General features: G+C 30.9%; 8 protein-coding genes and 1 pseudogene across 9 annotated transcripts in view; 5 read left to right on the top strand and 4 right to left on the bottom strand.

The window, feature by feature from the left end:
- The first annotated feature begins 4382 nt into the window (after window positions 1-4382).
- LOC8260625 (putative membrane peptidase YdiL) lies at window positions 4383-8489 on the top strand. 2 transcript variants are annotated; one of them, XM_048370480.1, is made up of 10 exons: window positions 4383-4808; window positions 4900-4991; window positions 5168-5275; window positions 5503-5585; window positions 5790-5923; window positions 6262-6344; window positions 6458-6550; window positions 7657-7748; window positions 7904-8010; window positions 8175-8489. In XM_048370480.1, the coding sequence occupies exons 1-10, from the start codon at window positions 4584-4586 to the stop codon at window positions 8214-8216; spliced, it is 1059 nt and encodes a 352-aa protein (XP_048226437.1). In that variant the 5' UTR covers window positions 4383-4583; the 3' UTR covers window positions 8217-8489. The 2 variants fall into 2 exon arrangements, with proteins under 2 accessions (XP_048226437.1, XP_002522426.2); XM_002522380.4 differs by having other exon boundaries at window positions 4392-4808; window positions 6295-6344.
- A 3109-nt stretch (window positions 8490-11598) lies between these two features.
- On the top strand, window positions 11599-13784 carry LOC8260626 (protein FEZ). Its single transcript, XM_002522381.3, has 3 exons — window positions 11599-12137; window positions 12324-12628; window positions 12813-13784. The coding sequence occupies exons 1-3, from the start codon at window positions 11957-11959 to the stop codon at window positions 13560-13562; spliced, it is 1236 nt and encodes a 411-aa protein (XP_002522427.1). The 5' UTR covers window positions 11599-11956; the 3' UTR covers window positions 13563-13784.
- A 2458-nt stretch (window positions 13785-16242) lies between these two features.
- LOC8260627 lies at window positions 16243-17865 on the top strand (annotated as a pseudogene).
- A 442-nt stretch (window positions 17866-18307) lies between these two features.
- LOC8260628 (60S ribosomal protein L34) lies at window positions 18308-19919 on the bottom strand. The gene is made up of 4 exons (XM_002522383.4): window positions 19744-19919; window positions 19563-19642; window positions 18754-18863; window positions 18308-18670 (listed from the first exon to the last, which is right to left on the bottom strand). The coding sequence occupies exons 1-4, from the start codon at window positions 19820-19822 to the stop codon at window positions 18577-18579; spliced, it is 363 nt and encodes a 120-aa protein (XP_002522429.1). The 5' UTR covers window positions 19823-19919; the 3' UTR covers window positions 18308-18576.
- A 2034-nt stretch (window positions 19920-21953) lies between these two features.
- On the top strand, window positions 21954-24521 carry LOC8275989 (putative pentatricopeptide repeat-containing protein At3g47840). The gene has a single exon (XM_015721301.3). It carries the CDS (start codon window positions 22177-22179, stop codon window positions 24301-24303), a length of 2127 nt encoding a protein of 708 aa, XP_015576787.2. The 5' UTR covers window positions 21954-22176; the 3' UTR covers window positions 24304-24521.
- A 1022-nt stretch (window positions 24522-25543) lies between these two features.
- Window positions 25544-29424, bottom strand: LOC8281799. Its single transcript, XM_002522385.4, has 5 exons — window positions 28796-29424; window positions 27315-28711; window positions 26410-26820; window positions 26086-26315; window positions 25544-26000 (listed from the first exon to the last, which is right to left on the bottom strand). Exons 1-5 carry the CDS (start codon window positions 28963-28965, stop codon window positions 25749-25751), a joined length of 2460 nt encoding a protein of 819 aa, XP_002522431.3. The 5' UTR covers window positions 28966-29424; the 3' UTR covers window positions 25544-25748.
- An 8217-nt stretch (window positions 29425-37641) lies between these two features.
- LOC8281800 (TATA box-binding protein-associated factor RNA polymerase I subunit B) lies at window positions 37642-41186 on the top strand. The gene is made up of 4 exons (XM_002522386.4): window positions 37642-38402; window positions 38855-39688; window positions 39818-39954; window positions 40499-41186. The coding sequence occupies exons 1-4, from the start codon at window positions 37760-37762 to the stop codon at window positions 41138-41140; spliced, it is 2256 nt and encodes a 751-aa protein (XP_002522432.1). The 5' UTR covers window positions 37642-37759; the 3' UTR covers window positions 41141-41186.
- Window positions 41187-43037: 1851 nt separating this feature from the next.
- On the bottom strand, window positions 43038-44541 carry LOC8281801 (zinc-finger homeodomain protein 11). Its single transcript, XM_002522387.4, has one exon. The coding sequence runs from the start codon at window positions 44326-44328 to the stop codon at window positions 43375-43377; it is 954 nt and encodes a 317-aa protein (XP_002522433.2). The 5' UTR covers window positions 44329-44541; the 3' UTR covers window positions 43038-43374.
- A 15075-nt stretch (window positions 44542-59616) lies between these two features.
- LOC8281803 overlaps window positions 59617-60948 on the bottom strand; it is a 3078-nt gene continuing 1746 nt past the window's right edge. The window contains exons 4-7 of the mRNA XM_002522389.4: window positions 60816-60948; window positions 60255-60335; window positions 60069-60158; window positions 59617-59947 (exon numbers count right to left, since the gene is read on the bottom strand). The exon at window positions 60816-60948 is cut by the window's right edge and continues 24 nt beyond it. Coding sequence (XP_002522435.2) covers window positions 59828-59947; window positions 60069-60158; window positions 60255-60335; window positions 60816-60948 — 424 coding nt within the window. The 3' untranslated portion in view covers window positions 59617-59827. The remainder of the gene's footprint in view (window positions 59948-60068; window positions 60159-60254; window positions 60336-60815) is intronic.

Here is a 60948-nt window from a genome sequence, read left to right as displayed (position 1 = left end):
TATAAATATATAAAATAACTTATACTTACTTTTCCGCAACAGAGCCGAAATTTCATTCATAAGTGGTCAAAATAAATATATTGCGCACTAAATTTTAAAGAATTAAGGTTAGGAGTGTCCAGCCAAACCATTTTAAATTGGAAATGATTTGAAAATGTTTAAAACCTTATAAAAGGGTTTTCATTCAATTTTAATCATAAAAGTTCTAACTAAAACTCCTGAAAATAGTTTTTTTTTTTCTTAATTTTTTAGATTATTTTATTATTTTATTTTGTAATTAGAAATAATACTTAACTGCAAAATTTACTTATTTAATTATATCTATTCATCCAATTTAGTTTTGTTATTTTTTATTTTTATATAAAATTAGTTATACTTTTTAAATTATTTTTTAAAACTGAATTCAATTAAGATTGATTAACTCAAATTTATAGAATTTATAATTTTAAACATTAAATTTAATATATGATCCGATTTAGAAATGAGCGATACAAATTTAATTAAAATCAATAAATTTTAATTTATTAGATTTATAATTATAAATATTAAATTTAATATATAACTTCCGGTTCAGAAGTGAACGATCCATGAACATATTGAATTTGGAGCAATTAGGACATAATTTCATCAACATAGTACACCGACATTCAATTATGATTTTAATATTAAATTGTTTTAGTATAGGTGTCCAGTGTAATATTTCGGACCCTTCTTCGTAGTCGAAGTCGTGGAGTACTGAATTGGTAATATCTTCACTTTTTCAGTGTATTTTTTGGGTTAAAATTATTATTATATGGCAAAAGGACTGACGCTCCATTCATCGATTCCATTAGGATGAAATAAGCTTGAAAGATGCCAGCACCATGCAGGCCACCATTATCTTTAGTCAGCTATCCATGCCCTTATCTAAAAACAATAAATAAACCAAGAGATCTCCTTTTTATACTGGGAGGTGAAAACCAAAGTTACGGTCTTGATTTCGAATTTGTCATTATTTTGATATTATAGCATCTTGATGTTCTGTTTTCCTAACTGTTCTCTCTCTCTCTCTCTCTCTCTCTCTATATATATATATATATATATATATATATATATATTATCAAAATACAGCACTATAAAATTAATATCTATAATAGAATTTGATAGAATTAGTAAGTAACAAATAAATAATAACACATTTTCGTTATTATAAAATTATAATATTAAAATTCTTTTTATAATACAGCCGACTAATTTTATTGCCCTAAAAATTAAATTATATAAGTTGTTATTACTATATAATATAGATTAACACATAAAAATTTTAAAAATTAAGTAAAAAAAAGACCTAGACAGAGCACAAGAATAAAATAATAAATAAAGATAAAGAAATGATTTTACAAAATTTTTGAAATTTTAGTTTTAAAATTTTAAATTTTAATTCGTTTTTATCGATAGAGAAAAAATAGATTTTATTAAGTTAGAGTTATCTATTACTGAGCTATTTAACTTATTCTAATGATATAATAATAATAATTTTTTTTTATAAAAGTCACCTCATATTGGTTCATCTCATTAATCTCGGACGGAATGACTATTTCGGTCTAATTTTGTTTGTTTCGATTCGAAATGGCCGAAATCTTGACTGATAAAAAATAAAAAATATTTTATTCTATTTTTTTTAATAAAATAAAAAATTCTGGTCATTCCGAATAGAAAAGAATAGAATCAATAACGTTGGTGGAAATTCCTAAAAAAAAAAGAAATAAAATATATTTTATTTTTCATAAAAAACATAGATAATATATGTTAATTGTCAGTAGGATATAAGTTTTTATATGAGTCAAAATAGATGTCATACATGCATCTAGTTTTATTTTGCTAAAAAGATAAAATAATTTTAAATAGATAACTTTTTATCAGTTTTTTTTATAATATTGACTCAAAATATTCATTCTTAATTTGAATATATAATCTCGTTTGTATTAAATAAATAGATAATTAATATATTAAATATATATATATATATATATATCGATTATATAATATTAAAATATGAAGCATTTACTTTTGTATATTATATTTGGTTAATGAAAGTAAGAATAAGGGGATTCTAAAACTCTCCTGCAATAAGGATGGCAATTAAATGATGAAGGGGGGAGCATGAATAAGAACGGGGCATAGACTCAAGAAAAAGGAAATGTTGGGGAAAGGAGTAGCATCATAAATCTGACTAGGTAGGTAATGTGATAAGGCCACCCAATATCAATGAAGAGCTACACCGACAGGACAGGACGGCAAGACCAAAAAGGGATCCCATTACAATATTGTCAACTAAAAATATTATAAAAATAAAAATAAAATTAATGATTAAAAAGATTGGATCGAGTTTCGCTTTCATGATTATTTAGATGTATAATTATTTAGTGACATTAGCTTAGCTGTCCCGTACAAGTTTCAACTCAACATATTCCACCCTTCGCCGTACGACTTTTTCAAGGGAGAACGGGTCCATTTATTTTTCTTTTTTCCAACTCCTTACATCACATATTCCTTACTTATACATATTACTCAACTGGACGCAGAGTAATTTTAATCTTATACATAAGAGAAAAATTAAAAGAAGCACAAAAAGGGTCATAATATATTATTTTTTTATAAGATAATTAATTTTTGTCATTAGGTAGAGGGGATAATGGTTCTCTTTGTCTTCAGCGTGGGTTTACCATTGATATAAACATTAAATGATATTAAATTTATGCAACATCCTATGTTTTATTTGTTCTAACACTTATTCATTTGATGCTAAATGTTAAAAACCAGTTTAATAAAAATATTATATATATAAAAATAAATTATATAGTATTATTTTAAATTTATAATCTCATTTATTTTTTATGAACTCATTATTTTTAATAATTAAATTTGATGCGATTTATTAGAATCAGATAGATATATTATGAAACGAACATAAATTGAAAAAAATATTAGTACAACTCTTTTAGAATTTTAAGATATTATGAGAAATTTTAGAATAAGTCAACATTATCAATCCTCGTTAAGAGTATAGAGAGGCAAATGAATTGTCAACCCTCGTTAATACGATTTAACTAAATATAAAAATTACATCTTATATAAGAGAAATTTTTATATTTCACGGTATAAAAAAATAACCGTTGAAACTATGCAGCAGATGTGAAAGGAAAAAAAGAAAAACCACTCTTGAGATGCCAGAAAGGCAAAGACCCTAACACTGAAGGGATAAATTGAAAGGCCAAATATAAGTCCTGGATTTTGACTAGCAAGGCCAATATTAGTTGCGCAATCTCATTCGTACAAACACAATTATTTATTATTTTCTTTAAGAAAACTGATAGCGGATATTTAATTATCACTTGTAATTTTGTTTAAAAGAAAAGAGACAAGAAAACGAAAATGACATCAAGAATCGCACTTTATTTCTTCATTTTCCTTTTTTTGCTCCCCTTATTCGCGTAAGGCTGATAGACGGATTTTTCGTACACCAGATGGATACTTTTATCAAGAAGGTGTCGTTTTCAGAAGCTGGTTGGGGGGATATTAATAGGTTTTGGATTCGGTATATATGGCCCAACACATTTTCACAATAGTTGAATCGGACCCAAACTATTTCTTTTTTCTCTTCTAGCACTGGCTATTCTAGTACTTTGCTCTCATGGGTACAAGTTGTCCTTCCTTTTCTTTTCACTAATTGTTTTTTTTTTCTTTTTCCAAAAGATTTCCCCACTTAGTATTTATTTAAGTCTAATGAAGGATTATATTCCTTATACAACGTCTCTTAATAGGTTTGATCCATTCCGATCATTCTCTTGGGATGTTTGGACCTTTTGGCTTCTGGGAGAGAAGTGTTCTCCATTTTGTGCAAAAATCCTATTCGAACTACTGCAGCAGCTTTATAAAAAGTGCAAGAAATGCCTATTTTATGCCTCTTTTGGAGGTTAAACATGCTATGACAACTAACGTTCAAAAAACATTCCATGAGAACTTGAATTCGGCTGTTTATGGTGGTTCTGAGGGTATCTTAAAGACCATAAAATCCTGAACCTGGGATTTTTTTTACCTCCTATCCCAGTATTAAAATCTAAATCTAAATCTAAACCATTAATTCCGTCAATCAATAAATTCAATTCAATTTAGTTGTTTTGGGTTCGGACACCGTATCTCTTTAGTTTAGAGCCTTTGCCCATGGACAGTAGTTTTATCTCTACCATTCCAGGGAGCTTTTAAATTTATATTTTTCTATTATAAGGAATATAGATAAAAATTAGATTTTGATGAGATTTTTTTAGTTCATTTTTTCTTTTTTAAAATTCTTAAGATATATATTTTCTGTTCTTAAATTTAAAAATAAGAAAATAAGTAAGAAATTAGTTATTTTTAATTTAATTGTACACACAGCGGGAGTATTATTGGAATGTTCCAATTTGAGCAAAACTGCATCTCCTTCTACCATTACCTTTTGAACAGTAGTGTTACAGTCGCCAGCCTTATCCTCCAACTTGCGAGAGGTCACCCCTTTAAATTCGATATTTCTTCTTCAAAGACTTTCCATAAATAAAACCCAGATGATGGTTTCGGCTCTTTTCACTCGTGTAGGCCAATCTTCAATAATCTGCATACCAAAACTATTTTCGCCCACTTCATCAGCTAAACGTAATCCCAATAGACCGACTTTACCATCAAATTTTGCTCCTTTAAGGTCCTATCCAATTGCTGGGAGAAGGTTCAGTTCAGTTTGCTTCTTCAATTCTGGTGAAAAGAACAAAAACAACGGCAATTTTGATGGAGAGGTTCGGTTTTTAAGCTTCAATTTTTTAATGTTACTTGCTTCTTTTTTCAAAATGTTTATGATAAGACTGTGTTCTTGTGTGCGTGTTCTAGGAAGGTGGATTAGACTGGCCAATACTTAAAAGATGGGATGTGCCTTGGCAATGGCAAACTGCATCCTTAACTTCACTCGCTTGTGGATTAAGGTTTCCTTTTCTTTAATTAACCAACGCTATCCAGTTTTTATGCCTAAGGCCAATATGCATTTGTTAATTGTTACTAGTATGGTGTCATTTTTAAGGATATTATGATTTGGATGGTTTTGAAGATTTTTTTTTCTTAGTGTTGGTTTTAGAAAGACGCTAAATTTTTCGCCAGGCAGTTTTGTTTTGACAGGATTGGCAGAGACAGCAGCTATACCACTTCTTGGAATAAAAATTGAAGAATTGAGTTTAGATGAGAAGGCGGAATTGCTGCTTTTAGACCAAAGGTATTTGGATTACCTGTCTTTGGTCTTTACCATGTTCAATAAAAATTTTATGTCAGGAGTTTCTTAAGCAAATTTTTGATAGAATATGAGTGTGGATAGTTTGGAAGCTAAGAAGCCTATGAATGTGCTGTGCTCGATTAGTATGATGGTGAAATCTGGATGGTGATTAGTTTTAAGCTGCTGAGTCCTGGCAAACCTGAATATTTGTTTTACTTCTCATTTTGCAGCATTACCACTGCAGTGATACTTGGAGTTATTTATAGCATCGCCAATACCTTCCAACCTCTTCCTGAGGATATGTTTCGCTATGGTATGTGTCTTTCAAATGTTATGCATGTCATCCTATAAACTTTGCTGTTTAATGTCCACTATGCTGGTTTTTCTTAGAAAAATAGCATGAGTTAGTGCTTTCTGCATTACCTTCTGGGTATGAAGAGGGTATTTATTAGTATCTGGTTTCTGGCTCCATTTCTCCTTGTAGTTTAATATATAATACAGAATTATTTTGATTTAGATTTGAAGGAACCTTTCGATCTAGAGAAGGGGTGGCTTTTATGGGCAGTTATTGGTCTTGTGGCTGCTCTGCTTGCCATTGCATTGACAGGGGTTGCGATGTCCACATTTAATGGCGAGCCGCCACAAAGAGAGGTTAGAAATTGATTTTCAACTCAAATTATTTTCAACTGTTTTTTGATGAATGCAAAGATGTAAATAATCTTTCAAAGACCTTATGATGACCTTTCTAAGTTAAAGTTATAAGCTGCAATATCCCCTTCGCCACTGTACTGCATCTGATGAAGTTTGTACTGCTTTGTTTAAACCACTTTATAAAACTTAAATGGATTTAATGGTGTTTTTAACTTTGGGGAAATAGAAATGATTTATTGGGTATTCATGCTTTTCTGGAATAAAGAAAGTGACCTAGTTGATCTTCTGTACAAATATACTTGTCAATATCAAAGCTTTTATCTGCTTTCTACTGCAAGGCAATCCTTATCGTTTATATAACATGGCTGCAGACTGATGCACTTGTTCGTCTTCTTCCTTTAATTGGATCTTCGAGTATCAGGTTCTCAAAAGACATATTTTCCATTTCTCCTATATGTTGTGTCTCTTGAGTCTTGCCATCTTTTGATTTGATTATTGAACAAGTAAAACTAATCATATATATTCCCACTGTAGCACTGCTTGCCTGGTGGTCATCACTGGTGTCCTCGCTCCAATTCTGGAGGAGACTGTATTTCGAGGATTTTTCATGGTGTCTTTGACAAAGTGGTATGATTATGTCTGATTTTGAAATTAAGCATTTCCCTATACTGCTGTCTCTTACATACTGAATTTAAATTATGATTTCTGCATTCCCCAAGCATTCTTAAAATTGTGCAAAATACTAATTTAACTGCTTTTGTGCGTATGGAGAGAGAGAGAGAGAGAGAGAGAGAGAGAGAGAGAGAGAGAGAGAAAGAGATGAAATATTTGCTATTGCTTTATTCTATGATATGGGAATGACGAAGCTAAATTTAAGAGTAACATCAATTTGTGACTTTTGGTTAAATTTTAAACTGAGTTGCTAAAGCTTTTTGTTAAGGCTGACATTCACAAAGGCTGGAAATTTTGGACGTTCCGTGAACATGCTCAATGTCTTATAACATGTCTCAAGCTCTCACTGTCTGACATACTAGAGTAATGAGGATAAGATGGACGTTCGGCATTTCAAGTTTCTGAGCAACCAAGATTTTTATTCCCATTAAATGCATCTCATAAGAAGAAAAAAAAATATTTTGTCGAAAAAATTTAAAACCTACAAGTTAAATATTGATCTCTTCCTTTAAATCTCCTATCCAAATTCTACTTTTTAAGGTTTTGAGATAGCTGGTAAAGATTATTGGATTTGTAGGACTGTTATTTAATCAAAGTTTTGATGATCTAGCTTGTAAGTATGAGGGAACTATAAGGAGCTAGATACTGATAAAAATATGTTGGTGAAAAGAGTGGGTCAAGACATATTGTGGACCATACATATGAAATTCATGAAGTGAAATGATGGAACTTTTTATGTTAAAGAGCTGGGATGGGGATTCTATCATCTTATGTAATCTAAATAAAATAGAATTTGACTCTTTGCTCTTTTGTCCATGTTGAATTGTCGATATTTCTTTTGACCCATTTTGCATTTTAAAATGGCTTTATTATCAAATTCTATAATCATAATTTTGCTTGGATAGAAGACTACAAAAATTTGAATCCATGTTCTAGCTCCAAGAGTAGTTTAGCTAATTTGAATTTGATTATCTAAGGATTTCTTCATCATATAATTCATTGCTTACTAGCTCCTTGCAAATTCTTTTCATACTAATCATATTACCTCGACTTCTATGCAGGGTACCTACACCAATTGCTGTCCTAATTAGTGCTGCTGTATTTGCAATAGCACATCTAACTCCTGGAGAGTTTCCACAGCTGTTTGTGTTAGGTAACGTGCCTACAGAGAGACTTTGCATCACACACTAACAGAAGAAATGTTTCTGACTATTATTTCAAGCTTCTTTAATTACATCTTATGCTGTAAAATTTTGCTATTTGGCTTCCTGAAAGATAAATCCAACTTGAACTTCATTATTTGTCTAGGTACTGCTCTTGGTTTTTCATATGCTCAAACTCGCAACCTTTTGACCTCAATTACGATTCATGCTTGCTGGAACTCCGGGGTAATCCTAATTCTCACCTTTCTTCAGGTATATTACTTCCTTCTCAGGCGTCTTTTTATAGCTTGATATTGATAGGGCCCGAAATTTGCCGTGTTGTTTATAATCATATCAAATATAGATGTTAACCCATCTGCGAGTGGTCAAAGTGGATAGTTAATGCTGCTTCTTCTACTGTTTGTTTATGTTTACAGCTTCAAGGATATGATATCAAGGAAATATTGCAGGCAACTTGATAGTGGGGAAGCACATTTATTCATCAGTAGGCGGAAGTTGCGTAATCAGGACTAATTCCTAGTTTATTATACTTGATTTTCTTTGTTTCCTTGCAACAAGTGTTTTAGACTAAGAAAAAATTGGTGCAGGAAAGTTGATTAGTCACTCCTCTGTGAGATTAGGTAACATAAAGGTTTTTTTTGCAGGATTTGATTTTATTCTCCTTAATATTCATTTCACGTATTCAATTCATTAAACACCTTAGGTGTATATTTAAAAAACGGCTTAATACATTTTTAGCCCCCCAAACTTGGCATGATTGGTCATTTTATCCCATATTCTTTCATAGAAACAGTTTAGCCACTTCAACTTGTTTAAACTATAACTTATAAACACATTTTGCTTTGTTTGAAAGATTGGGGGAAAAATAAATTTTTTATTTTATCTGTGGGATAATTTAATCTTTATTATATTTTAGTTACATTTAATTTAAATAAATAAAAATAAAACTAGTTTAATATTAAAATTAAAAAAAAATTAATATTAAAAGATAATAATTTCAATTTATTTAATTAATTTAAATAGAATCTAAATATAATTTTATTATATTGAGTTTGGATTATTCAATCTTTTTTTATTATTTTTAAGTTCAAAAGGATGTAAATAAAAGAAAAAAATTTGAGAGAAAGGAAAGAGAAGGATAAGTCATCTATAAAAGTTTAAGAAATAAAATGACTAATAGAATCATATTTAGAAAGCCGCCTTAAAAAAATGAACTAAAATATAAAAATATTTCGTATCCTTCATTTTGCAAATATTAAAGAATCCCATTAAGTTTAAAATTAAGAAAAGAAAAAACATATTACTGCTGAAGAAAATCAAACATAACTCGTGCAACTATAAACTACTCCGTCTTAGAATTTTCCTCCAGATTCTTCCTTGGAGAACTAATTCTAGTTCCTCCGAACTTGTTACAAATAATTTGCTACCCATTTATTTCAAAACACCTAATTCTTGTTCCTCCGAATCTAAAATCTCTTTTTAGACCTAGAAATTTAGTTTAATGATCTTCTTAAAAGATCTAACAAGTGGACCATAATAATAATAATAATAATAATAATTATTGAAGATCAGGAAACAATAAGTTCTTTAGTAAATTTGAGGTGGCAGCATGTATATTTTGGGTTATTATTTATCTACGAGGGTCTATAAAATTTTAAACTGAAGGAACCCATCATCCTAATTTGACTTTCTGATATCCAACAAAATGAAAATCCATGCACAATTAATCCAGCAATATACATTATAGTTTATTGATAATTGTTTATGAATTAGATCATCCTTAAATAGATGGAGCTGTAGCATCCATGATTGTGAATAGCTAAGGGAGGGTTAATATTTTCACGTAGAAAGAGGCATAGAAGGTTGAGTTTGACCCTTTAGATTTTTTTAAGAAAAAGCTAAGCTTTAAGTACACGCTTGGATAGCAAAAACCAAGGTCAAGGAACAGACAAAAATGGTTGGAACCGAGGGGCTAGATTTGGGGAGTTTCACTGAATTTGGAGTCCCAAGTTTTACATTTTGACTCTTTTAAGTCTTAACCCCTTATTATTTCTTTTGCTAACCAACCACTAGACATTGTTAGCAAATTCAAGTAGTATGAACAACTGTACTTCTTACTAATTCTTGTAAATATGTGACACTAATATGAAAATGAGGAAACTTCAAAGAGCAAGAAAATTGAGGAATTCTAAAATTTGGTTTTCCAAAGCCCCACAAAATCATAGGAACTACTTACTTGACTTTTGCCTGCCAATAAACACTCATCCCTATCTCTTTCTTAAATTAAGGCCTTTCCCTTTTGAATTTACTATGTGAAATAATATATATATGAATCAAAACCCACTGCTCTTACAGGAAAGCTGCCCATTTTTATCAGCCATGTGAAACCGCTGATGTTTGCTCATATAAATTTATGGTATTAATACTTCCAAATACTTTTTACTATGAACTTTAGAATCCACAAAATCTTATCTCCAAATGGGATATTTTCCAGTCCATCGATGTATGTTTTTCTTTCTGAAGTATTTGTCATAGCACCCTCACCTGCTTCTATATCAAGCTTTTGTTAATAGTACGTTTCATGAGGCCATAGCAGGGACTGATATTTCTCAATGTCAATTTATCCTGAAAATCTTAATAACGTCAATTAATTGGGCTGCTAATTTAAGGGCTACGTGTTCAAAAACTTGGGAATTGGGATATGTTGCACCGGCCTATATATATATAAACATTTGCGCACATCACATGGAAATGCAAGAAGGAAATTCATTAAGACCATCTTCCACTTATCTACCACGACAAGAATAGCAAAGAACCGTAGAAAATGATTTCTGATGTATCTATGATGGACCCAAATTCTAAACTCAAGAGGTTCAACTTAATTTGAAGCAACCCACAGATAATGCTAGCTGAATAAAGGGTTAAAATCGATCATTTTCAAGTAAAACAAGCAAAGAATGGAACCTGGTTTATAGTGAAAGACTACAAAGTCAATAATATGCAGTCATAAATCGTTAGTGGTGGATGAGTTCCTTTCACTTTTGTCTAAAAAATAAAGGGTCAACAGAGAGATGCTCTAACTACCTATGTCTTACTAGGGCAGGTGGTCCCGTTTAAGATCATTAAGCCACATTAGAGTTTATATAAGTATATATACACGGTTGCTTGGTAGTATCTGAAATCTGAAATTTGCACAAAAAAGAATTGATGGAAAAATAATATCAAACTGACAAGGTCAGTGGAATAGAAACTGAGGGAATGGAATAGAAACCGGATTTTCGGATTCTGAGATTCTACATATCACTAAAATAAGCTTAAACTAGTCTTTTAGAAATTCTTACAAATTTTACCTCTGAATATATATTTTTGAGCCTTGTCTTGGAAATTGGTTCAAGGGTTCACTTACCAGATTATAAAATTCAGACAAAGACCACTAGTATAGTTATATATATATATTTAGAGGTTTGCTTTGTCTGGATTTGCAATGGCTATCCAAAACCTTTCATGGGGTTTAATGTGATTTAATGAGAAATTTAAAGAAAATAAACCTTTCTTAGTATCCCAATAAACTGCTGATTTGGTGGCTTCTTGAGATTCCTGAATTTGGATTAAACAAAGATAACTCTTCAAATAGTCTCGTTTAAGGTACAAGTAATAAGAAATTAAGAGTCTTTCGAACTTGAAAAGAAAACCAAATAACAAATCCATTTTTCTGACTTGGAATTTAAATTTCTTGGTACTAGATCTATTAAGACCCTCTTGCTATTAGCTTCTCTGTTCTGGAAGCCAACGCGATCCTCGCAAAACACACACTTTCTTCTTTAAAGTCACCAGAAAAGTCGGCTGATACTTCGGAGGCAGAACCCTACTCAGGAAGCATATATTGCCTTCAAATTAAGTGAAACCAAATTCATTGTCATATGTCAACTTGCTCTCTCTCTCTTTCACTTCACTTCACTTCACTTTTGTATGCGTACTTTCTATCTAGGGTTTGCTTATTATTTCGGTTTGCTTCACTTTTGAAGTTCTTTTTCCTTTCAAAAACTAGCTATTCAGTTTTGGGTTTCTGGCTTTAGTTTGTTTTAGTTTCTAGTTGGATTGAAAGAAATACAGAAGAAAATCCTTATATTCTTGCACAAGCATCTTATAGACATACTATTATTTTTTTTAGATTTGACAAGGGGAAAGAAAATAAGGTATGGATGAGAGAAATGAAGCTGATAAGATGGACGAAGTTATGTTACCAGGTTTTAGGTTTCACCCAACGGATGAGGAGCTTGTTGGGTTTTATCTTAAAAGAAAGATTCAACAACGGCCTCTATCTATTGAACTTATCAAGCAACTTGACATCTACAAGTATGATCCATGGGATCTTCCAAGTAAGATAAACTATCTATATACCGTCTATGTAAATATGGTCTAATCTTCATAGCTTTTAATATATATTAGAGTAAGCTCATCTAATAATTTAAGCTTTTAGGCTGAGTAGTATTTCTGACAATGTTTAAACTCGTTACGAAATTATGGTCTAGTTTTTGTGGTTGAAATAATGTTTTGGAGTGCAGAGTTAGCGACTACTGGAGAAAAGGAGTGGTATTTCTACTGCCCAAGGGACAGAAAATATAGAAATAGTGCAAGGCCTAATAGGGTTACAGGAGCTGGATTTTGGAAAGCTACAGGAACTGATAGGCCTATATACTCTTCAGAAGGGAACAAATGCATAGGGTTGAAAAAATCCCTCGTTTTCTACAAAGGTAGAGCTGCCAAAGGGATCAAAACAGATTGGATGATGCATGAGTTTCGTTTGCCTTCTCTCACCGACTCAGCATCACCAGCCAAGAGATTTCTAGACAAAACTATTCCTGTCAATGTAAGCATCTCAAACTATTCTAAGTAAATATTTCCTTTTGTTTTATATTTTCCAGCCTTGGCTTAGAGGCAACAAGGGAAATTTTAGGATAGCTAAAAATCGTGTTATCTAAAGCCGGTCGTAGTTTTGATCAACTGGCCTCTATTACTTGAGCACTAAATGACTATCTATCTTGGATTTGCAGGATTCCTGGGCAATATGCAGGATATTCAAGAAAACCAACTCCACAGCACAACGGGCACTTTCTCAATCTTGGGTTTCTTCAATACCTGAAACCGCACCTTCATCCTTCCTTGCTAAAGCATCACAAAATACTCAGTTCTGTTCACAAAACACGTCTCTTACTACGGACATCTCAAACTACTATAATAATGAGATACAGCAATCTTTTGTTACTAACTTCTCCCCTTTAGACTTTTCCTCCTTCAAGCCTTTAAATCCGTTATCAAGCAAACTCTCTCATAATCCACATTCCATTTCGAATGGAGACCTACATGGCAATTTTTTCTTTTCACATCTTGAGACATTAGCTCCTTCAAAATGTACAGTTGATGTTTCTTCTATGCTGTTAAACATGTCTTCCTCTGTGCTTGGAGATTTTAGTAAGGCTGCTAATGATCACCAGAGTAGCATAGACTACGGCGGCGTACCACAAGATCACTGCAGTGATTTCTCATCATTAACTTCTTTCCCACAAGCAATGCAAGTGAATAATGCCAGTCACGGAGATGAGAATATGCCGTTAAAGAATCCAAACGCGATGACGAATATTGATGATCAATGGGAGACAGTCCGTTCTTCCGTTGGATTTCCCTTCAGTTTGCCTATGAGTATGGGTACTGATGCATGGAAGCAAAACTTGCTTTGGGATTCTTCATCATGTCCTAGTGATCAGATATCCACAAGTTTTGCCACTGCTAAGTGCTATACTTGAAGTCATTAATTAATATATAGTCATAAAACTATTGACTACTAGCTTTCTTAAAGTTAATTAGGCTGCAATTTATGTTAGGTAGAAGGAAACAAAAATTCTGTTAATTTACATTAACATAGAGAATTTTGTTGTAGGTTTTGAAGCATTTTAGAATTTTGTAACAATATCTGAAACCCAACAATCTTCAAGCAATGGAAATCAAACAGCAATGTCAACTTTCAAGTTCTCATATCTTAAACCAGAAATATATAGTATGCATCTCAAAAGGGATTCCGACAGTAATGGTGCTAGGTATTGGAGGCCATGAACAAACCTAATAATGTTCATGTGCCGTTGTCATGCATGTTAAACCAGGCGGAACTCAGCTAGAAAATATTGGTAATAATCTAAACTGATTGCAGAACCTCCAGTGACCGTACTTTCTTACCATTGATTAGAGCACTGCGTACATAGATATAGATAAATTCATAGATAGATCTGTTGAAAATAATTAGGATCATGAACAAGTGAAGCCAAAGACATGGACCAAATGAAAATTAGCTCTGCTTCAGTGTTACAAATTTACAAGCATCAATTTAGCCTGTAAACCTCAATATTAGTCCAACATATAGAATATAAATTACAAGATCTCTGATAAATATCTAATATATATAAAAGGGAGATTAACTTCATTAAAATCTTCTTCTAAGTAAATTTCTTTAACCCATGATTAGATTTTCATTATAGAATTTTAGGTAATTTTTGGAAAAGATATTATCAGCTCTTCAATTTTTTTTAAGGTAAGGTGTTATAAAGTAAATGAAGGTAAAGTTTTTTAATAATATTTTATTTAAAAAACATAAATGGTAAAGGAGGGTTTTAGAAAGTAAAATAGAGCTTTTTAAATTATAACTTCTTTAATCCATCAATTTTGGTCCATTGAGATTTGAAAGGATTTAAAAATTTTAAAAAACCTTCAAAAATCTTACTCCCTGAACAGTACTTTCTTACCAAATATGGGTTTAACTTTATCCTCTACTTTATTTTCATCCTTAACTGAAATGTTTCAAGAAAATGAGCCGAAATGATAAAACTGCCCTTTAAGTCGCAGGCATGTCTAATTCAAACATTGATTATCCGTATATAAAGCCCAGATGGAGGAGTCCACCGTGGACCCTGCATCAAAATGACACAATTTGAAGAACTCAAAGCAAGCCTGAGAAAATAGAAAATAAATATGATAATTAATCGCATTTTACTGGTCATTTGTTTACAAAGTTGTTTTAGTATTTAACTGAAATCTCTTGGTTTAGTTTGATTAAAGTTATTGTTTTTCCTTTGTTATTCTTTTTAATTCACAAATTCATAGAGCTAAGCCGTCTTAAATTGACAAATGTGACGTGGATTTACCAGACTTTTCCATCTTAATTTAATTTAATTTTTTCCATTTGTTAGTCGAAATTAGTTAACCCAAAAGGCACGTAATTATTTGCTCTCATGGATAGCTGCTCTATTGATTGGGGGGACGCTCCCTCCACATGACAAGATGGTCGCCATTTGCCAATTATACAAGGCACCCAAAGTTTAATTCCGTGGAATACATATGGATATATGTATATAGCATCGATTTATCAGTCTGCCCTTATATGTATGCTTGTTTGGGAATCAAGAATAATTAATGATTCTACTTCAATTTGGTCTGGGTCATAGGAAGATGACTAATCTTGTATACAAATAAGGAATGTTATTTTTGTTTATGCATTATTACTGGATAACTTATGATCAGAATCTCTCTTTTAATTACCTTGTCAGCATGACCAACCTAGGCTAATGCCAGCTGCAACAAAATAAAGTTCAGGAACTGCCCGTTGCAGCACAATACAGAGGTGGGATTGTACTTATCTCCTCTCAGCACGAATCCTATGGATGTACACATAAACAATTTATTTGTTACCAGGACGGAGCAACTTGTAAAACTAATTTATGAACTCCAAGCGATCTGTCCTAAGCTCCTCAATAATAGACAACCTATCAGCAGCAGTAGTAGAGGATGCCTGACGGTGTTGCGACTGTTATGGCCACTGATCAGGATCAAGATCCCTCTCTGGTCAATGATCATTTAGTCGATGCACCAGTACTGGGTTCCAAACTACAAAGCTCTCATCTCCGGTAATGACTCACGAGACTATCAGGTCAAGTACAAAGTAAAAACAAATGCATCCCATTTATTTTAATTGGATTCTGATTGGGACTCGAATTTGAAAATCCCAGAACGTACGAGTTTACCTACGTATAACATAATATCTCATTATCAGAGGCATTCGATTTCATTTGATTTTTTTAATTTTCGTTTCTGATCATTGCCAGAAAGCTAAAAAGTTTGAATTTTTCCTTAAAATCCAGTTATAGTGAAAGAAAAATGTGCCTGTACTGAACTCAACAATCTGCAAACAAAACTTTTAAAATTCTGAAATTCAGTCAAAATAAATAAGTTTTAAAGAGAAGACAAACGCAGTCCAATTCCAGAAAGTATTAATGCCACTACATACATAATATCATGGAGCTAACTTAATCCAAGAACGAAATATTAAGAGATAAATGATAAAATATGTCCTGTCTTTTTCAACCTTAAATTTTATATTTATTTTCTTCCTGTCAAAACCTTCATTTTACTTGTATCTTGGAGAACAAGTTCAACAATTCAGAAAGATAAAACCAAACCATATAGAGGGTTGACTTGCTCTATAAAGAGGATCAAAAGCCATAAAAAGAGATCAACTCAAAAAGAGAAGAGAATGGAGAAGCAACAGAGTGAAATTGTGCTGTATGGAACATGGGGCAGTGGCTTCTGCTTGAGGGTGGAGTTGGCCCTTAAACTCAAAGGCATAACCTATGAATATGTGGAGGAAGATCTTACAAACAAGAGTGAGTCGTTACCTCAGTACAACCCTGTCCACAAGAAGGTGCCCATATTGGTTCACAAAGGGAAACCCATAGCTGAATCGCTTGTCATTCTCGAGTATATTGACGATTGCTGGAGTCACTCTCCCAAGCTGCTACCCGAGGATCCTTATGAAAGAGCCAAAGTTCATTTCTAGGCCAATTTTCATGATCAAAAGGTACTTCCTTTTCTTTAACAGAGTATAAATTAGAAAATAATTATAATATACTATCTTTTTTTAACAATATAATATACTATCTTTTAAAATAAGAAATTATTGTTTAATTAAAAATAAATTATATTTTATTTATAGATAAATTTGTAATAAGTCACCAAGATTTTATCTATTTACAATATATTATTTTAGCATAAGAGATAGTTTTCCAGTCATAAAACTAGTTATTTTACTATAAAAAGTATTTTTATCATAAATCAACAAGAAAAAAAGTTATTTTAATTAAGAATATCTGAAATATTACATTACGAATATTAAAATTAGGTTAATAAAAAGATAAAAATATTAAACTGAATATATGTATTGCGTCTCATCCATATAAGATATTTTGATTTTTCTAAAAAAATAATTAGTATACATGATAATGCTTATAAAACATATGATTTTTGGTTACTATTTAATTTATGATGCTAATTTTATAATTACAATAAGCATACTTTTAATTTTAATTTATTAACCAATATTACGCAATGTAATGTAGTACAAAATTTTCAGTGAGTTCTATATAAATTAATGAATCAGCTACACAGAAAGCTAATAAATTTTCTTTTAAAGAATAAATAGGCCTCCAAGAAAATTATGCCATTCTTTTATTTGTTTGTCTTTTTTTTTTTTGAGAACTTTACATTTTAAACTACTTGAGATAGGATACATGAAGCAACAAACCATCACTATTACTAATGTTAATGCTACAAATGGTGTTAGTTACTACCAAGCTCAACTGTGGTCATCTTTTCCAAAGGAAAAGAGCAAGAGAAGGCCATTAAAGAGTTCAGTGAGTTGCTTACTGTGTTCGAAGAAGGCATAGAAAGGGATTTCCCAAAAGAATTTCGTTATAATGGTGAGACTCTAGGGTTTCTTGATATTGTCGTTGGTGCACATGGTTGTAACCTTAGAGCCTTTGAAGAGGCCGTAACTGTGGTGGTTGACCCAGAAAAACACCCGGTTATTGTCTCATGGATAGCTGCTATGAGAGACTGCCCACTGATCAGAAAGACGCTCCCTCCACACGATAAGATGGTTGCCAGGCTGAAAGAGGTGTTTCACCAGGCTCCTAAAGTTTGATGTTGGGGTTGCACAGCAGCTCTATTGTGGCTATCTCCAGTGTGGAAACCTTATTATAGCTATCAATAGTTATATGCCTGAGCTTTAGGAAATAAAAAGTTATGCATATTGAAATTGAGTCCATGTCATCAGCAAAAGAAAGATGACCATCGTGTATACAAATAAGCACTGTAACTCAAATTCAATGCATTAATTTGTCTTATAATCAGGATCTCACTATGTACCACTTGAACATGCCCAACCAAGCTAAGGTAAATTGCAGCAAAATAAATCTTGGCTACTGCCAATTACTGCTAATTATCAGGAACATTATGACACAGAAGATGGGACCCAACACCAACAGATCTTCCACACCCCATCGCTGGGTAGTAGAATACTCGAACACACAATTATTACGTTTGCTTATGAAAGCAATAACATTAGCATTTGCACAATAAAAATTCCGGTCATTGATCTAAAATTGTAGGTGCTGAAAAGAATATTGCCATCCCCATGCAAATTCACCTAGCAATCCAACACTTTAACTTTAAGAAACAAATTAATTTCAATAACAAGTAACCTGTCATTACACAAGTGATGCAAGCAAAAGTTCAAGAAAGCATCAAGGGAGAATAATAAAACAGAACAAAATTGCAACATAATTTGTAGACCAGTTAAAAGAAGACGGACTAGAAAACATAGTTCATAATAGCCAAAACAAAATACAAGTTCAAAATGGAATGCCCTCAATAGTTTCCATAATTCACTAGCACTGGCTGTTTCGACAAATCGCCTAAAACATTGGACATTTGATCCTAGCTTCTAGAGGATTGCTTTTCCTTGGCCTTTTGAATCTTCAACACCTTTTTCACAATCTTTTGCTCTTCAACTAAAAATGCTCGAATAATCCTGTAATACAAGATTTCACTTAAATCCGCCCCACATAATAACAAAACCAAGAGCTTATTCCATAGAGTTGCATGAAAACAGACCTTTCTCTAACAGCACCACCAGACAATACACCTCCATAAGCCCGGTTCACAGTCCTCCTGTTTCTTGACAATCTTGACCTCTTATACTCAGCAGGTCTCAAGTGAGGGATCTGCAGAAATCCACAGTAATGCATCAGGGCTAAATACACTTGTGTTATCAGAAAAGCAGAGGCTACTTCAAACAAAAAGTAATTAAAGAAAACAATAGCTCATATGCTACATACTATATTATAACAGTAGCTCTTGGAAACAACAGTTTCTAACTTACAGCATTCAAGAACAATTTGGCTCCATAATGATCCTTCATTATGGAGGGATCTCAAATTAAAAAGACAGTAACAGTATTAAAGAGACAAGAAAAAGTGCATTAACTTAAGAACCAAATCTATCTTTCTAAATTAGCACAAACAACTTTCACAACTCCATATAACCTGAGAAATTAATCAGTAAGAAAGACGTATTTCTAATCCTAAAAAAGGGCAAACATTTTCATAAACAAAGATCTTAGTGATAAAATAAAATATTTATTTGGGATTCTACCACTGCTAACATTGACGACGCAAACCCATTAGAACTTGTGATTTCAATTCCTTAAATAGAGAAAAGGGTAACACAAATGGCATCTGATATTTCATTATCCTAAACAAGGACGTTGGATAATTTGGTATATTGAGGGTATCTTAGGTACAACTGCAACATGAAGAAATCAATACAAACCATTTTTTTTTCTCAGCATTCACAAAGAAACAAAACATAGATTATTTACATTGAAGAAGTGAAACTAAAAAGAAAGGAAGTAGCAAAACTACCCCTTGAATCCTCTTGCCAGTAACAGGGCACTTAGGACCACTTGCTCTCTTCTTTGTGGTCTGATACACCAACTTTCCTCCTATTTTACATAAAACACGCAAGCATCAACTAAGAATTAAGTTAAGTACACAATCAGATCGACTAACACTGCATACAGAGAGAGAGAGAGAGAGATGATACCAGGGGTTTTGACGATCCGGTGCTGGTTCGACTTGGTGGCATAGCTGTGCCGTTTCCGATATGTAAGCCGCTGAACCATGTTTTATTATCCTTTGCTAAGTTCTCTCTCTTAGGGTTTTGAGTGCGAGAGCTGCGCTTTTAGCAGAGAAGAAGGGTTTTATTGTGATGGAGATAATAAGATATAAAAGGCTCGACTTTGCTAGCGGTAGTCGCCCTAAATCCTACGGTTTCAATTATATGCCAATCAACGGCTCAGATTTATTTTTGCGAAAAGGTGACGTGGAAATGCCTAATTTGCTCTTTTAAATTTTCGAACACGTGAATTCTCCATTAGGGATCTTCATTTTCGGTAATGCTTAATTTTATAATCGATATAAAGAGATTTTTATCATTTTATGAAAAGAAATTTAAACGATGAGAGTTTTTTTTTCTTTTGAAAGGGTAATTGATGCTGTTTTACAGCGGTAATCTTTTATCTTACTTTTGTCCTTCTTATCGAGCAAGTTCTTATAGGGTTGTTTTTTAGTTTAATTAGATAGAGTTGTTTTCAAAATCATGTTAAGAAAATATATTGAATTTTATGTTTTTATCTAATTTTTATAATTTTTTAATTTAGTTAATAATACTTTACATATTGGCCGTAAATAATGGATACCCACAATTTAAATTTAAAATTATTAAATTTATAAATTAATTAATCGTTAACCTGTTTATTTGTATGTTGAACGATTGTTATTATTATTTTGATTATAAAATTAAATTGATAAATATAATTAAATAAAAATTTTAATTTTTAATACTAATTTATAATCATTTTAAAAATAATAGCAAACTAACTATTTTTAAATATTTTTAATTTTTATAAATTTTGACATTTTATTTGTATAATAATATAAAGACTATTTTTAGAATATTTATTAATTAATATTAGTATTATATAATTTAATGCTATAATTGATATTACTATTTTTAGAATTAAAAATTTATTATGTAATTAAAATATTAATTTTATTATTAAATATAATATTAGAAATATATTTTAAGATGTTATTTTCTATAATTAAAATAATTATCTAATTAAAAAATTAATTTATTAGTTGATATAATATAAGATATAAATAATATGTTATTTTTAGAATAAAATTAGTATCAATATCTGATTAAAATTTATTTATTAGTTAATATAATATTAAAATATAATAAAAATATTATTTTTAAAAATTTGAAATAAAAAATGTAACTTATTAGTCAATAAATTAATAAAAACTATAGAATTACGTATAAGTTTGAATCCTATATGTCAATAATAGTATACATATCAAAATAAAAATTATACATATCAAAATTACGCACATGGGTCAAAAAATTTTAAACCTCAAAAATTAATATATATATATATTAGCTGTTTAACTGTGAGCTGCACAGCCATTATTATTATTTTAATTATAAAATCAAATTAATAGATACGATCTAATAAAATTATCAATATTTAATATTATTATATTAAATTTTTAAAAAATAATAACAAACTAATTATTTTTAAATGTGTTTAATTCTTAAAAAATTTAAAATTTTATTAATACAATAATAATAAATATTATTTATTATTAATTTTAGTATTATAAATTAACACATTAATATAATTAATACCATTATTTCTCAAACTTAAAAGTTTATTATATAATTTAAACTTTAATTTATTTTTAAATATAATATTAGAAATATAATTTAAGATGTTAATTTTTATATTAAAATTATTATCTAATTATAAATCTAGTTTATTAGTTAATATAATATTAAAATATAATAAATATGCTATTTTTTATAATAGATTTTATATAATTATTTGATTAGAAAATTATTTTTTAATTAATATAATTAATATAGTTTGATTTGTTATGATAGAACTAGTATTATTATTTGATTAGAAAATTATTTATTAGTTTATATAATATTAAAATATAATTAATATCTAATTTTTTAAAATTAGAATCTATATTTAATTAGAAATATAATTTATTAATCAATAAATTAATAAAAAATTTAAAAAAATATAAATTTAAACTCTATGTATTAAAAATAAACACACATGTTAAAAAAAATTAAAATTATATATTAATATATAATGAAATTCCAAAAAGATGAGTAATAGTCCGATTAAACGAACCGTGATGGCCCCTGGCTTGCCAATTTGATTATGACGCATATGTTCAATTTTTTGTAGAGTAAAATATCTTAATTTTAAGTCTCATGTGAAGCCTCTTCTTTTAATTCACAAAAAGTAAAGACATCTTCCCTAGCCCGTTAAGATTGAAAAGTGGAAATAGCCATTCAGACTACAAGGTGCTGCATCATCATTTTCTATCAATCAATTTAAAGGAATGTCTTAATGCGACTTTATATGGCATTGGCAGCTTCCCCGATAGAAGAAACATGGCTGTGGCAGTCAGGCCTTACATCAGAAGATTATGTGCAGCCTCAAGCTCTACTTGTACTGACTACAGAGACCTCTCTGTCGCATATTCTGTACCCAACAACTTATCCCACAAAACGCAGCCCTCCAATCTCATAAACATGCTCGAAATTAACTCCAAGTTGAAGGCGCTAGTTAAAACCGGTTGCTTACAAGACGCTCGCCAAATGTTTGATGAAATGCCTCATAGAGACGAGATTTCATGGACCACAATCATATCTGGTTATGTCAATGCCATTGACACCACCGAGGCCTTAACATTGTTTTCGAAAATGTGGGTTGTGCCTGGGCTTCGCATGGACCCCTTTATACTCAGCCTCGCACTCAAAATTTGTGGACTGAGTTTGAATGAGAGTTATGGTGAATCGTTGCATGGCTATTCTGTAAAAACTGATTTTGTTGACTCGGTTTTTGTAGGAAGTGCCCTTGTGGACATGTACATGAAATTTGATAAAATTCAACAAGGTTGCCAAATCTTCCATGCGATGCCTATAAGAAATGTAGTGTCGTGGACTGCTATTATAACCGGGTTTGTTCATGCTGGTTATAGCAAGGAAGGGTTGGTATACTTCTCTCAAATGTGGAGATCGAAGGTGGTGTGTGATTCATATACATTTGCTATTGCATTAAAGGCATGTGCTAATTTGGGAGCTCTGGATCATGGGAGACAGATTCATTGTCAGGCATTGAAGAGAAGCCTTGAAGCTAGCTCGTTTGTCGCTAACACTCTTGCTACCATGTACAATAAATGTGGGAAGTTAGACTACGGTTCACGTTTGTTCGAAAAGATGACCATAAGGAATGTGGTTTCATGGACAATGATTATAACAACATATACTCAGTCGGGTCAAGAGGAAAATGCTCTTAGAGCATTTATAAGAATGCAAGAAATAGGTGTGAGTCCAAACGATTTCACTTTTGCAGCAGTCATTTCTGGTTGTGCCAATCTTGGTAAAACTGAATGGGGTGAACAATTACATGGCCATATGCTATGTTTGGGTCTCATGACCTTTTTGTCAGTGGCCAATTCCGTCATTACTCTGTATTCAAAATGTGGACAACTAAAGTCAGCTTCAATGGTGTTCAAAGAATTGACTAGAAGAGATGTTGTTTCATGGAGCACAATAATCGCAGGATATTCTCAAGGAGGATGTGCGGAAGAAGCATTTGAATATCTATCAAGGATGAGAAGGGAAGGACCAAAACCAAATGAGTTTACTCTTGCTAGTGTACTGAGTGTATGTGGCAACATGGCAATTCTTGAGCAAGGGAAGCAACTACATGCCCATGCCTTGCATGTTGGGTTAGAACAAACTGCTATGATTCAAAGTGCATTAATCAATATGTATTCAAAATGTGGGAGCATAAAGGAAGCTTCAAAAATCTTTGGTGAGGCTGAAAATAATGATATCGTGTCATGGACAGCCATGATTAATGGATATGCTGAACATGGATGTAGACAGGAAGCTATTGATTTGTTTGAGAAGATTCCCCGTATTGGTTTGAAACCAGACCCTGTGACTTTTATTGGTGTGCTCACTGCTTGTAGCCATGCTGGACTAGTTGATCTTGGTTTCCACTACTTCAATTCCATGAGTAAGGTATACAAGATATATCCTTCAAAAGAGCACTACGGCTGCATGATTGATCTCCTTTGCCGAGCAGGACGACTGAATGATGCAGAGAGTATGATCAAAAGCATGCCATTTCAACAGGATGATGTTGTCTGGTCAACTCTGCTTAGAGCGTGCAGGGTTCACGGTGATATTGATTGCGGAAGACGTACTGCAGAGGAGATACTTAAAGTAGATCCAAATTGTGCTGCGACTCACATTGCCCTAGCCAACATGTATGCTGCCAAAGGAAGGTGGAAGGAGGCAGCAAACACGAGGAAGATGATGAGAATAAAAGGGATAATGAAGGAGCCAGGGTGGTCTTGGATTAAGATTAAGGATAGAGTTTCTGCATTTGTGTCTCGCGATCAATCTCATCCCCTGGGTGAGCATATATATACCATGCTTGATTTACTAGCTTCTGAGGCGACAATTGAAGAAAACAATTTAACTTTTGCTGAGTTTTTATTATAATAGTCTGCTCTACAATCATTATATTCTGTAAAGATAGTTTATAATGATAGAAGGGCGGCCTAACCACATGGTTATTTTTGAAATGATAATGCCATAGATACAGCAGATTATTTACACGTATCATTCTTTTGGTCGGCACCATTGCCACTTCTTTAAATGTTAAGGCTACGCAAAACCTATTCTTTTTATATGATATGATGATCACTTTGTCCGTCAAATTTTATACTTGTCTAGTCTCCGTTCCCTCTTCTGCCTCGGTCCTCCACAAGTCTTCTGTTTTCGCCCACAGAATTCTGGTAGCTCTCTGTAAAGTTTACTCCTATGTCAAGGTTCTTAAGGCTATTTTAATTCAGTCAAGTTGATCTAGGTTTTCGCAACTGCTTAATTTGCTGCTTCATCTCTGCATTCTCTCTTTTCTTTTGTTCTTTTCTACTGGGAATTTTGTATCTTGTTTTTTCCCTTGCTATTGAGCAGGATCTCGCAGGGATGTTAATGAGAATTTGACGATGATCTTCTTAAAAGAAAAAAGAAAAACCATGTAAAAGATATATTTGAGTATGAAATAAAACATAAAGAATCTGATTTAAAGAAAAAAGAATTTAATAGACTTTCTAAAGGAAATTTTGTTCAAATGAATGTAGGAATTTCTTTACCTTTTTGAGAGTAGGACTATGAATTTTTATAATAATATTAAAGATGCTTATGTTTTTCTAATTCAGTAGAAATACAAATTGCGTGTACTCTCACCTTTTTGTCATTTGTTGTTATTAAAATTGTTCTTTTCATTTTCTTTCTGAGACAAATGATGGTACATTTTTCTGATTTTTCTTTTGGTCTGTGCGACTTTTGGAAAATAGCATCTTTCATATTTGTTGTTTTCTGTTTCTCATTGATGGAGATTTTGATAACTAAATCTGACCTATTACATTTTTGGGGGGCCTTCATAATTTAAGCCTATCAATTATTAATTTATGTTACATCTCCTCAAATCTCAAAGCTTGTGGAAGATATTTCAGAGGGTCTAGCTCAGAAATTTCAGCAATGGTTTATGAATCTGTCTTGTATTTGTAATATGCTTCAGAATATTATCAGGTGACCAGCAGTTTGCCAACTTTGATCATTTATTACTATATATTACCACAAATGTTACCGGAAACTAAATAAAATTGTATTATAACTTAACTAACTTTGATCTTCTTTCTTTAACCTTTTTTTTTAAGAAAAGAAAACCATTATATTACCACAAGATATGAATCAGTTGAGAAGAATTAACAGATGACAGACTAACTTTGGACTTGAGAAGCAAGTCTGAAGATGGTTCCGCTTAACTGTACGTGCTCTTCCTTTTTTCTTTTTCTTTTTTTCTAATATGAGTACCTTTTGAATAACATTCTATCTACAGCAGAAAATGGAAATATACGTACAACTATCAGTACTCACCGTGTCTAACATGGGAAGAGCAAAAATGAAGATTCTACAAAAACTTTTCTGTTACTGATGTTAATTTTGTCTAATTTCTCATGGCACCATATCAATTGATCTGTTGTTACTTTTGCCATATTTAGCACTCTTGATATCAGTTTCATTTCTACTTGTGCTATCAGCAATGTTTGATGCATTCCATTTTCTTGTTGCTTCTTGAACCTCTTCACTATGCAATTTCCACTTCTTGATATGTCTTTTAGCTTTCTGTCCTTCTGCATCACATGAAAATTAATGATTTTATCATCTCAAATAGTGTCAGTAAGGTCTTGAATTTAAGTCAGATACTAAGGAAAGTACCTTTTGATAATCAGTTCGAACATCTGTGAATAGCTCTAAGTCTACAAGGTCTTGAAGATTAGGATGAGCTTGCAGATTACCCTGAAAGGTCACATTGCTTTCATCTTTGTCGGCACGCAGGAATTCCCAGAAGACTTGCATTGATAGCTCAATGATTCCTCTTAGCGTTGGGCTTGTAATTGCATGTTGTCCTTCATCTCCTCTTTTTCCCTTATCCTTAATACAATCATCTGCAATACAATGATAGGAAATTGTGTATAATGTACAATAGCGCCAAAAAGAACAATTTAGGATACTGCATAAATTTTTGTCAAGAGTCTTTACCTTTAACAAGGGGCACTTGAAGAAGACTGCGAAGAACACATCGATTCTTGACATAATTCTGCACCCTGGGCCCTTGAAATGGTTCATTCTCAATAAATCTTTGTATCAGGACTTGAAATAGCTGAAATTCGCCTGCTACTTGATTATAATGATGGGAACCCTGAGAATCGTACTTTTGCAATTCTTGGACTTTCCAGTATTGCCAATGGAGCATTTCCCAAGAAAGGCAAAGCTGTCCAACATATATGGTTTCGAAATCACTATTCATATCTGCAATGACCTTCTTCAATGGGTCAACTACAGCACTCCCTTTGCATAACCATAAGTTTTGGGAGAGAAGAGATGTCATTGCTAGAAGCGATGATTTTCGAGCTGTTTGGAGCTGAACGGTGTCTTTCATCTGAAGTAACCCTAGTGATGGAACATAAAGTTTCAATAGTGTATGGTCAATTGGAAGGAAAAAGATCATAATTTATGCGTAACCTATGCTCTTATTGCTTGCCCTTTATACATATCATTTAAAAGTTGCTTTATGCAATTCTTTTTTTTAAAAGAAAAGAAGGAAAAAGGAGAAGACTAGAAGAACAATGAATTCAGTTTAGGATGTTCAGTAAATCTAAGGTGCAGAGAGAAATGGTGGGGCTTTCTAGGAATAAAGACTAAGATATGGACTTTCAACTAATCATAGCATCTAAAATTTCATGAGTGGAAGATATATTGGTAGCTTTATTAGAATATTAATTATGAAAAAGGAACTGATAGGATAAAGAGAACAGAGACACACCACGCAATATAATTCTCGTAAACGATTTTTCTTTTCTCAGGAAAAATAATAGAATCTGCAGCATCATCAGGTGGGTTACCATATAATTATATTTTTATTACAGGGTAGGTAGTTAACTTACCAAGTGCATGCATGGTCTGGAAGTTCAAGATGTCCAATTTTCGCATTTTGTCCAAGTAGCTCTTGTAAACCTTGTGAATTCCATCCAGAAAATCTTTGTACTCGAGTTTCTTTTCCTCAATCTTCAATGGCTTTAGCTCTTGAACCGTCTTGGGAGTCTCCAATTCTTCAGATTCTGACTCTTCAAGAATAGTTGGAAGGCCACCAGTTCTTGCTAGCTTCAACTCCAGTTTCAGCTGCTCTACTATGTCCTGGTGCTCCAGCATGTACTCTATATCATTTGAGGACTTCTCGTCTTTGAAGCTAGACTCTTCAGATCTTTCAGAACCGTCAGGTTTTGTTTCTGCCTTTTCTTGGGCTGATGCTTGCTGTTCTTGGCCGCCCACAACATTCCTTAAGTCCTCTCTATACGATAAACTTGAATTCTTTTGCTGGGGTTTTAATTCTATATATTCGTCATCTGAATCAGTGGGCTGATCTGCAAACTCACAACTTTCCGGCTCAACTCCATCGAAAACTGGTTCTGCTTCTCTTACATTTTCTTGCTTCTCCTCCTGGAGCCACACCAGAATTTCGGGTTTACATGCTTCTTCGGCGGTTTGACTAGCCGAAACAGTTTCATCCTTCCTTAAAAATAACTCATCATTTGAAGGGTCAGATTTTTCTTCAGTATCACATGAAAAACTCTGAAATTGGGAGAGTAATTGAACTTCACCTGAAGAATCCCGCTTAATCTCAAAACTATTTTGTAAATGAATCTTCTCTTCCTTATTAGAATCCTTCTCAGTGGTGAGTGTTTCCACTTTTGGCTTCTTCAAAAACTGCGCATTCACCAGATTTTCGACAAAGTTCTCTGCTTCCGCTGCATCTAATTCTTGATTTCCAATATCCTCATCGGCAATAGCTCCATCATTAGTGACAAACCCTTCCTCTTCAGTACTCATTTCGTCCATGAATATTTCTTGCCCCTGTTTCTCTGTCACTTCTTCATCAATCATAAAACTTTTGGCGAAGGAATCTGTTTTCTCTGTTTCCTCTGATTTGTCTGCATCTAATCCAACATCATAGAGATCGTCTTCTGTAAATTCTCCAGTATCAAAAATTGAATTACTGATAATTGCATCATTATTTGAGTCAATAAACAGTTCATGCACAATAAAACTCGCTGTTCTTGGTTCTTCCAGGAATCCAGATATGCCTTTGCCAGACAGAAACTCATACCTATTCGTGCTTGCCGATAAAGCAGTCTCCATAACAACAGAATTCTCTCCTTCTCCATCAGTTTGATCAATATCAGAATCCAAAAAACAACTTGGACCACTTCTATTATTTTCTTCTTGATGATAAACCTCATTGGACTCTGATTCATACTTCTCAAGACTTTTACCTTTCTGAAACCTGCTAAGACAATGAAACATCCATTAATCATAAAACAATCAAAATTCTTAGAGAAAAATAATAAAATCAAGAACAGAAACATACTTGAAGAAATGGCTGAAAAATGATCCAAACAGATAAAAGGTGTAGCTGCATAAAAAGCTCCAGAAGAAACTAACAACCCTATACATATTATCTACCAAGAAATCATATAAAAGACCTTTATTAACAAAATCAAACTGGGTTTTAGAAGTGTAAAAATTCTTTGAATCCATCAGGCCGAATCAACTTCTTATCAGTTATCTCAAATTGTAAGAAAACTTAAAGGACAAACACAAATGAAAAGTGTCTATCAGAAATGCACAGATGAAAGTGGACACTCCACTTGTAGAAAGAGAAATATGTGGAGACAAATATAGGCATCTGTCTCCATGACCAAATTGGTGAGATAAATAGGCAGAGATTCAGCTTCAAGAATCAAAAGAAAGCAACGTTTGCAAAGAAGAGAGAGAAGTGGAATGTACATATGGAAATTTTGGATTTTGGGTCCATTCTTTATTTTATTTTATTTTTTTCTTTTTCTAAAAAGATTTGCACCATTAAATTAAATAAATTTCGTTAGTTTTTTTATATTCATTAAAAGTGTAATAAACCGGGACTACTAAGGTCTGCATTTACATAATAAGAACTAATTATACGTTTATAACTCACTCAATACAAGAAGAAAAAAAAAAAAAGAATCACACCTATAAAAAATTTCCAAAAGTAAATATTTTGATCACTTGAAATAAATTAGGGTTGTTTATGGAATGTTTCACGTTTTAAAGGGTCATTATTTGTTGTCGTCATGACACTTCTAATCATCATATTTATCTTTTCAAATCTTAACCATTAAATTTTATTCATTCAAACAATTTATGACCAATTACTTATAGAATATTATCATTAATAAAATTTAATATTTATCTTCTAAAATATTATTAATTAATAAAACTAATTTAGATTAGTTGTATGACTAATGAGTAATTTTTCTCACCAATTTAATTCATTTTTCTTATTTTGAAGTTTGACTAGCATATTCTTTGTATATAATTTTTTTTCTCATGTCTTATATTATCTAAAATTCACTTTTCACTTTATCAAATACTTCAAATAAATTGTCTATTATATTTATTATGTATATTTAACAAGTCGATATGATATGTAATTGATAATAATTATAATATTAAAATATATTAACTCTTTATTATCTCATTATTATTAAATATATGTTTTGACTTTAGATTAATATTATTATTATAGACATATAAATTTTCTATAAAAGATTAAAAATATATTTGCCCATATCCAAACACAAATATGGAGACAGAATTTGTAACTTGCTATCCTCTTGCCTAACAGGCAAAGATTTACCTTCGTGGAAATGATGATTCATTCGGATCGATATGTTGAATAGTAATAAATAATATTTAAATAATTATTTATCTTGTAAATCTAAAAATAGTTAATAAAAGAATTACTAGAGTAATAATAGGACATATATAAAATTAAACTATTAATATTTAGTGTTAAAATTATATTAGATAATAATTTTAGAAAAATGATTGTTATTCATTGAATGAGTGTGATATTAGATTTTATATAAATATTTAGATTTATTTTAAATATTACTCAATATAATATTAGATACTATGAATTTTTTTTTAAGAAAAAACTAGAGACTTTATTGGTAGTATATTTGCTAGTAAAATTTTAAAAAATATATTAAAAAGGTAATTCAGTTTGGTAACAAGATTTTAATTACAGAATATAAACTGATAAAACTAGTTAGAATTTTTTTAAAATAAAATAAAAAAATAATAGATTAATAAAAATTAAACCCTTATATATTTTAATATAAAATTAAATAAATAAATTTTATTATATATAAGACTAATTCATATTATTAATTTGAATTATTTATTAATTTATTTGACTTATTATTCCATATAACGGTGTAGGACTTTATAAGTCAAAATCCAAGTAAAGGCGGTGGGGTAATTGTTTTGTATTGTTGGGTACGTGTGTATGGGAGAACTCTTTTCTTTAATTAAAAAGAAAAGAAAAGAAAAAAAACAATTACAAACTAAAGGAAAAGAGAGATTGGTCGGTGGGTATTTGAGCTTTTGATTGGGGAAATTAAAAAAGAAAGAAAAGAGGGTTTGGCATGCATTCCTATACACTATTGTCTAAGATCTGCTATTCCAAATTCAGTTTCAGTTCAGTAGGACCAAATTTGTGTTACGGAAACACTAATTATGGTCCTCCCTTGTGTCGTGACATTACTATAAATTAGATCCCACCTAATTCTTAGCGTAGCTAATTTTCTTACGGGCCTAAACTAGAAAGAATTATATGTATTTGTAGATGGATCCCTTTTAGTCCTGCAATTAATCCTTATTATTATCATTATTACTCTAAGTTATTAAATAAAAAATTCACAATATTTATCATTGACCACTTATCTGCCCACGCCTGAGACTCCTGTTATTCTTTTTTTCTTAAAGTACCACCATTTTCATATATCACTTCACCTATTTATAGAATGACATGTCTATTTTTAAAAATATCAAATTTGATATATATTTTTTTAAAATTTACTCTAAATAGATAAATTATTATTTTGAACAAATTTTAAATATATTCTTTTTTTTATAATCCGTCATAAAAATTTAATTTAATTAAAAAATTTATATAAAAATAGCTTAGTTAAATTTTAAATTCAAACGATATGATTGAATTAAATTCAGCTAAACTTAAAAATTTCAGATATAACCACGTGAGACTTAAATTCAATCGGACCATACTTTATTACCGGCTTATCAATGACTCTTTTTTTTTTTTTTTTTTTTTATAATCCTATTCACTTGCGATTCTAACAACTTTTCCTAAATTATCAAACTTGAAATGGAAGCCTACAAATTATTATGGTAAGAACACAAATTACTCAGTTAGAAATTTCTAATAATATTTTCTTGCAAAAGTTTTATAGTAATATTCTTAGATATTTTTTCTTTTCCATCCAACTGATACCAGACTAGTTTAAGGCCAAAGCAATCCTGAATAAGTCAATTCCAGCCCTAAAAATAAATTAATTTATGAATTTGTGCTGTACCCTCAAGAGGATGTTAACTTGGAAAATGGGTATTGATTTTTCTTGATAAATGTTAAATTGAAGTCTACGTCAATAATTGTGACCTTTTTATAAAGTGTGAGTGAATTCAATTTTGTTTTGGAAAGATAAAGAAAAAGAAGGTCCGGCGTGAAATAAATTGTTCTTATTCTCTGAGACACTGCATCATAGCCAATGGACTACATTTTAAAGCAATTAGCAGTTATTATTCGTTTAGAGATAATGTATTAGCAAATTAAAAATTAAAATTATCTTAACTTACCACAGCCAAATTAAAACCATTAAACATCTACAGATTTTCGGTTTGATTTTTTTTTTTTTTTTAAGAACTGAGATTAATTTGGTTGGTTCGGTTTAAGTAAAAGAATTCTGTTTAATCAAACTAACCAGAGTTTTCATATTTTATTAATATACTTTTTTATATGTAGATTATATGCAGTTCGGATATTTGACTATTTTAAGTTATTTTTCTATTTGATTTTATTTAATTTATATTTATTAAAAATATAAATTTTTAAATTAGGTGAATTATAGAGTGTCACAATTATGACTTTTCATAAATTTATAATATTTAAATAAAATTATAAAATTTTAGATTAATTAGCAAAAATGTTTTTGAGAAATTTACATAAGAATATTCTATTGTGTAATTTTATATAAAAGTAATATATTAAAATATTTTATGTAAATTTGATCTAAATTTTATAATTTTTTTTTAAAATAAACATATAAAAGCATTTTTTTTAAATTAAACATATAAAAATATTAAAAAGTCACTTTAACCACAATACTCTATAATCCACCTTTAATGTAACTAATTTAATTTAATTTTGAGTTAGATGAACTAAATGTTCATCACTATTAAGAAAAAAGCTAAATATATATTTGGCATCTGAATTTTAAGCAATTTGTCATTTTAAAATCTTAACTTTCGAATAATTCAATAAACACTTTAATTCTTTTTATAATTAATATTATTTTGATTTGGCACTTCATTTGGCCATATGTATTACATATAAGTATTTAGATATTATCAAAAATAAAATTTAAGTGTATATTAAATTAAATTTTTTAAAGATTATAAAAATAAAATTCAAGTGTTTAATAGTTTAACTTGAATTTGAAAATATTGAAGTGACCAATTAACTAAAATTTAAATATTTAAATATATTCTACAAAAAAAAAAATTAAAAAATTAAAAATTTTCAGTATAGTTTTTTTTCTTTTCATCATTCTACTTCTCTTTAATTTTTCATAAATCTTATGAAATTTAGTGTCCGTTTTTTGTTTATTTTTAAATAGTTAATTTTCTTTTTATGTAGGATACCAATCATGGCGCCAGCCCCTTCATGTATCTCTTTTTATATTTTATTTCTCTTTATTTTTGTGATGTTTAGATTTGTTACTGTTATGTTGTACTGTTTGTTATATTATTTTGAATGGATATTTATAAATTTTTACCAAAGTATTGGTTGTCTCCAAAATATATGTGGGGTTTTCTCAATTTTTTTTAAAAAAAATAATAAAAAATTGTTGATAATTTTTATACAATTAGACTTATTCAAAGACTAAAGATTTGTATTAAATGACTATGAATAAATTCTCTATCAACACTGGTGAAGAATAACAAAGATAATTTTTTTATATAAGTAAAATATAATTTTATTTATTTATTAAATATAATTATTAGTTTTATTTTTATTTCAAAATGTAGTTTTAAATTTTATGTAAGATTTATATTTTTCTTATAGAACAAGAAGAAATAATTAGTATTTATTTTGAGAAAATTCTTCAATTATCTTTTTAGAAAAAGTGTAGATATTCTATTAATAAGAATTAATAAATATATCTTGATATAAAAGTGTAAAATAAACATTAAACATTAAAAAAATACATGTGAAAAAATTTACTCATAATAATCGTCATCAGATTATAATTTTATAGGGTGTCACTAAGCCACGTGTCAATTTCATAAATGTCTTTTTACGAGTTTAAATGTCGGATTTAAATTTTTTTTATCACTCTAATTGAGAAATAATTCAACACTCCTATAAATGGATAATCATAAAACTCCTATAAAATAAAATTAAAAATTTTAATAAAAAAATTATAAATTTTATAAGAAAAGTATTTTATTTATTAAAATTTTAAAAAAAATAGTCCCGCTGAGTTAAAATATAAAATTTTGATAAAAAAAAATAAAATAAAATATACAAGAGAAGAGACCGCTGGATTTTTTCTATACAAATTATTCAACTCTTTAGATTGATGTTATTAGGCACTGAGTCCACTTAAGAGGCATTTAGTTTTTCAATTTCAATCTTGACATCATTCACATTGATTGCCGGCTTTCAAGTTTCTCCATTCAGAAACTAAATCAAAAGATTTGGGCCGGCTGTGGACTCGGATGTCAATATCCGGCTATTACAACCTCAAATTAATGTCTCAACATAATAACAAGGAATGTGAATTCAATTTATATGCATCATTCCGTAATAGGAGGATTCGATTTTTTATTTTCCCACATATTATAATTATATGATGATATGGGTAATTGCTCGTACATTCAAAATTTAATTTAGTTGATAATTTATCAATTGTATTAAAATATTTTTTTTTAAAAGATTTACTAATGATTAGAATGTGATGAATGATTAAGAAGAAAGAAGAAAAAGATAAGAAAGTAATGATAGTAATTAGGGCTGAGGTGGGTTGATTTTGAGAGATTTAGAGGTGTAGATGTGAAATAAATTGTTATTTATCCTGTGTCCAATAAATGGAGTAATTTGGAAGATAATAATTTGGACTATAATAAAGTGGAGGATAAGGAATTTTGTCTTTTAAACGTCAACGGCTCCAAACAACAACACAACACAACACAAACTTATTGTCCAACCACACGATACGGCAGTTAAAGAGTGACTGAAGCCGTTGATTGTGAAGGAAGGAATATTCTGTTTGTATTCCTGCCATTGAATGTGAAGGTAAGAGGAATTTTGTAATTAAATATAAAAAAAAAAAAGACAAAAGCATTCTCCTCCGTCAAGTGTTGGTGCAGTGGACTTGGTTAGGTGGTATTGCAAATAACATGCAGCCATCCATTAAATGAATGGCAAATTTGCATTATCCACCCCACTCCTGATTAATTAGTGGTTAATCAAAGTCAATAAATCATTAATTTTTATTATATTTATGGTTTATTATTCTTTCTTATTTCTTTTTCTTTTGAATAGCTATAGTAAAATTAAAAGTCATTTTGTTTCGTTTTGGTTTTGTGAGGTTTAATTCGTATACTGACCCAATTGCTACCATCCTTGTGTACTTTATATGGGACATGTATTACACGAAATGCTATCAACTTTCCACCTTAAACGCAAAACTGTGTTATTCACTTAATGATTCGAATAATAAACACATTAACATATTTAACTTTTTCTAATCAATTTGCAAAACTATATCGTTGTTTTTTTAAAAGGAAAAAAATAAAATCATCTATAATTAGAAGTCTATTTAAATTTATTTAAGGGACTATACAAGTAGTTGTCTTTTTATACTTTTATAGAAAAAGATAACTCGCTGTAATAAATATTAAATAATTAATAGATATTATATTGAAGGGTATAAATTATACATAAATGTTTAGGCTATTTTAGAATTTTAATAATATATATTTTTTATATAATATAGTGAAAATAAGTATTTATAACTCACTTAAGCTTAATTGGCTATTTTCATGTAATATTAGTTAATATAGGAAAATATAGAGCTAAATGCTAAAAAATAAGCTTAATTGGACATGTTTGTGTTAAGATCCAATGGAGGCATTTTAGTTATTTTTTATAATTATTATTATTTATATTAAGAGTTATTTATGGAATAGTATTTTGTGGAGATAATGATACTTATATTCTTATCTATTAGATAAACTTATATTAGGTATACTATTCTCTAAAGATACTTACTTAGAGGATGACTCTTATCTGTATATATCTTTATAAACCTAGTTTTAGAAAGAGGATGAGAGATTTCTCCTATATGTTCTCTATATTCGTATACTATTATTTTCTTTATAGTTATTCTATAAACACTTTATGTTAAAGGAGTTTTTCAAGAAGTAGAGAGTTATGACCAATCATTTTTCTGCTTAAATAAATTCTAGATCTAGATGGAGCTTTTACTTTATTGTTTTATGTATTTCTATTTAATTTCATGATCACTAGGTTAAATATGTTAGACTAGTTTTTATAAGTATTTAGTTTAGTCTTTTATTTTTATACGAATCTTGTTATTTATTTATTTAATGAATGATTTCTTTACCTTCATATTTTTATTAGTTTCAGTTACTATTGTTAGTTAACCATCATATTAATTTAGCAATAGTAATTGTTATGAACATATTTAGATTGAATGTATTACAGACACCAACTTTGCTTCAATCTATGTTAGTAGAAGAAACTTTAGTTGCATTATTAGTTTGAGTGTCTTTAGCATCACCATCTCATTTATTAGATCTAGGGTTAAAGTAAAATAAGGAGATTATTAAGTAAATGGCTAGACTAAATATTGTTTTTAGCATATAGTTTTAAATCATAAGTATTTGCATATTTATTTATTGTTTGGTTACTTTACTTTATAAATTATTATTCTTACAAAAATACTGATTTAGAGTGTTTCAATTTATTCTTATTGTTTTGTGTTGATAATTAGTCTTATAATAAGTAGCAACATAGTTCCTTGAGAGATCGATTTTATGGTGAACTTACCCTTACTATATGATCAGTTCGTGCATTTGCGAGTACCAACTTAGACATATCATATATGCAATTGAAATTCTTACTTTTATAAAACTAAAGTTGCATTAGTAAAGGAAAAAAAAAGAGTCTAATAAGCTGAGATATACAATTAAAAACAACCCGAAATTAGTGACACAGTAGCATTATATTATCCTTTAAAACCATATCTTATATATATATATAAATTTTTTTGATACATTTGTTTAATTTTTGATAAAATTTTTATTTTGAGATGTGTACTATTTTTGCCAAATAAGATTTAAACTTATGTATAATCTTATAATTTTTTCTATTAATTTATTAATTAATAAGTTATATTCCTAATTATAAACATTGATTCTAATCATAAAAAATAATATATTTATTATATTTTAATAGTATATTAATTAATAAATAATTTATTAAAATTTATTTAAAAAATAAATAATTTTTAATCAAATAATGATTTTAATTCTATTTTAAAAATAACATATTAATTATATTTTAATATTATATTAACTAATAAACAGTTTTCTAATCAGTTAATTTTATTTTAAAAATATTGTATTAATTATATTTTAATTAATAAATTAATTTTTAATTAGACGATAATTCTAATTAAAAAATAATATATTAAATTTTATTATTTATTTAATAATAAATTAATTTTTTAACTATATAATAAAATTTTAATCCTAAAAATAATAATATTAATTATAGTATTAGATTTTATAATTAAAATTAATTAATAAATATTTTTAAAATAATATTATATTATTATATATTAATAAAATTTAAAAATAAAAAGTATTTAAACATAATTAATTTGTTATTTTTATAATATTATAAATTAAATATTAAATATTAATTATATTATATTTATTAATTTGATTTTATAATTAAAAGAATAATAATGATTGTGGAGTAGAGAAATAAATAAATATATTTTTGTAAATATATAGTTGTTTTGTTATTTCAGTTTCTTGAATTATAAAGCCAAAAAATGAAGCAAATGCGCAATGGGCCTATCGCAAAGTCACTCAAACCCAATAAACCAAGTCTCTGTAACAGTTTCTTGTTCTTGCCTCTTCCACTGGCAAAGGTAGCAATGGAAACAATTTTCTAATGGAAAACGGAGGGGAAGGAGAGACAAAAAGATGGGCATGCAGGAGATGCGGCCATGTGGGATTAGAAGAATCCGACGGTTTTTATTACTGCCAAGAGTGCGGTGCTCAAGCCGATGATATTATCTTAACAGGCGTTGCCGACGAAGACTTCATCGAAAAAGACGGCGAAGGCGGCGGTGCCCTTTACAGCGCCCGCTTCACCCGCTATTCTCAACCCACTCGTACCATTCAAACAAACCCATCTTCTCAAGCCTGGTTTCGCTATACACAAGAAGAAGAAGATATTAATTTCACTACTACTACTACTTTAAATGGTACTTATAGTAATATCAAAATCAAGAAAGAGGAGCGTTTTGATGATGATGAGTATTTGGATGGGTTAGGGCCCGTGGAACCTGAGGATTTTGGAGGGAAGTCGTTGAGCTATGAGGATTATTATAATGAGGTTAGGATTAGATACGTTATGGGAATGCAGTGGATGATTCAGTTACAGTGTGAAAGTCTAGTTGAAAAGTTTAATGTCAGTCCTTTGATTTGTGGGGTTGCGGGGAATGTTTGGCTGAGGTTTCTGGTTGCTACTGGTGTTTTTAAGGATAATTGGGCTGACGATGTTATCTTGGAATCTGAGAGTCAAGTTCAAGGTAATAACAGAAGAACCCATATCAATTTTGTTTTTTCTTTTTTTAGTATTGGATATGGCCTTCAAAGTTGTTGACTTTGATAATGATTTAGGTTTGGTTTTTGGGGATTGAAAAGTTAATGTCTTTATTGTTGTAATGTCACATGTATTTATCTTAAGTCGTTAATTTGTGCCAAGGACTCATGGTAATATAGCAACTATCTCAAGAATGTGGTTTTAAATTTGTCTTAAAAGTGGTTAAATTTTCATATGTTCATAGGTTTACTGAATGACTGTAATGATGAAATTAATGTTATTATTGTAGTTATCTCATGCAGCTAAATCATCAACAGCATCTTTGAGTTTTTTGGTAGATTAATAAACATATATGTTAAAAGAATAATTTTTAGATACCCTTTTGTATGTTAGAGAATTATCTGAAGGTTATTGTTTTTAATTGTTCTTTGACTTCAGGGGAACCAGAGGACTGGAAGCCCCGTTCCAGTCACAGAAATGAACCTCACAATGCATATGGTCAGCGTGCAGTGATGGTATGGTTTAAGTATTTGAGGAAGACAATACCATTATCTTCTTCTCTGGCTATTTCATTTTTGGCATGTCATGTTGCTAGGGAAGCAATTTTGCCGACAGATATTGTAAGGTGGTCGATTGAAGGGAAGCTTCCATATTTTGCTGCTCATGTTGAAATTGAAAAACGCTTTGAGCATTCTTCTCCTGCCTGTCCTATCAGTTCAAGTCTAATGTTTAGGCCTTCTCAAGCAGTTCCTGCTCAAAAGTTGGAGTCAATGGCTGCGGCGTTTGCAGAGTCCATTGGCTTGCATTTGCCTCCAGTTAACTTCTATGAGATTGCTTCTCGCTATTTGAAGAATCTCGCTCTTCCAGTTGAAAAGATTCTCCCACATGCATGCCGCATATATGAGTGGTCAATGCCCCCAGATTTATGGCTATCGACAAATGAATTGAGGCTTCCAACACGTGTCACTGTAATGTCAATATTAATTGTGGCTATAAGAATTCTCTATAACCTAAATGGTTTCGGCGCATGGGAAAGAAGTTTGTCTAGTCTCAATTGCTCTCCTTCCAATTCTCATCCAGCAAGTCGATTAGATTCAATGTGTCGTTCTGTGATGCAGGGCGATGCTGAAACTGGTTCTCCCTTTTACAGTTTGGATGGTTCAGCTGAAAAATTCCTTAGAAATCCCTCACACATGCAGATGCCTGAATTGGATTCTGCAGAGTTATTGCATCACCTAGAAGTAAAGTATAACTTTATCGCCGATGCCTATGGTAGTTACTTACTTGAGTTTGAATGACTTATTTAATATTTAAGAATCCTGAACTCCAGAATATATTTTAACCCCCATTCCCTAATTTGTTTTGGTGCCTTCAATTACTCTTTTTTTTATCCTATTGCAGAGTTTACTAAGGACTTACCATCATATCTCCAATACTGTAAGGATGTGGTATTTGCTGGAGCAGGACCATCACATATGGATGATCTTGAGGAAGAAGAGTTAATGGAAAAGTTGTGGGATTTCTATCAGAATGAGAAGGTAATTTTAATTCCATTGAACTTCATTGTATCACTCATCTGTTTAGATCAAATATGTTTCCACTACCACGAGCATGTGATTGATACAATCGGTCGTCTGACATTCTATCAAGTTTATCACAAGGACAATCTTGTGAGGTGCAAAAGAGGGAAAAATAAAGAATAAAACAAAGGAAGTTTAATGTGTTACACTGAAGTCTCTGGTGATCCTATAGGGTTCTTAGATAATTAATCAAGTGAACCTTAACATTTCTCTTAAATTTGCCTTTTTGCATCTCAATATGAATATCTTAACACGTTCTAATTAGCCCGAATAACTTCTGAAATTTTAATGTTTTCAAAGTTGTTATAGGTTGTTTAGGAGAAAAGGGTGTGAAGGAGAATTTATGCTACAACAATACATTCTCAAATCTAGACTGATAGCTTCTTGTTTTGGTGAGGGATTTTTCTTCTGGGTGATGGGTGCAAATCTTATATGGTTAGTGCGGAGTTGTTGAGCATCGAGATGATGTTTATGCTTACTTCTTGTATCTTGTTGATATCAGGATTCTGAGCTGGCAAAAGAGCCTAGAACACAAAGTAGCAGTAGACTTTCTAATCAAAAGAGATCAAGAAATGATGATGGAAGTGTCTTTGTAAATCTGTCAGAAAAGGAGAAAATTAAGGAAGAATGGCATGATAGTCCATCTGCTGATATCAGCTCTCACAATGCAGATAATAGCTCTCATCAGAGTTTTGATAATGGTCATTTTTCCAATAATTCACTAGAAGATCAAAATGTAGAACATAAGGAGAAAGATTCAGAAAAGACACTGGAAGGTAGAGCCATTAGACGGTTGAAATTAGACATGGAGGAGAATAGGTTCTGTTACATTCCACCAAGGGTTAACCTTAAGAGATTTGATTACCTACATTATGTAAGAAAGAAAGACGAAGGTGCCTTTACTTATGTTGCTCATGCAGATTATTACATCTTGCTTCGTGCTTGTGCTAGGGTAGCTCAAGTTGATATCCGCATAATGCACATTGGTGTGTTGAGTTTTGAGAGGAGACTCGCTTGGTTGGAGAAAAGAATTGACTACTGCTTGCATTTATCACCTCCTACTATTACTTGTGAGTTCTGCAGAGACATGCCAGATCATAATTCGAATGATGATGTGATTGGACTTTCAAAGTTGAATTTGTGAAATGCTTTTCTCATTGTTGTATTTATAGTTCATATTTATGAGGCCATTCTTGAAACCACATTATGCATGCCCCACAGCCTTCCATTTCTCTGTGAAGGAAAAGGCACACGTCCACATCCATACATATAGGGTCTTGAAGTTTGGTGGGTGCTGCTATGCGCATTCTGGTTCTGGATAACTTTTCCATCCCCGGGTTAAGGGTGAATCGAGGTCGTTTACTTGTTTGTCCCTGTTCTCTTTGTTGATGCTGCAATTCTACATTATATGTTGTTATATACTTCTTCGATGGTAAGTAGCATGAAAATTATGCATATATTTCTGGTCCCAGTCAATCAGATTCATATTCCACAAAATCCATGAAGCTATTGCCCCCCACCTACAAGTAATAGTCTAAGAAACCAAAAGAAATTAGGGTAATGCAGAGTGTATTTTGAGCTGATATAGACTGGATACCTGTATTACGGTGAGCAAGACTAATCGGTTTTAAGTGAGAGGTGATGTCCCTTTAGAGACAACCACAACAGTAGTTTCTTTTAGCCCTTCTTACATGAACCAGAATTGTCATGGATATTGACTATATCATGAATAAAATTTTTGGACTTCCATGAGCAGAAACTATTGCAGTCTGTCAGGATTGAGCCAAAACACTGTCAATTAAATTAATAAAGAAGTAAACATCCCAGCTCTGACAATTAGGAGCAATGATGATGAGCATATGCATTTTGCGATGCTTTGCAACAACTCTAATTAAGGGCTTGCCGAAATAAATCCCTTACTAACCCCTAAATTATAAAGAGGCTGAAAACTATAATTAGGTGCATTGGCATGATTATGATGTTTAGCACCTGAATTTCGCTAATTAAATAATGGGTTAACTATGGTTGAGAGGGGGCCACGTATATTAAGAATGCATCATGTGGCAGTTTTTCTCCATTGGGTATAATTTATTTTTTTCTTTTATATCTTTGGATACAATGCATGTGGCAGGGGTTGAATGCAGATAATCATATACGCACAAGGAACTGACTAAAATTAAAAGTGATTCTCAAGTTTAAATATGTAATTAACAAGAATAAGAAGGAAACAAAACTTGCCGCTTTCATCAACCGCCCAAATAAGGAAAGGTGGCAATGCTCATTCAGGCCAACTGCTTATGTCACCAAACATGGATTAAGCAAAAAGCCTGCTTGCCTTAAAAGGCTAAGATATCAAGATAACATACAAAAATACAGACATGTCATAAGGCTTTGGAGCAAGATCATTAATATACTGTTTACAACTCATCTTCTTAATCAAACCAACTAATGCTTGCAATAAATAAATTATCAGGAATGTCCGTTTCAATTAGAGGAACCAAAAGAATAAAAAGGGGAAAGTAAAGAAAAAGAAAATGAATAAATTATGGAATTCGCTGAGTGCAAGTTGAACCAAACGTACAAACCCAAGCACAGAGCCATCATCCCATACAAGACAAGGGTGCATATTCTGTAGCAGTAGAGTTGCTCTACAAAATGGAAAAAGACAGTATTGCAGATAACATGTCATAACAAATTGCACACAAAAGTGATAAGCTTTAGCTTTGGGCAAATGAGTATGGGGAGAGGGCTGTTTTGTTTTTATTCAAACTCTTTTTAATTTTAATATTTTTTTCCCTTTTACCCCTCACTGGGAAGCTGCTACATGAAAGAGAAGAAGGTGGGATTAATATATATCAAGAAACTAATAATATTTGATAAGGACCCTCACCTAATGAAGGTACTCTCACTAAACACCAAAAATTCACATCCATGTCTACTAATGAATACTGATGCTTCTCTCTATATCTTCATGATAACATAATTCAAACATTAAGGACAATTTTTGAGTCCCAAAAGCTAGAACATAAAGAAATTTAATATGAGAAGAATAGGCACAAGACATTAACATTTGGTGATTAAGAAGCATGTTAATAGAGATCAGTCAACAGATAATAGCTATCTAATTAATAAGAGAAGCAATTTCTCTTCAATTTGTCATCCTAGCTTCTATTCTGACTTTCCGGTCCCTCACTGTTAGTGATCACTATCAAGAAAGCAAGAAACAGATAACACCGGCCAAAAAAGAAGAAAACAGAAAATGGAAAGAAAAACAAGAAAAGAAAACAAAAGAAGAAAAGTGAATAATTAATCCCCATGCTTACTAGCAAGCTTCTGTTTCTTTTCTTTTCTTTCTTTCTTTCTTTCTCTATCTTTAGATCAAGATGATGAAGGAGAAGACCCATCAGTAGTAGAACCACGAACACCGACTTTACTCTCAATCTGGTACCTATCAAGACTGTCATAGCCGTTGTTGCTGCTGCTGTTAGTGTTGTTGTTGTTATAAGTCACAGACCCGATTCCCTCATCACCATCAACATTAGATTTGTTGTTATTGTTATGACCATTACCTTTTTCTCTTCTATGCTTGTTATTATGCATCCAAACTTTAAAGACATTTCTTTTAACCCCAACTTCACTACAGAAATCCTCAACCATTTTCTCATCATTTCCTCTTAACATTTTCCACCCTAACTTTTCAGCAAAAGATTGCATCTTTTCTCTTTGTTCTTCACTAAACTTGGTTCTTGCTCTCTTTCTCCCATATGGGTTCATCACCATTGGATTCAAACCTGGATTCTGATGCCGATTCTCATCAACAAGACCTGACTGACCTGTGCTTAAAGCCAATAGCATGTGTGGTGCAGATGGGTAAACGGATTGTTGTGGTGTTGGTGATGCTGGTGATGATGGGCTTGGACTGGGGCCTGAACTAGGACTTGGGCTTGACGTCCAGTAAAGTACTGCCGGAAGTGTTGGTGGTGGAAAGTGGTCGCGGCGGTGGAAGTTACGGTGGCAACCACAAGCAGCACATTTAAGAGAAGTAGGGTCTGAAAGGGTAGCACTAGGAGTAGGCATAAACTCGCCGCAGCCATCTAAAGCTACACCACCAAGACTAGCAGCATGGTTTTTGAGACATTCTTTGTAAGAAACCACCATGGGTTGTTGTGGTTCTGGTGGATTATGGTGTTGGCGGATTAATGAGCCGTTAGTGAGAGACAAGGCTTTTGAGAGGTGGGTCTGAAGTGGGGTTTCAGTATCTGTATCTGATTCAGGAGATATGGAGGTATGAGGAGGGTTGCTTGTTCTTGCGGTTGTTGTGATTAAATCCATAGCTTAATCATACAGGATTCTTGAGGTTAAGTTTTTCTGAGAGCAATTTGTAAATGAGAGGGGGAAAAATGGTGATGATACCAAAAAAGAAATCAAGGTAATGATAGATATAAATATTGAGATATAGAAAACTGTTTTAGGGGTAATTTAAGCATAATTATGATGCGGGTTTTTGATTTGGCACCTAAATTAAACTTGGGTTTTATTTGTTTATTTATTTTTCTTCTGCTTGTGTTGTTTTGGGTAAAGAATATATTCGATAGAAAGAAATCACTGTAGTGGGAAAAAAAAAAGGGTCCGGGGGGCGCAGGGCAGTGTCCTGTAACACAGTCCACAAAGAACACGTGGCTGAATGCATAGGGGGGTGACATAGAACCAAAGGACAATTCACACAGGCAGCTCAGCCCTTCAATATGGTTTCCACGACAGGGCATGTTACAAGTATCTCTTCCTACATAAATGTCTCCACTATCTTAATGTCATCCGATCCTAAGTTTAGTGCTTGGAGACGAAAGAAAAAGAAAACCAGTAGAGACAATTCTATTTAGCATTGACAAAGCTGTTGTTCTGGTAACAACAGCTAACTTGTTCACATACATTTTAAAAAATAATTCATCCAGTAGAAGACTATAACCAGGCAGGAAAATGAACTTGTAGCCAGGCAGCTTAATGAATGGAGAACCTAATTAATCTTAAGAAAATAAATAACAAAAGGAAAATAAATGTTTAATCATACACTACCACTGCGCCTGTAAAAGGTGAGAATGTTGTTTTAGGACCACTCTCAAACCCTAATCATCATTTGCTCTTCCCTTAACACGTGTTTTAAACAGAAAGCAACCCATTGCGGCTGCACGTAATTAATGGTTTTTCATTTTGTTGCTGCTCTCTGCGTACACAATCAAGCAACAACACAATGATAAATTTTATTAACCCGCATTAGTTAATAAATAGATCGGATCCGAAGACTAATTATACAGTCTTTTTAATATTATTAATGCACTGCTCTATGCTCTATTAGGTTAGTTTATAATGCATAAAATCTACCTTCAATTATTAATTTTTTTTTTGTACAATTGATAATGTGTATTAATGCCACCAAATTGTTAAAAAAGATTTATTATTATTAATATTATGTTAAGAAAAAATTGAGAAGAGGGAGAGGTGTAGATATTAGAGATGGAGAAAGAGGTGCATTTGATATGAGGAGAAATTAGTACAGTGTTGCATTAAAATTGAAATGACCGAAACTTTCCCAATTATTTATTGTTGGGACAGAAAAGTGGAGACTTTTCAGAAAGTTTGGGATACCGTGGGTGCTAAGTTAAGAAACCTATTGGAAAGTTTCATCTCAGCTTAATCAAAGTCAATTTTTATTTGACCTTAACCCTTCCTAATTCTTTGCATTCCTAATTTTCATATCTTAATTTTTATTTGACACGGCTAAAAGTATTTCTGCTATTAATTTAATGATTAAATGTCTGGGTTACTTTACATAAAATTTTAATATTTATAATTAATTTCTAATTTTTGACTTTAACATTGCAGATTATTAGGAGCATATAATTTTTTTGAGTTTCAAAATAAAATTCTTTTTTATTTCAATACCAAAAATTACAAATAAGTTGGCAACTCCACAAATAAAAATGACATATCAAAATTGAATGAAAATAGTATTTATCTTATAAACTTCATATTTTGTTATTGGTTCATCCTCTGAAAAAGCCGGACATGATAATTCTTCATCATTCCACTCGAGCAAGAATCAAAAGAATCAATTTGTTTATTATTTTATTTTATAATTGGGAGTTGAAAATTATAACCTGTAATATCATTCAAATTAATATAAATAATGATTTTATGAGTACATACATATTCATTTTTCAATTCTAAACAAAATAAATGGGCAGAAACCGATTATGAGAAATGAAATAAATCTGTTGAAAATAAGAATTGAGAAATATCACAAAGTGTATATAAAGAAGAAAGAAAAGGGACTTTTAAGGGTGGCTAGATTATCAAAGAGAAAGGGAAGTTATCTTTTAATAAAAGCAGCTTCATAAACAGATACCTAATTAATTGGTTAGGAAAACTGAAACTCGGGTTGATTAATGTTAAGAAATTAAATGGGAAAAAGAAAAGCATATGGATGGATCACAAAAGAAATGGTAACTAAGATGTGATGTATTTTGTCCTATACGACTTTCAATAATGAAGTTAATCTTCTGAAATCATGCTTTATTAGAATCCAATACAAACAATTTAGACCAGAAGAAATTAAAGGAAAAAGAAAAGCATTAGTCTAAAACACATTATCAATAGCCATTAATTCTCACCCTCAACTCTGATAAGACAAGAGAATGGAACATGCTTTTTATCAGTTATAATTAAAGCAATTTCCTACCATACACATTACAAGGACATAAATGACAAAAAAGTTCTAGGCAATATCTTTCATTTTTTCTATTTTATTTTTAGTATTTTGTTAAGAATTTTTCCTTTAATAAAAATATAAAAATAAATGAAATACAATAAGATTTAATAAAGTAAAAATTTTAAAAATTTAAAAGCCTAAAAGTACATCTTGCCAAATAAGTACTGTGCTCTAACCCTAATAAAAACCCTAAGCCATAGAATTTGGATCTCAACAAAGAGAGTCAAAACCCTATTTAATGGATTAGACCAAATTTTCTGACAATAATGTCATCATCTATAAAAGCACGCGCAATCTGCACCCATGACTTATAAAAGTTGATATAATTTCTCTTATTCTTCGGTAAAATGAAGCCAACCCCCCAAATCAAAATTACTAATAATTGCATTTGCCTTTGCCTTTTATTTTTGTTCTTAATATCTCTCAAACTCAATTATCTCATTTTACGAATTTTAGAATTTAATATTTCTGTCATCATTTATCGATATCTATTAATAATTTATTCCTTTTATTAGACTATATTTATTATTAAAATAAATAAATAAATAACAATCTTACTTGTCCAATGTATTATGATTATTTCGGCTTTTTATTAATACCTTTTACCTACTCTTGATTGTCGATTATATTTCTTTTATAGGGCACTAAAGAAGGTGTTTCTTTTATAATTATTATGATTATATGAAAATTATGATTATTATTTTAATTTTTATTAACAATTTGATTTCTAGAAAAAAAAATTAAATTAATCATAAGTCCACATGTCATGCAGCTGTTGTATTACTTTAATATTTTTAATTTGTAAGAAACTAAATTGCAAGAAAGCTATTTCATGACAGAATAAAATGGGATACATGTTCTTGAGACCAAAACCATTAATTGTTAAACAGGGACAGCTATGTTGTCAAATACTAAACAAGTCTGTTAAGGAATTGTATAAGATCATCACCCAAGGCCACTAAAACGCTCACTTAAAAAATAGAAAATGGTCAAAAGTATATATATATATATATATATATATAAATATTACATTAAATTATATTTTTCCATATTACTTCAAATATAAACTTTAGAATAAGACTATATAGAGGAGTTATATCTTTTTCCTTAAATTTTATTTATTTAATTAAATATATATAACATTTTTCTTTTTCAAGTTGAGTTGGGAAGAATTTCCTAGAAAGATCTTACCTATTAGTCATGGACCAATAAACATGGATTTTTGAGCAATGACATAGGCGTTTTCATTAGAGTAGAAACATCTTAAATGTAGGTGTAGTTAGGAACTGGAATGACCTTGCTTTGCTCCTTCTGCCTCTGCACCACCACCACCACCACCACCTCCACCATAACCCTTATCTTAAAAACCTAGATAACAACAAGACAAGAGAGAGAACCAGATTCTATGGTCCATTAACATTTAATGATGATGGCCCCCCTACCAGATATGGCACAACCCACCTTAACACACTGAGATAAATAAACATCAGTTATCACAAAAGATCCACATAAAATTATTGTTATTTTTGGAAATGAATACAGGGTGGACAGATAAACAGATGAGCATCACAATGCATTTATGTTCTTTCTTATGCAAAGACTTCATTAGAAAGAAGATAAGATTACAAGAAGAAAAATATCTCTGAGAGTATGCCAAAGGAGGGATAAACAATTGTACCTTAGATTTTTATTTCATTTTTCTAAAACCATATCTGCTTTCCTCTCTATGTAGTAGTAATATAATGTGATTACAATTCATTGGTCCCAAATCTTGGTAACATTTAGTGAGAATTTTTATTTTTGTTCTGTTCCATCCCATACATCCTGGAAATAGACACAAATGCAATCATGCAAAACTGGAGTGTTCTTTTGTTTTAAAGCCCAAATAGCCCATTCTTTGTTTCTTGTTTCTTTTGGGCTTCAACTAATGGCTTCTCAATCCCTCAAAAAGGAAGAAAAGAAGAAGACAAGAAAGCGGCACAAATTTTTGCTTTTTACAGTTTGATATCTGACCCAATTGGTTAATTCAAGAGGTTTTAGCTTGTTTGCAATGAATTATACCCAAGTGTCTTAATTACGTAATCATAATTTGTGAATTTAGGGACTTAACTGTTTCAAATTGATCACAGCTTAAATGAAACAAAAGAAGCTTTGCAATTTGCATAACGTGGTATTAATTCATTGCTGAAACTAGTAGAATCGGGAATGAACTGTTCGAGCAAGTAGATTTTTCTAGCTCAAACACTTTGTTCAGAATTGACAAGGATACTTGTTTTCTAATTCTAAGCTAATCATAGAGCAGTCGAGACCTTTTTCTTATTTTTTTAATTAAGATTCTGATCTTTCTTTTTCCGTTCTCAAATCCCTACATATATATATATATATATATATATATTAAGATTTTATCTTTATTAATTTCACTTCAATCATTTATTATGTATGATCTGTTCATGGCGAGGACATGTCTGCAATGAGGGTAATCAATAATTCTGGTACGTTACTGAAAACCCAAAAGATATATGCCATTGCTTCAAAATCCTTGTTAGAAAAGAACAATACTCTTTAGCTTCTTTTGGTTCATGGAATTTGTTAGACAAATAGAACAGTAATCCCATATCCGCACAGTTATTCTTAGCCTTTGTTCTCACACACACACACACACATATGTATGTCATAAATTTACATGTTCCTCGTCAAAGTCGCTTCAATATGGCATTAGGATTTTGTGCTGTAATATCTCTACTTTTCCTGAAAGCATAGGTAGAAAAAAGAAAATAAAATTGTGAGGCTTCATGGTTTATATTCGGTGAGTACTGGTGTTGCACAAGTAGAAGTGGCTATTTCAAAAAAGAACAAAAAATCCTGCAGCCCTGAGGTAAGAACTTTCTTGTGTATTATAAACAAACATTTGGAACTAGGCCAATAAAGAGCGCAAAGTGTTGCCGTGCTTGCATGCACAAAACTTTGGACTGCTTCTTCAGATTTTGATTGCTAACTTTTTGCACTATTTGCTAATATAATTGCGAGTATGAACTGTGTTGGATTACTTACCTCCGTGCAGGATAGCATAAGTGCTGTTATGGTTATGCTTAAGAAATAAAAAAGATATATGTTTGCAACAAACAAGTGAAGTACAATGGTAATATGATATGGTCTTTACAGTGGAATAGCTTTGTTAGTGAAGGAGAAAAAATACAAAAGAATTTCACTATAATCATCCAGAAAAAGCATAGAATTACTAAGGCAAACAGATGCAGATTTCTTCTTAAAAGAAAAGATTCTGAAACCAAAAAAGAAAAAGGGGGGAAAAAAAGAAAGAAAAACAGTGTATTGGATCTTTTGGGAGCCCATGTTATCGTCTGTAGCGTGCTCTTCTTTGGTGACCAATTATGATCTCAACTTATAACTAGCAGCACAGAGATGATAGTGGCTCAGTGGATGCTTTGTCGGATTGTCCGCTAGTGATTATGTTTTACTATACACATCTCTCTATAGAAAAAGACTGTTAAAAAGAACATACAAAATGCAAAATCAATCAGCCCTTCCCCGACAGTTTTTTCTTCAAAGTTCAAATACAAATTCACCAGCGGTTGAGTTGCTAGAAGCTATTTCTTTCTTGAAATGTCAAACTTACTTGCTTTTTCTTGTCTCTGATTGAAGAAACAACTTGAATACATCAGGACCTGTTGTGGATAGGATCTGATCCTCTCCTTACTCTTCTTTTGCTTGATTGGTTTGGATCGTTTGCCTTGTTTAAATATGCTGACTTCTTCTGCATCTCTGTATTCATACTCTGCATACTGACATCCTCAAGAATACGTTGACTGGATGATACTGTCCGCCCTGGATCAGTTTTGCGGTCTCTGGTGGCCAGTTCTATACTTGTCAAGCCATAAGCTTGGTTTGATTGAGCTGCTAGGAACCCAATACATATAAAAACAATTAGCACCCTATGAGCACTGACAACCATTGTCTCTGCTCTGAAATAAGCAAGAAAGAAGACAAGTATCTTCTTCTTCTTTTATTTTAGAGTAATAAGAGAATAAGCAGAGATAAGATTGTGATCCTAGTATTCTTATGTTCCATTCCTGTAGATAGAAGGCTGTTATTTATCCCTTATTGGATTTGGAGAAGCTTTAAAGCAGAAAAAAAGGCAAGGAGGGCCCCAAAACACCCAGAAAGAATTTTAGATTCACCAAAATTACAAGCCCTGCATTCTATAAGCATATTAAGGCTGTTGTGGATGAATAAAGGGGTAGGAACAATATCCTTGAGAAGCCAAGTATCTTTTTTCATTTGTTCCCCTACAATCTCCATCATTTGTATTTGCTTTTGTCTTTTGAAACAACAGGACTACCAGTCTCTCAGACTCTTAGCTGTCATGCCACATCAGCCGACTGTGTGCGCTTACGTGGATATTCCCTGGGGATTAATCAGCCAATGGCCTGTCCTGTTTGAGCAGCTCAGCTGACATGGATACCATGAGTTTCTAGTTACGGGTCCTACTTTGTGCTTTCAAAGAATAACAGGATTGTTGCTGGCGGTTAATGTTCTAGAATAACACTCACTTACAATATGCGAATGCCCCACCTATACAGATATCAAGCTGCAATTATGTGACACAATTTATTACTCTTAAATGATTAATTATGCGTATATACACTTGGAGCAACTGAGTCTTACTCGATAGTATATAAAATTTCAGATCAGGGTAATCAAGTAAATTGTGGTTCCTTTGGAACTAAGAAAAGAGGAGTTTTGTTCTTTTAGTGAGAGTGACATGGCAGACAGAAGCCATGGGGCCACCTTGTAGTAGTAGATTGCTACAGTAGGAAGCAAGCCATATAAAGAATGAAAGAAGAGAGGGAAAGAAGCGAGTGAGGAATAGAACGGCCCCCAAAAGAAACAGACTCTTGCTTTATGCCATTCTAAGATCTCCTCACTTTAGAATTCCAAAGCTCTCTTCTCCATACAACAAAAATATAACACTACACACTTAGTTTCTTGTGCTAAATGTGTTTCTTTATGCTTTTTTCTTTCTTTGCTCTTCTTTGGGGCTGCCAAATTCTTAATCCCCCATTCAATGATTCAAACAAGACCCACCTCAAGCTTCTCTCTCCCTCTCTCAAAATTGTAAATAATCTTTTTTTCTTGTTTATTTATGAAGATTACCTTTTCCTTTATTCCCCTTTATCTTTACTGTTGCCGCTGTTCTTATATTTTAAATCACATGCAACTAGGAACATTCTAAAGCATATGTTCCTTGCACTTTATTAAAATTGGGGGATTTTTTTTTTCAAATTCTTTTTTTTTTTTTTATTGTGCCTGGAGATGAAGGATGAGTAGTCACAGTCCTATCAATACAAACCACAGCTTGAATGTGTTGTTAATGTGCTGATTCTTTGCTTTCTATCTTGCAATTAAAGTAAAAGAGGTAAATGAGTTGTTGCTTTCTATTCCTCCTTATCCTCCATAGGGTTTAAATTCACTCTTTTAGGCTGTATGTAAATAAGGTAAACCCACATTTAGATCTTTAAAATTGTCGACTTTATTTCATCTAGCATCTAAAGATGATCCATATCATATTTTAAAGATATCTAAATTATTGTTTTTGCACTGTTCAAATTCTTTTGTTAATGGCAGCTAACAGAACAAATTCAGATGCTATTATATACGAATGTGTAAAACAAAATATGCCAAATTCAATGCTAATAATCAAAGAGTGTATAATAACTAATAAAAAATTACGTACTTCTAATAAATACAAGATTACGTCATTTTGTATTAACCCACAAAATGGTTTCAGTTAATTTATTCCTACTGACTAATACAATATCAGAATCATCTCATTCTTCTTTGACCTTTCGTCCTCCTCTACTCTCTCCTTTCTTTATGATTAATTAACAGCAACCAACAAAACTCACAAAACCAACACAAAAAAATCAAAACTTCCCTCACCAACTCGATCGATTAAGCCGCAATTATTACAGTTGTTCTCTCCTGCAAAAGCCGTCTCTGCCACAATCTAACATTTCTCCCATTGGCAATGCCACCACTGCGGGCTACTATCATTTTACACAAGAAATCTAGTAGGAAAAAAAAGAAAGAGAATGAGTTTCGGCAATGTTTTAGGTATTGTTGTTGCTTTGATAATCAGAGGTCTCTGAAATATATCAGACCTCTTTCACTCTTGAACATACCCTCAAAAAATCAAATGATTTTTTGACAAGAAATCCCATTTACTTCCCTCGCCACAGGTGACCGAAGTGAGTTAATCATGGGTATTGCATCTCTAGGGCTGAAAGCTTTGTAGCTTCTGAACACGGTGCTTGTCCAGTATAATCTCCTTACTGAGAAAATGCCAATTGCCAAATTAGGCTTAAAAAGGAAAAAAAATAAAAAAATTTGACAAGTGGGTCCTTGTGCTATGGATTGAGAAGGAGACAGTGGTACGGGTATGTACTAATATTAACGTAAATGTACTTAGATGTCTATACCTTTATCTTATGTTAAAGTTGGTTACCGTCGGAATCTTAATAGTTAACGATGGGCCATTTTAGCCTGGTTTGAGGCATTACTAACAATCTTAAGGAAAGAAAAGATTAATGTTTAAACAAAACAAAAAAAGAAAAATTGTCTAAAGGGAAACCCTTGGCCACATTATCTATGGCTTTATAGATTCTCGAGGTTGGTCTTAAAGTAGTGACTTTTCTTCAGTACTTTCATTTAGAATTAGAGGCCCAACGATATCAGTGCAATGACTCAATCCATTCTATCTTGACTGAGCCACCAAAGAAAAAGAGGGACAAGAAGAAAGTGTGGCAAAGCAAGTTAAAGATTTAAAAGCACAATTTAAGTATGTCTTTTGTTACAGATCATTTTTCTCATTTTATATTTTTTCGAATTTGCTTCAATTTCTTTCCATTTAAATGAAATCCTCCACTGGGGCCTGTGGAACAATTCAAATTTGCCTAGAACTCGACTTTGGGGCATTAAATAAAGTGTACCATTTTGAATGGAGGCTACGTTTCTAGCTATAAATATATTAAAAGAAATATAGCGTACCATGTTAGGAGGGTCTTTGATTTTTACACGTTTGTAAGGGTAGATTGGCCTGATTTTGATGGGAAATTTGATTTAGTAAATTCATGTGCTCGTCTGTGTGATGAAAGTGAATATGCTGATTGAATGCCTGTAAATTAATTGTATGCAAGGGCAGAAATTGAATCTAACGTTCCAGAGGCTAATGTTGAAATAATCAAGGCAATATCTTTTCATGTTTAACATTTTCCTTTATTTTCATGACGAATTTTTATAGGATTGACGACAGAATTCATAGTTTGAATGAAAAGAAACAGACAACACTTATAGATCTTGTCCAATTCTCGTTATAATGGAGGGAGGATTTAGAGGAGACTTGCATTAATACTGGTGGTTTTGGAGTTTAACAATTTGAAGCTGTGATTTATTTAAATCAATTCAATATTTTAGTTTTCTTTTAATGGTAAAACTTAGTTTTCGTTTTCATATTTTAAGTTCTTGAAAGTCGATTCAGCTGTTTGTTGAACTCTTTTTATTGTCAGTTTCAAATTTAATTAATTATAAAACCTGAGATGACCGGAATTATAAAAATATATTATTAGTTTTATTTATTTTTTATTAATATTTTAAATAAATACTTTATACCGTGATAATCTCGTGCTATGGGCAATTTTTTGAATTAATTTGGTAAATTTTTATGATCGAAATTTTTAACTAAAAAATGGTGAATTAATACAAAACAAATCATTATTTTTAGAGTCAAACTCACAAGTACAAGATAGCAATAATGTCTTTTCTCCAGGTCCAATTCAACCTTTTTATTCTATTCCACTTAAATTCGATGGATTTCATGGGTACCAAACAAGATAATTTTTTTTTTTTTCACATCTATGAAATGTAATTTTCATTGAAAATGTAGATTTGGTTAATTCCATAGATCTTACTAAAATCTGTCAGGATGTCAATCCGAATAAAGCTTAAGAAGAAAATTGAGTTTTGTTAGTGGGAGAAGAGGGTATAAAGTATAAATATTTTTTCCAAATATTTAGGGGCTACAACTTATTTTTCACAAATTATCTTGATATTTCTTTTGAAAAATTTTAAACACTCGTCTCTCACAACTTATTAAATTGAAACCCCATCTATTAAATCTTTAAGTGCTTTGGATGAAGAGATATGTTTATCACTATGGCTTGAATCTACAAACATAAGCTTGATGTGTCTAATTTAGTGCTCCTAAGTGCACTAACAATTCTTATAGTAAAAGTAAGTTCACGATGAGGTCGATCTCTCGAAGAACTATGATGCCACTTATTATATATACTAATTATCAACACAAAATAATAAAAATAAATTTAAAAACTATAAATTAGTATTTTTTAGAAAATAATATTTATAAAGTAAATTAAATAAACTATAAAGTAAATATGCAATGATATGATATATGAAAACTATATGCTAAAAACAGTATTTAGCCTAGCCAATTACTTAGTAATTCCTATTTTAAGACAAGATCTAATGAATGGGATGGTAATGTGTCTATTCCTTTAGCCACTCAAATTAATCAATTAAAATTTCTTCTACCAATATAGATTGAAGCAAAGTTGATATCTCTAATACATTCAATCTAAATATTTTCATAACAATTACTATAATTAAATTAATATAGTAGTTAATTAATAATAATAATTGAAACTAATAAAAATATGAAAATAAAGAAATCACTCGTTAATAAATAAATAATAAAGTTCATACAAAGTAAAAAAGCTAAACTAAACACTTACGAAAACTAGTCTAACATATTTAGCCAAATAATCATAGTATTAAATAGAAAGACATAAAACAAGATTGAAATTTGAAGCTATTTCTAGATCCAGAATTTCTTTAAGTAGAAAGATGATTGGTCATCACTCTCCACTTCTTGAAAAGCTCTTTAGATCTTATAAAGAGTAGTAAAAACCAAACTAAAATATTTATGGAAGAAATGTAGAAAAAATACTGGTGGACAGATGCAAAGAGCATATAGGAGAGAGCAAATAGGAGAAACATCTCATCCTCCTTTTAGAATTAGGTTTGTAGAGATATAAATAGAGAAGAGTCATCATCTAAGTAAGTCTTCCTAAAGATATATATATCCATATAAGTCTATCTAACAGATAAGACTATAAATATTTTTATGTTCACCGAATATTGTTCCATAATAACTCTTGATATAAATCATAATAATTATAAAAAATGTTGGGCCTTGTAATATTCGGCTAGGCCTTGTAAATAGTAGTCCATGCGTTTTAATATTGAGTTTTGACACAAAAATGTCCAATTAAGCTTCTTTTCTAATATTTTTTTCTATATTTTCCTCCCTTGGCTAATATTACATGAAAATAGACAATTAAGCTTAGGTGAGGTAAACGTATATATTTTTCACATATTATATATATAAAACATACTATTAAAGCACTAAAATACCCTAAATATATATACATAATTTGAACATACCGGAGCTGTTATACGTTACAATTGATAAATTTTAATTTCTCCTAAAATCAATGGTTTAGTATTTATTTTAAACTAGTTGTTCACCTGTGCATTGTACAATACTATTATTATTATTTTGATTATAAAATCAAGTTAATAGATACAATTTAATAAAAATTTTAATTTTTAATATTAATTTATAAAATTTTAAAAAATAATAGCAAATTAACTTTTTAAATGTACTAAATCTTTTTAAAATTTTAAATCTTTTATTAATATAATAATATAAAAATTTATTAATTAATTTTAATATATATAAATTAATATATCAATATAATTGATATTACTTTCTTTTAGAATTAAAAATTTATTATATAATTAAAAATTAATTTATTATTGAATGTAATATTAAAAATATAACTAGAATTAGAATTGTTGTTTAATTACAAAACTAATTTATTAGTTAATATAAAATTAAAATATAATTAATATGCTCTTTCCTAGGATATATTTAGTATCATTATCCGGTTAGGAAACTATTTATTAGTTGATATAACATTAAAATGTAACTAATATACTATTTCTTAATATTAGAATCAATGTTTAATTAGGAATGTAACTTATGAATGAATAAATTAATAGAAAAAAATTATAAAATTACATATAAGTTTGATTTTCTATGTCAAAAGTAAGTAGACATGTCAAAACAAAAATCTTAGGTGTAAAATATTAAGCATACATATCAAAAAAAATTTAGGTCTCAAAAATTTATATATATTACAAAAAGAACTAGGGACTAATCCAATAACACCGCTAGAAATTCAGTTTAGGAGAGTATTCAAACTAATATATAGATGACGTACTAATATTAAACTTTTAGAAGCCTAAGCTAAAAATATAAAGTAATTATAGAAAAATACAAATTTATTTTAAAGATTACAAGATAAAATGGAGACTAAATCTTAAGGGCCAAGTTTAGAAAGTGAAGAAGTTATAAGAAAAACTTTGAGGCAAAATGGAAGCGTTAATAATTTGTTGAAAAGAGTAAGATATTGGTTTGAGAAGAATGTTTGATCTAAAGCCAAGAGAGAAGTGCAACAGAATGTTACCTAAACGCAAAAGTAGAAGGAAGAAGATGCTTTTTATGTTTCAGTGTAAGCCATAATCATTCCATGAGTAAACCAGAATATATGCTTTGCTGCTTTATTGACATGTATAAAAAAGTGTGTAGATATATTGACACATAACATTCCAACCCTCATAAATCATTCCCAATCAGTTTTTATCAATTTCCAAGAACTAAGTTTACAGTTTCTAGCATTTGTTTTCTCCTTGACAAAGGGCTGTGTTTATTAGGGCTGAGCACGGATCGGTCCAATTCGGTTATTTATAAATCACTAGTACTATATCAAACCTCGATTATTTTAAAATTGAAGGTACCAGTACTGTACCAAACATAAAAGGATCCAATACCGTATTGTACCAATTTTACGGTTCAATATAGTTCGGTTCGGTGCTATTTTCAGTTCTAAAAAATTTAAAAAATATAACGTTAATCTCATATTTAATCAAGTACATTTAGAGAAAATATGATTACCAACCTAAACAAAATAGCATGAAAATCTAAATTAAAATTGCAATCACATTCTTGAACAACCTGTTTCGCAATTCAGTTCACTTGCAAATACAATAATTTATTCAATATTCAAATACAAACCATTAAAATATATATTACTGCAAGCATAAAAATATTTTACAGATGACAGTCATTAAAATAAATAAAGTTACAAACTTTATGTAGCACTAAAATACATGTCCAAAATTAGGAAAGGAATGTTATTACCTCCCCTCAAAATTAGCACTCCACATTTAATTTTGGCATAAGGGACTCACAAATCTCAGGATCTTGAATAATTCCTACAATAAAAGTAAAAAATTATGTCAATAAGACTTAAGAGCATCAACAATAAACAAACATATGTAAAAAGTAAAGAAATTTTACCTAACTCAATGCTTTCAATATCCTCTATTGATTCTTCTAGCTGGATAGGTTTATTTGAACTTCTAAGCTAATCTTGACAACAAATGAGGACCTCCGCTGTTGTAGGAAGTAAAGAACTTCAATATTGTTAAAAGATGTTTTAACAATTTTTTCTCAAGTTTTGTTTGATCATTTTCAAAAAAAATTAAATTTATAAATATAATTTAATATTTTTTTTATATTTTAATATTAATTTATATATTTTAAAAGTTAATAAAATAATTATTTCTAAATATTTAATTTTTTAAGTTTTATTAGTATAATAATATAAAAATTATTTTTAAAATATTTATTTCTTAATTTTAATATTTATATAAATTAATACTTTTAGTATAATTAATATTATTATTCTTAAAATAAAAATATTATATAATTAAAAATTAATTTATTAATAAATATAGTGTAAATAATATTATATTTGTATAACAATATCTTTTTATAATTTTTACTAATTTATATAACTTTTTATTAAATTAAGTAATTTTTTAATTAACTTGTCAAAAATTTCTAGATAGTAAATAAATTTCAAATTTATTATTATAGTATGTATACTAGATTACTAGTATCAATATACTATGTGACATATTAATATATATAACTTATATTTTTATAGAGTATAAAGTATATTATAATATTATAGTTATTTTTAATATATATTATATAAATGATAAATATAAAATAATTTTTTATAGAGTATATATATTATTTTTTTAATATATGTATTTTTTATATAATATAAATAATTATTTATAAATATATGTAAAAAATTCGGTTCTGGGTACAGTTTTTACTAAAGAACCAGTACCATACCGTAATAGTAAAAAAATTCGGATCGATTCAATTCGGTTATAAAAATTTTCGATTTTTTCGGTTCTGGTACTTTTCGGTACGATTATTCGGTTCGGGCGGAAATCACCGAGATCCATGCTCAGCCCTAGTCTTTATTGCTAGTGCCGAACTTACTGCATTCTGTAATAAAAAGGACATGATGCAGATAAAGCGAAGCAGAAGTTGGAGCTGCTCCTTCACTTTATCATCCGAGAAACTAAAAATCAGCAAAAGCAACAGAAGTTTCGAGCACCAGGAGATGGATCAAAGTAACCGACTGATAGGATGGGCCTTTCCTGGGACAACGGTCAATTGGTTAAGTGGCAAAAATTATTGTTGCCATCATATACAGTGAAGAACTAGGAATAAATTCAATGTCATGGTGCTAAAAATGACCCATCTATATTATGGAACAATTAAAATGCTGGCAGTGAGATGCAGGGAAATACAAAGGGAAAAACAAAGAAAATAAGTCAAATGCTCCTATAGAACAGCAGATTTAGATATCAAACAATTTTGCAGCTCCTCATGATGTGAAATTATATATACATTACCATGGAACAGGGAAACAAAATAAGGTTGCCGATTGAGCATCATGGCTCTTTAACTGGTCATCACACATAAAACATTATTCATTGGATTTTTTTTTTTTTTTCAATTCTCGTTTCATTTTTTCCTGGTTAAACAGGTTCTTGATGTGCAGTTACTTGAGGTCCTGATGCTATTGTGAAATGCAGACCCCTATGTTGGCCAGACTGAAGCACAAAAGCAACTTGTGTTGCTGCCAATGCTGCAGCCTCCTGTATCACCAAATCATGGTACAAAGTTTAGTATGAATCTGTTGCAACATCTATATGGCCTGACAAGGTACCATAGACAAAGGTACAAGCATGACAAAGTATAACTGAAGCGTGTACTGACCTGTCTTTGCCTTCGTCGCTGCAGGATGCTGATGGCCCAAGCCATGATGTAACAAGGCAAAAGAAAACCAGCTGCTCTTAGCAAGAAAAACTGACAGGGACCAACCAGTTCATTAGAAATGATAAATCACACAATCCAGCAGATACCAAATAGAGCACAAAAATAGACTGTTACCATTCAACTTACAGAGAAAAATGTAGACACATCATCATCTCCATCAGCATCTGTAACAGTCAATGCATGCCGCAAAAGTAGAAGGGCCATCAACTAGTGAAATAAAAAGAAAAGAGAAAATCAGAGCAAGCTCTAAATCGTTCCAAATTTCATGGAGAATCAAGGAAACATAAATCATATACGGGAAAGGGATCAGTAGAATTGCAGAGTTTAAGTGACCAAGGGCATTGTCTAGGCGATGGGTGGTATGTGCATGTACCCCACATCCAAGAATAGTAGAAGTAAGTCTCCTCCAATGCTAAAATACCAAACTTCGGTAGCTATTATGGAAATAATTTGTCTAGTGGAAGAAAATAACAACTTCAAAGTTAAGCGCAGACAAGTTGGCAAACAACGTTAACTTTCTTCCCTTTTATCTTAGCTATACTTTAACTAAATATCATCCTCAGATTCTGAACATCCTTAATCCATATACGAAAGGACTACTTCATCTATCAGCATGAAGTAGAAATACTGCTATAATATTATAATGTACAATCATCAGGTGAATTTAAAATTTGAAGTTGGCCTTACAATCAAAGCAGCTGAACGGCAAAATGCAGCTCCACTGGCATTTGAAGCAGCATACTCATCATACTCAGCTTCCAGAAAATGACGTTCCGCTTCTGCAATTGCCAATAGGCGAGGATCACGAAGATCTAGAGGA

Source organism: Ricinus communis, chromosome 1 (genome assembly GCF_019578655.1).
Source record: "Ricinus communis isolate WT05 ecotype wild-type chromosome 1, ASM1957865v1, whole genome shotgun sequence".
NCBI lineage: Eukaryota > Viridiplantae > Streptophyta > Magnoliopsida > Malpighiales > Euphorbiaceae > Ricinus > Ricinus communis.
The sequence above is the reverse complement of the archived record's forward strand: the minus strand, read 5'-3'. Positions and strand labels throughout refer to the sequence as shown.

What these genes read in the sequence shown, in the direction of transcription:
- LOC8260625 (XM_048370480.1), top strand. Translation starts at nt 4,584, where the DNA reads ATGATGGTTTCGGCTCTTTTCACTCGTGTAGGCCAATCTTCAATAATC. An exon ending in TGAGGATATGTTTCGCTATG is followed by an intron (nt 5,586 to 5,789) that starts GTATGTGTCTTT and finishes ATTTTGATTTAG; the next exon opens with ATTTGAAGGAACCTTTCGAT. An exon ending in GCGAGCCGCCACAAAGAGAG is followed by an intron (nt 5,924 to 6,261) that starts GTTAGAAATTGA and finishes TTCTACTGCAAG; the next exon opens with GCAATCCTTATCGTTTATAT.
- LOC8260626 (XM_002522381.3), top strand. Translation starts at nt 11,957, where the DNA reads ATGGATGAGAGAAATGAAGCTGATAAGATGGACGAAGTTATGTTACCA. An exon ending in TGATCCATGGGATCTTCCAA is followed by an intron (nt 12,138 to 12,323) that starts GTAAGATAAACT and finishes TTTGGAGTGCAG; the next exon opens with AGTTAGCGACTACTGGAGAA. An exon ending in ACAAAACTATTCCTGTCAAT is followed by an intron (nt 12,629 to 12,812) that starts GTAAGCATCTCA and finishes TTGGATTTGCAG; the next exon opens with GATTCCTGGGCAATATGCAG.
- LOC8260628 (XM_002522383.4), bottom strand. Translation starts at nt 19,822, where the DNA reads ATGGTTCAGCGGCTTACATATCGGAAACGGCACAGCTATGCCACCAAG. An exon ending in CCGGATCGTCAAAACCCCTG is followed by an intron (nt 19,643 to 19,743) that starts GTATCATCTCTC and finishes TATGTAAAATAG; the next exon opens with GAGGAAAGTTGGTGTATCAG. An exon ending in CTGGCAAGAGGATTCAAGGG is followed by an intron (nt 18,864 to 19,562) that starts GTAGTTTTGCTA and finishes GGATTTCTGCAG; the next exon opens with ATCCCTCACTTGAGACCTGC.
- LOC8275989 (XM_015721301.3), top strand. Translation starts at nt 22,177, where the DNA reads ATGGCTGTGGCAGTCAGGCCTTACATCAGAAGATTATGTGCAGCCTCA.
- LOC8281799 (XM_002522385.4), bottom strand. Translation starts at nt 28,965, where the DNA reads ATGGATTCAAAGAATTTTTACACTTCTAAAACCCAGTTTGATTTTGTT. An exon ending in CCAGACCATGCATGCACTTG is followed by an intron (nt 26,821 to 27,314) that starts GTAAGTTAACTA and finishes TTCCATCACTAG; the next exon opens with GGTTACTTCAGATGAAAGAC. An exon ending in TCAAGTGCCCCTTGTTAAAG is followed by an intron (nt 26,316 to 26,409) that starts GTAAAGACTCTT and finishes ATTGTATTGCAG; the next exon opens with ATGATTGTATTAAGGATAAG.
- LOC8281800 (XM_002522386.4), top strand. Translation starts at nt 37,760, where the DNA reads ATGGAAAACGGAGGGGAAGGAGAGACAAAAAGATGGGCATGCAGGAGA. An exon ending in ATCTGAGAGTCAAGTTCAAG is followed by an intron (nt 38,403 to 38,854) that starts GTAATAACAGAA and finishes CTTTGACTTCAG; the next exon opens with GGGAACCAGAGGACTGGAAG. An exon ending in ATTTCTATCAGAATGAGAAG is followed by an intron (nt 39,955 to 40,498) that starts GTAATTTTAATT and finishes TGTTGATATCAG; the next exon opens with GATTCTGAGCTGGCAAAAGA.
- LOC8281801 (XM_002522387.4), bottom strand. Translation starts at nt 44,328, where the DNA reads ATGGATTTAATCACAACAACCGCAAGAACAAGCAACCCTCCTCATACC.